We start from the raw sequence: 72,089 nt of genomic DNA on the forward strand, positions 1-72,089 counted from the left end.
TCTTTACAGACTGTATTTATGCAAAATTTTCTTCTATGTATCTGAATATATCTTTTTTATTATGTTATTAAAAGTTATCTTTGTTTTTATTATATTGTTTAAAATAAAATGATGTATGAATATCTATTTAGCAATCCTTTTTTTTGTTGTGGCGAAAATGCCAAATTGTGTCATAGCGTTACTAGTCTATCAGGCACACAGTGTTCACTGTTCACAATATGCATTATGCGGTCTGTACTGTACGTCTCCTATATTTTGAAATAGCAGCAGGCGGTATACTGCGTCTTGAAATCTGCTTTCCAAGGACACCTTTTAGAAGTCCTTTCCGTTCCCTTAAGCTGTGTACACATGGTGCAATATATTGCTGTGTCCCATTTTCATCAGTGACCAGAGATGGTCGCTGATGAAAAGGAGACTCTGCTGGGGGGGAGCCGCAGGGGGAAATGGCTGGTCGCAGAAGCATGCAACCATTAGGGGCTGAACACTGGAGCGTGCACCTGGCGCCAACAGTGAGTGCCTGTGACTCTCTGAACACAGCCACCACCGCAAGTCACTGGCGAGTAGTTTAACGGGAAAGTATGGCAAGCTTAGGAATGGGACATTTTCTTATTTAGGAACAAATCCTGTGAAACTTACTTGGTATTTAGTAAAAGTGCACTTGCATACAATCACTTAATGGGTTTCATCTTTATGTTCTGTCTCTTGTTTTGCCACTGTGTGGCCTCCTGACAGGATTGTTGGGGATTAGGGCCATATTACCAAAGGGGCAAATGGAGCTTCAGCTCCAGGCCTCTACATAAAAATAGGCCCATAGTATATGGGTTCTACATGCCTACATCGTATTGGCCTCACCTCCTCCTCTTCTCATATTAGGCCCTTGAACATTTTCAGCTCCAGGCCCATTAGACCCTTAATCCGCCCAGGGTAGCAGTCTAGGTCCAAAGCAATTGGATCTCCTGCACCTATTGTAATTAGGGCCTTGCTTATAGGTTTTATGTAAGATCAAAAAAATTTTTTTTACTATTCTACTGTAAGAAAATTTTCAGTTCATGCTTTAAAAAAAATCCATGTAGTTATTTCTATGAAGGCAGACTATTAAAATGTGTCACTGATCGATTTCTGGGAAAGACTAATACAGACCTGCATTCAAGTCATACCTCACAACTGTCCCGATTTTAACTGGAATGTCCCTTTTGGGGGGGACGACGACGACGACTGTCTAGGGTCCTACGATGGTAGGAGAAGCAGTTAGGCATTCTCCCTACTACCCTCTGCTCTGCTTAGCAGGGAATAGAAGCTATGTGCATGCGCACGGCATCTATTCACAGCAATGCTTCTCTGACCCGCGACCTCCACTGCCTCTTCTCCCGGCAGCGTGTCATTTTCATCAGCGACCATCTCTGGTCGCAGATGAAAATGGGACACTGAACAATATGATTGCTGAGCAATATATTGCCAGCGATCATATTGCCCTGTGTGTACACAGCTTATGGCAATCGGTGTAATTTTTGCAAGTCATTTGCAGCCTTGCGCAGGGTATGATTTAATTCTGGCAGGGTTGCGGATATCTGATTGTAGGGATCTGCAATTATGCAGAGCAGCGTTCAATTGTGAATAACCCCCATAATCCGGAAAGGGAAGTGTATACGTACAGTGGCCCTTATTCTGGTTCACTCGCAAAGGCAAATTCCTTCTTAGATGGACAAAACCATGTGCACTGCAGGGGGGCAGATGTAAAATATGCAGAGAGAATTAGATTTGGGTGAGTTATTTTGTTTCTGTGCAGGGAAAATACTGACTGCTTTATTTTTACACTGCAATATAGATCTCACTTAGAATTAGATTTGGGTGGGGTTTTACTTCAATCTGCACATGTTATATCTGCCCCCCTGCAGTGCACATGGTTTTGTTCATCTAAGAAGGAATTTGTCAGAAAGAGTGAACCAAAATAACCCCCCCATGTGCACTGCAGGTGGGGCAGATGTTACATGTGCAGAGAAGATAATTAGATTTGAGTGGGGTTTTACTTTAACGTGCGATCTATATTGCAATGTAACAATTAATCAGTCAGTGTTTTCCCTGCACAATCGTAGAGAATAGAACTGCGCAATAGTGGGAATTTGGGTTAGTTATAACACATTTATTAATATCAAGACACAATGGTCTAAAATACATAATCAATGGAAAAAATACACACAATACAAATAAAAAGCAATAACACAACCGGTTGTGAAAAATTAACACCTAAAACAGCATAGTACCTATATTGCACATATAATAATTAGTCAAGCTTTGTGCACATGGTATTTAGTGGATAAGCACAATATTTTTGGGATTAGTCCATTAGTATTTGTTAGTAAGCGATTCTATATCAGGTAGCTAGCATCACTGATGGTTAGATGGTGATGGAAGTCACCGGTTAGGCTTAAGCACTTTTAATTGACAAAATTGTTAAGATGAAATTTGTAAAAAAAAAAAAAATGTGTCCAGTTTTATGTCTGGCCAGACTAATTCAGAAGGGTACCTTACAAAGTACATATTTCTCAATCCCAAGCCTCCCAGTCCTTAGTAGTAATTGGGCTGTATACCAACTTTTTGCTCTGGGATGGGTGACAAGGCTGTTGTAGATGTCAAATATGGTAACCCTCTTGTGCACATTCTCAGATATTGAGAAAGTGCACAAGAGGGTTACAGCCCAATTCCTGCTAACTGGGAGACTGGGAGGTATGTACATGAGACTGCAGGCCAGAGGGGAGAGATTGGAAATGCCCCAGTGTCACCTGTCCCAAGATCCTTGTTCACCAGGAAGGGCAGGGTGCTACTGGGAGAGGCGATGGGCATGTCCTATGGAATGGCCTGACGCCCAGATCTTGCTCCCTCTTCAGTAATGTTACATGTGCACATACACCTTAAATCAGCACAGGGAGAGCCTCACTTCACTTGACTACAAACCGTGCTTATCAACTAACATGAGTACAAGTCACAAGGCATTTACAACTGGGCAAGTATAGTATATTGGTGCATATGGTAACCAGTGTTCCCTCTAAGCTGTGCGCTCGTGCGCGCGCACACAACTCGACGAGCGTGCGCACAGACATTACAACAGAGCGCACAAAGCAGCAGTGGTCCCTTTTTGCAGTTGTGGACTCAATTAATGTGTGTTTCACCCATTAACTACATTGTGTGCTGTGTATTGAATGTTTAATATCATTTTGAAGTAAAGTTAACACAAATGCTGAACGTCATTTTCCAGATATATATGTGACGCACAAAAATTTAAATTTCCTTCCAAAGTTGCACAGCCAAAATCTTTTGCCGCACACAGCCTTCGTAAAATTAGAGGGAACATTGATGGTAACCATGCATTATCTTTCATCAGACCATTGTATATATTATATAAAGAACATTATACACATAGCACAAAGCATCTCAGACTGGGCCAGATTTTCTGTGTGAGGACTGCAAGGGTCATACATTCATCGCATTGTAGGGAAGACGAAGCATCGCAAAGTACTCAAATATATTAATGTACCAATATACATGTTGCCTCCAGTATATATTATTTGTGTTCACAAACATTGCTGGGGCCACTAATTGGTGCCAAACCATCTGACAAACAAACTGCCACCTATCAAAATAATTGTGATTTGCACTGCAATATGACTAGGAAGTAATATTGGAAGTACAGCGGTGTTTACCTTTACCTTATACACTGCATCATTATCAGCATAATCATTTTCCATGTGACATGGGTTTTCTGCTGGAGTCTTGTCTGCATACTACATACATTGTAAACTGACTTTTATTTCCATCGGAGTCAGCCGAAGAGGGGGCAGGTGCTGGTGTAATTTGATGTCAGCTGCCGCCCTTAACAGGCATTGGCCACCTGCGTTCCCATAAAACACTTGGCATTCCCTTGCTCTGGGCCGGTGTCTGTCCCCCTCCCTCTCCTACCTGTGTGAACACCTTGGCGAGTCTGATAATCACGAAAGGCGTTCACACAGGGGGTTTACAGCTGCACAAATACACAGATGTGCAGACCCCCCACCAAATTTGGCCCCGTCCGATGACTACAGAATCACCCCATAGTGTGTTATAAAACAAAAAGATTGTGGTGGTCCCTCCCCTTGGGGCCCCACCAAAGTTGGGGAACGTTGACACTGGGGTAAATTTACTAAGATGGGAGTTTTATTGAGGATGGGATGTTGCCCATAGCAGTTAGATTCTACTATTTATTTAGCACCTTCTATAAGATAATAGATAGAATCTGATTGGTTGCTATGGACAACATCCCTTATTTAATAGAACTCCCATTTTAGTAATTTACCTCTGTATCTTTATAGCTTTCTATCAGAGAGAATGTATAGGATTTTATGACAGACTGGCCGCCATGGAGATGGTGAAATCCATAGACATACACAATGGGGGGGGGTTCTGGTTGCCTGGAAACCCCCCTTCTCTTGGCAAGTGCCTTAACCTATGACAACAATAGCCCTGGTATATAATATGATCAATAGAGCTGCCACCACATCATACAGTGTAAGGGACAGAGCGGAGCTGCTGCATATGCCCGGTGTACCAGCTTCTTCTATCACATTGAGGGCGAGATGTATCAAATGGAAAATGCGGTAAAACCCTGGTTTTACCGCATTTTCCAATGTATCAAAAATGATACCGCAGTGTAGGGTATCGCCACCTTAGGGTGGCGATACCCTATAGAAGCCTATGGGCTTCTTTTCGCCGCCCGCCGACGCAAACCCGCCGCCTCGCCGACCCCCCCTCTCGCTTACCTTCCTGAAGGGTCCTCCTGGACCCTGGAAGGTAAACCCCTCCTCCCCCTAGTGACGCAGCCGGACGTCCTTCCGGCTGCAGGGGGGAGGAGGAGGCGCCGGGGACAGCTTGCTTAGCTGTCCCCGGCGTGAGGGATGCAGGAGCCGGCTGGGAGGTGATGGAGACCCCCCACACACCACATTCCAGGTATCGCGGGGGGCCTCCGTCAACGCATCGCGATGCCAGCCGCATATGTTAGTATCTGAGCCCTCAATCATCACAATGAACCAGAGAGCAGCTGCCAGAAGGAAGCGACAGTAGCATACCCTCCAACTGTACCGAATTTGCCGGTACAGTACCGTTTTTTTACGGTCTGTACCGGCAAATAAGAACTGTACCGAATGTACCGGTTTTTGTCTTTGTCCGGGCTGTCACTGCTCCGGGCTGTCACTGTCATAACTTCCGGGTCCCGCCGTACCTTCCAATGCGCAGCAGTTTCCTCCTAAACTCCCGTGTTCCACCCACCCCACCCGGAAGTGTAGTTGTATCCTGGATTTCCTGCTGTGTGGTGCGGGCTGGGCCGGGGGACAGGGTGACACATCCCCCCCAGCAAAGATGCGCCCTCAGGGCTAGCGCTATCCAACTCGAGGTTGCAGTGCAGAGAGCACTGCTGCTGATTGCTGGCTGTCACCAGCTCCGTCTCCAGCAGCCCTGTCAGCATGGGCTCTGGCAGAGGTAGACACTCCTGACAGCTGCAGAGGGACTCCCAGCCGGGCCGGCCACGAGAAACACAGCCATACCCCCTTGTTGTGTCTGCCTATTGTTGCTGTCTCTGGCAAGTATGGTAGAGCTTGCGAGCACTAGGACGCAGCGAAGCTGTAGCAGCTGTTTGTCCAGAAGACAGCTCTAGGCTCCCCCTGTTCATGACCCTCCGTCTACCCTGCAAGCTGGCCAGCTGCCAGAGGCTGACCGTGGCACGCAGTTCAAATTGTGGCGCAGAAGAAGGCTTTTCAAGCCCTCCCTGTTCTACCCGCTTTTCTTCCACTCCCACCCCCTTAACAGTTAAGGAGTATCCCCTTTTAAAAGAAAAAAAATGGCCAGTACACATTTGGAAAGGAGGCATGGTCACGCCCCATTTACCCATGGCCACGCCCTGTTTATATGTGGCCACGCCCCCTTTATGAATGTGTACCGATTACTGCCCTTCAGATGTTGGAGGGTATGCAGTAGCCTTGCTATGGGGTGTGGTATGGACGTCGGGATCCCGACTGCCTGGAGTCAGACAGCATGGCGAGCGCAAAAAAGCCCCACAAGGGAAAATAGCGGATGGCCGTCAGGCACCCAGCTGTCGCCATTTTGACAGTCAGGATCCCGACGTCGGGTAAATGACTGTCGGGATCCCGTCCAGCACCCTTGCTATGAAGATGGAGAAGAGATTGTGAGCTTAGAAAGTGCAGTACTGGTTGTATTATGTTTGTGTATTTATTTATTATGGGCGGGATGTTGTAACATCCGCGCCCATTATCGCCGGACATCGCATTTTTAATAACGGCATATGCTATAACATATGCCGTTATTCATGCAAGGGACAGCTCTTGCGGTAAGAGCTGTCCCTTGCGATGCGGTGCCGGCGCTGGACTTCCGGGTCTGTGACCCGGGAGTCCATCTGCGCATGCGCAGACCCCGGCGCCGGCCGCAGGGCACGCTGGGAGGGATCCGTGACGGATCCCTCAAACAGCGCTGCGGTAAGAAGCCCATAGGCTTCTGCAGGGATTCGCCAGCTTTAGCTGGCGATTCCCTCCGCAGCGCTGACACTGCGGAGGCGCTATATAGCATATAGAAATGCGGTAGAAACCCCGAAAACGGGGTTTTTACCGCATTTCTGCTATATAGCATCCCGCCCTATGTGTTTAATCTTTTCCTGACCACTTATCTTATTTATATGTTTGAAACAGCCTATACTATAGACAATCTGTACTTTTAAATATTAATACTCTATTCCATACCGTATAAAGAGTATAAAAAGATCAATTCCCGATGCTGTTACCGCTCCCCCAGACTCCCATACTTACTCCAATGCACTGCAGAGTGGGAGATTTTGGATTACATTTGGAAACCCCCCTCTAAAAATCCTGTGTTTGCCACTGAAATTATGTACCCTGAACGGCATCTGGATGGCTCAGGGGTAGATTTATTAAGCTGGGTGAAATGATAAAGTGTATGTTTTTTATAATTGGCCAATCACCTAATACCTTTCATTTTTCAAAACAAGCCTGTAACTTCACAGTTAGGAGCTGATTGGCCGGTGATAAAAAAAAAACAGACACTTTATTCACTTCACCCAACTTAATAAACCTGCCCCTCAGAGACAATAGAGTAGACAATCAAGAGGTCAACACCCAAAGGTCGACAAGCACTAGGTTGACAATGATAAAAGGTTGACACAAGCAACAGTTTGACCTGCAACAGTCAATACATGTAAAGATTGACAGGTTTTTCACGATTTTTCCAATTTTCTTTTGACTTTTTCATGCTTTACCATCCATGTGGACTCAGATTGGGAGCGAGCGCAGTGGTAGCAGAGTGAAACACCTGGCCCGAGGAATTGCTAAATGGGCATAACTCCCAACTTTGATGAGGCAGGGGAAGGTACACTCACGTGCGCTGCATGCGTGTCAAAAATTTGGGGGGGCATAGCCTATCAAAAAGGGGTCGTGACCTATACTTGCAACGCTCCAGCAAGGCCACGTCCCCCATTTTCACCACTGTGGGGCATGCTCACAGCGTCTAATCACAGGCAATAGTGGGGACTCACAACTGCCCCCCCCCCCCCCCCCCCCCCCCTGCCACGGGACACTGCTGGCCCCGGGCAGGAATGTCCCAAAAACCGGGGCGTTCCCACAGAAAGCGGGACAGTTGGGAGGTATGAATTGAGGGTCCACGTGCTGAAGCGTCTAAATGTAAATGCATGTTAACTTTTTCATGTGTCGACCATTGCCATGTTAACCCTTTGTCACACCTCCCAATATGATCCTCTCCAGGAGAGACACAATGCTCTGTTTCTGGACTTCCCTCATAATGCTTGATTACTCTTATCTGTTTTAAACAGGTTTATTGATAAGAAAGGTGTTTCAACACAAGTAATCATAAATTAGGAGGGAAGACCAGCAGCAGAGCTAGAGAGACATTTTTCTGTGAGCTAATCCACGCCCAGAATAAACTGCCTTGGATTGACTATACAGTGCAACAAACAAAGGAAGACATCTGCTGAGCACTAGGACCCAGCAGTTTAACAAACGCACAACCTCATACGGAAGTGCCTGTGCACTGCAGGGATAGGGATTAGTGACAGGAAGCTCTCCCAGACAGCTGCATGGACATCATTGTCTAGGAGTCAGGAAGTGTTGGTAACGGAACAGAGGTAAGATACAGGGAGAGCACAAACTGGAGCCAGGGCAGAGAGACCTGGGATAGAGAGCTGGGGGAGTGATGGGACAGAGAGACAGTCGGAGAGTGTTTGGGGAGTCTGGATGCACAGCCTGCTGCTGACAGAGGGACAGTCAGAGAGAGATGGGGGAATAATGGGACATGGAGGGGTTTGGGAGTCTGGAGACATAGATTGCTGCTGACAGGGAGATAAGATAGTCAGAGAGAGCTGGGGGGACGATAGGTCAGGGAAACAGATAAGGGTTGAGGACTTAAAAAATCTGGGGTCCAGAAGTTTCTACTTATGCCACTGGGTGTTAAATAGCTGTATATATATAGGGCCGGCGCCACCACTAGGCATCTGCCTAGGGCGCCAGTGTGCAGCAGGGACTGGAGCAGAGAGGCGAGTGGCACCGGTGGCCTCCGATATCACCCTATACCCCCTGGCAAGCCCCCCCCCCCCCCCGGAACGTGGGGGTCACTGGTCGACCAGCGGCTTTCCCTGGTAGAGTGTCGCTGATGAAGACTGGACACTCAGCAATTTGGTTGCTCAGCGAACAATCACTCCATGTGTACGGAGCTTTACAAATGGTGTGCAAATCACCCCTTGTGTATTCTCCATAACAGTGATTGTGATGTCCTTTACTGTCCCATTGGAGCACAGCGAGTAATAGAAACTGCTGGGAATAGTGGCCTCTGGCTGGTGGCTGATTTCTTCTCCCTCTTCAGGCATTGCACACATCTATAGTATATCATACACGGGCTCCACTCACTTTCCTGTTATCTCATTATGGTGCACAGGGACACTGTTATTGTATGTCATGGTGTAGCCGGGACCTGGGAGATGTCAGCAGCCACAGGCATCTGCTCCCCTGAAGGCAGCTATGTCTCATCATTTCTATAATCTGGGGTGATGGGGATCCTGGAGCCTTCATTCGCACATGTTGCTTATGTGACGTCTGGCTGGTGCATTTGCTCAGTAATCTGCTTACATGTGGCTCTGCTGCTGTGGTGGAACAACAGACCACAGCATGCCATGCTTCTACTGTTGCTTCCTATTAAACAAGAACTTTGTTACTTTTTGTACCCCACCCTCCATCTATCTACTGCATACTCCAATGTTCCTTATTTTCCCTGAAAACTCAATCTGCTCTATTACAATATGTTCCTTGAAGCCATCCCCTAGCTCCCACGAGTCACCTGATTTCCCCCCCTCTTCCCCCTGATACAGATGCGGGTGTTTGTCCCAGTTCTAGATTTACTGGGGCTTAGTGACTGCCTTTCTGCTATGTACTATCATATGTGTGAAATACATGACCTACTGTAACATCACAGCAGTGTGTTTTACATACTATCTGTCCAGCTTTATGTCCTTGGTGGCAGCCACCACTGGGGTTTTTGGGGGTGAAGCAATAAACAGGGTATCTGCAGCTTCACTGGGAATAGCATGGATTGACACGGTCACCACAGCCAATTATATAACCAAACCATGATCTTCTAAAACTGAAAAGGCACAAAAGATGGCAATGTACAATGTTAGCTACTGTACAGTTCTGAAAACATACTTGGAATACTGCTGCACTAATTGTACTTTATATGGTTGAAGAACTTTAACCATATTTTCATTATTGCATGGCCAATTATACAAAAAAGTAACATGTTTTTTGTTTGTTTGTTTGTTTTTACCAAAGTACATGTGAGTTTAATACTTAATGTTCTCTGGTTCTACTTGTAGGTCTCAACAAGATGTCTGGTTTTTTTGAGACATTACGCTGCTCAGAGTGCATAGACTGGGGTGAGAAGAGGAACACCGTAGCATCCATTGCATCTGGTGTACTTGTAAGTTGCCTGGGTTTTTTTTCATCTTCCATGCTAGGTATCTGTTGTTTTGATACTGTAATATCTTCATGTATCAAGACCGATGCTGTTATTAGGCGAGCTTAGGTGTCACCTAGGATGCCAGGTTGTGGGGGGTAAGTAAAACACTGGATGAGTATCAGAATGCCACTCATTCAGTGTCTTAATTGTCATATCTGCACCCTGTACTGTGCTTCAGTTACAAAAATAAAGGGAACAGAGCTATGCAGGTGTTTTATTTACACAGTTCATACAGAATTTGGTATTACATTACTTATAGTGCCCATACACTTATGCTATCGGATGTGATGTGACATTGCCCTCTGATCGCAATGCGTTGTTGCTTCGCATCCGATTGCATCTTGTAGTGCCTAAAGTATCCTCTTCCAGTACCCGATGTGTCATGCCATCTGCTATGACACATTGGGTGCTGGAAGGGGGTGGACAGCGGAGTAGTCTGGCTCTTTGAAGGAGTGCTAGCAGGCGGCGGGGGTCAGCGGTGGCTATAGAACTTGGGAAAAATCAGTTTAAAACACTGGGTGGCCCTCTGATTGGCAAAGAGAGATCAGCCAATCAGAGGCTTCACATTCAGGTGGCTGCTGATTGGCTGAGGGAGCGCTTTCTCAGCCAAACAGAGGGCCGGCCAGTGTTTTAAACTGTTTTTTTTTTAAATTCTGCTGCAGACCCCCGCCACCTTCTAGCGCTCCTACTCAGACTGACGCCGCCAGCAGTCCCTCTGCCCCCAACCGCGGATTATATTCGCTCCTGTAATTCCGTAGATATTATGTGCAGCATATACTATCTATCGATCACGTTGCATGGTCCGCTAAAATATGCATATAATCATTTCATATTCCATTTATCGAACAGATGTGGTCGAAATCAAATGATTGTATGCAATATCTCATAAGTGTATGGGCTACCTTAGTAGTAATGTCTGTTATGATCTTGCCTAGTAAGCTATAATATATGCAAGCTGTGGATCTTGATACTGATATATCTACAGTACACAAAATCTGTTTGTTAGCTTGGTTTAGTAAAAAAAAATGTTTCTGTAAATTTCTAAGCGAAACATAAAACAGCTTATTAGTACTTTGTAATATATTCTAGTAGCATTAATGTAGACTTTGTTTATATGGCAATTAATATGTAAAGGTGCACATACACAGGTCCGATTTGGCCTGGTTTCACCCGATCCCGACGGATCGGGTGAAAAAGTAGCCCTATCAGTCCGGTGTTGACAACCAATCTGATGCGCGGTCCCGTTCGCATTGTATTGGAGTTGGATATCATACGTGCTGCACATATGATCTCGGACTTGGCCCCCCTCCCTGCAGCGGGGAACGGGGATCGCAACACAATGGGGGAAATTTACTAAAGGAAATTTGTAAAAAAATAGGTGTATTTGTATCCAGAAATACACTTATTTTTGACATTTACTATCCCGAAAATACGGCAATTCGTATTCGTATTGATGTGCTATCAATACGAATACGAATTGCCGTATTTTTGGAATAGTAAATGTCAAAAATAAGTGTATTTCTGGATACAAATACACCTATTTTTTACAAATTTCCTTTAGTAAATTTCCCCCAATATGTCAAATGCAGAAGGACCACATGCGATTCTGCCATCCTTGGTGGGGGATGGGTCATTAGGTTGACCAATATTAGGTAAACATGCATTGGGTTGACCACATGAAATAGGTCAACAGGGTTGGAAGGTTGACACAAGCATTAGGTCGACAATGGCATGGTCAACAGTCAAAATGTGAACATGAGGTTTTCACAGGTTTTTGTCCCGAATGTCGACATGGACACTAGCAAAATGTACCACTACGTTCGCCATGCTTTGGGCACGGTGCCTCGCTAAGCTCGGCACACTATTTTATTCTCCTTCCACGCCCCTTGCGGATGTTAGGGCATGAAATACCGACTGTCGGCTCCAAAAATTTGAAAAACGCATATCAACCTTTTGACTGTCGACCTTGCCATTGTCGATCTAATGCTTGTGTTGATCTTCCAACCCTGTCGAGCTTAGCCATATCGACCTATTTCATGTGTCAGCACAGATGGTGTAATGGTTAGCATTACTGCCTCACAGCACTGAGGTCATGGGTCTAGTTCCCACCATAGCCCTAACTGTGTGGAGTTTGTATCTTCTTCCCCCTGCTTGCATGGGTTTCCTCCGGGTACTCTGGTTTCCTCCCATGATCCAAAACAAAATGAACCCTAGAATGTCTGTGTGTGCATGTACATGTGGTAGGGAAAATAGTTTGTAAGCTCCACTGGGCAAGGGACTGATGTGAATGTTCAAATATTGTCTGTAAAGCGCTGCTGAATATATAAGAAACTGTTAATAAATAAATGTGCCAACCCAAGCCACCTTTAGTGGTCGACCCAATGCATGTCCACCTAATGACCATATACCTCAGGCGGCTCATCGAGATTGAATGCCAATACAGGGGCACCTTGAACAGCAGGAAACAGGAAAAACAAAATACCCATCAATAGGAGGGAACAGTGTTTTGTAATTATACAAAAAAAAAAAAAGAAAATGTATCTCAAGAGCAGAACTTCTCAAGCTATTTGGTCCATCACACTATTAAAAATGATCACAGGACCCCAGCAAGTTACTATGGAATGGCCGCCACATATGTGTGTCAGCAGGCCGCACATGCACAGCAGCATCGCGGAGGCACAAAACAGAAGATAAACCGTTAATGTGCTCACTTAATTTCTTAAGCACTCACAGAATGGCATAGACAAGCTCCTTGTGGAGTCCCTGCCCCGCATGTGCTTTGTAATACAGGTTTAGTATCCGTTATCCAAATAATTCTGAAAACTATACATTCCAGAAATTTACTTTTTTTTTTTTTTTTATAAATAAGCTTACTGGGGACATCTGTACCAGCACTACGGAGGACATGCTATGCAACTGGCACTAAATATGTGGAAGACCATGATTGCTTGGCATTTACAATCAGTATCTGAGATATTACACAAACTTTGTTTCATGTCTTGTAACCTTGTTACATGCACAAATAGAATATATTTGTGTGTATTTTATGAGTTTGATGTGTTTGTACAACCTAAATGCAAGATACCTCATTGAAATATAAAAATATTCTGAAATACAGAATATTCTGTTATCCAAAATTCTTCTGGTCATTTTGGATAAGGGACACTCCACCTGTATATTCTTCCAAATATTAAAGCTGTGAAGAATTTGGGGAGGCAGTGAATGACAGATGCTGGATGGCAGGAAACCTGCCTTATGACTCCTTGGATCTCTAAGCCGTTGATGCAAGGAGTCTGAAGTAGAGGTGCCCGTACACTATTGTGATGTATTGCAGCAGTGTATGGACCATCCCAACTGGACTGCATTATGAGATGCTCAATATATGGTTGATTGTCCTTTTTGATTATGACAAATACCTACTGATCAATAATATTGGGGTTTGAATCGTTTAGTCGACAAGCATTAGGTCGACATGGGCTAGGTCGACAGTCAAAAGGTCAACATGGGGGTTTTCACTGTTTTTTAACACGAATGTCGACAGTTTGAAGTGCAACGCATACCCTCGCTTCGCTCGCGGTACTTCGGGCACAGTGCCTCACTAAGCTCGGCACACAATTTTATTCTCCCGCCACGCCCTAGTGGATGGTAGGGCATGAAATACCATCTGTCGGCTCAAAAAAACAGTGAAATACCCCATGTCGACCTTTTGGCTGTCGCTCTAGCCCAGGGCTGGGCAAAACCGGCCCTCCAGATTTTGATGAACTACACATCCCAGCATGCCTTGCATCAGTTTCAGCATGGCCACATAGCAAAACCAATGCAAAGCATCCTAGGATGTGTAGTTCACTAACATCTGGAGGGCTGGTGTTGCCCAGCCCTGCTCTAGCCCATGTCAACCTAACGCTAGTGTCACTTGCTGTATGTCGACCTTGCTGAGTGTCGACCTAGTGGTGTCAACCCAATGCTTGTCGACCTAGTTACTGTAGAGCTAATGACCGTATCCCTAATATTGATACAGTCTGCCAGTTTAAGGGATGGGCAATTTTATTAAAGTCCTATAGAGTGTAAAAGTTTTTAAAGTCCTATTCCATCATAAAACATTCTGGCCATTTTTTTTTTTTTTTTTTATATTGGCCAGTAAAGATTTAACACTGTGTGAAAACCCTTAATTTTCATTCTCCCTTGATATATCTTTTTTTTTTTGGGTGCTACTAGTATATAGCTAATCCAAAGACAGCAAATCATATCAACTCCAATACTCCGATCCTACCAGCAACTGTAATATTTGTCAGGTACCATGGCACTATATAGGAGTGTATTCACCTTAAAGCACTGCAGAAAATGAGTGTACTATATACAGTAGGTAATGTAACCAATAAACCTAGCCTGACCTCTTCTCCATCCTGTGCATGATCCTCTGAGATCAAGTCAATGTGATAAAATATTCACTTTTTGTTATGCCCTATTAAATACAGAGATGAGCTATTATTCTGATTTACAACATTTGTTTCATTATGTTAACGCAGGCATTCCCAACCACGGTCCTCAAGGCACACCCACAGTGCAGGTTTTAGTGATATCCAGGCTTCAGCACAGATGGTTTAATCAGAATCCCTCAGATACTAATTAAGTCACCTGTGCTCAAGCCTGTATATCACTAAAACCTGCACTGTTGGTGTGCCTTGAGGACCGTGGTTGGAAAAGCCTGTGTTAATGAGTGGTAATAGAAAAAATGCTCATCTATTGTTACTGAAGGTCAGATGGACTAGCTCTAGCAGAAATTGTATTGATGGTAACATTTTGTTTAGTTCTTCACAGGTTGGTGGATCATCATTGATGCTGCAATTAATTATCCCTCTCAATCCGAGCTGAATCACTCCTATCATGCCTGTGGGGTTATAGCCACTGTAGCATTCCTAATGTAAGTAGTATGTTACACAAATAATTTTTCCCAAAAACATTTGATAAGTTCATCTGATGGCTTCCTTTTTAAATATCATGGGTATAATATGTTGGATGATCATTTAAATACAAAGTCCTAGGATGAATGCTGTCATACATAACGTTAGAACATTGTTTGCTTATAAAGTACAAATCACACCTCTAGGTTGTAAAGAGTAATGTAAAGTAGGCAAGAACATTATCACTCACATTGTAGATAACTGTAATCTTTGCAGGATAAATGCAGTTTCCAATGGACAGGTTCGCGGTGACGGCTATAGTGAAGGATGTATGGGTCAAACAGGTAATAAACAAATTGTCTTTCTTTTTACAGCAAATAGAATGTGATGTATGTGTATGTAAGCTATATTCTATATCCTCAGTCTGCACATTACCTAGAAATAAAAGTCAAATTACCTGCACTTAAGGGTCTGAAAGATTATGGGGGATATCCTGTTGCATGCAGTATTAATGGGATTTTTAGTCCAATAGTACAATCAGGCTACCCAATTCTTGGGCGAGAACATTTCAAAATCAGGACAAGTTCCTAGACCCACATGTTTCCAGTTGAAAAGCAGGGGCTGCTTATGGGGGATTCTACTAAAATCCCACATAAGTGCCAGCTTACAGGGCTAATTGTATAACCACAGGGGGATCCAATAGCAGTGGTACAGTACCACTGTTATAAGGATATTTTCTCTGTTTTCTATCTTTACAATAGTTCACTTTTTGGTCAGCAGCAATGCTTAATTCATACTTGCCTACTTTTGAAAACTAGTTTCAGGGAGATTATAGTTGGTAGTAGAATTTTGCACAGCACCCCATTAAGGGTGTGTGTCAAGCTCCACCCACAGGGCGTGTCTATTTCCATATATGGAGAGATTGTGAAAAGATATTATAAACTTGGCACCTAGAAGCGTGGGTGTGCACTGCTACATCGGAGAGGAATCTTTTAAAATGACTTATATCCAAATGTAGATGATCCCCAAAGCAATTAGTAAGAGCTACTATACTTAACAACTGCATAAGGGATGCAGGTAAGTAGTGCAGGGGAGCTGGCAGGGAGGAGAGACATGGCACATGAGCACTAGGCTGATGTGCTGTGGGGTGCCTGGCAGGGATCACCGGAGAGGGGAAGGTTTAACGCCTCCATTCCGGCAGCCAAGATGTTCTTACATCTGGACACTAGTGCTTCCTGCTTCAACTTGGTAAAGAGATGAAGCAATAAGAGATATGGAGCACGAAATCGACCTCTATAATAGTACATTTGGCCCAAATCAGGGAAAGGATGTCCTATCATCCACATGTTGTCACAGTTCTCAAACCTCATTAACAATTAGAGGACAGTAAATATGAATGTTTTCCTCTTTTGTAATATACATAATGAGCCTTTGTGTGTTTCTTTTCTAGGTGCTCGTATTTGGCTGTTCATTGGTTTCATGTTGTCTTTTGGTTCTCTGATTGCATCTATGTGGATATTGTTTGGCGGTTATGTGGCAAAAGGTAAGTATTGCTAACCTGCTGACTGCACCTAGGAGCCATATACTGACATAACGACAGTGGATTCCTATTTCTTTCCTCGTCTATTGCACAATGTTTCCTTCATCACCTCTTCCCAAGGGCCACAACACTACTCATACTGGGACTCTGTTCAATATGGCTCAGGCCTAGGGATAGGTTAGCATATGGCAATGTGTCATGTAAGCTTAGCAAACTAATACTAAATGTTTAGTTTTTGTTTGTGTTACATTCATACTGTACAGTACAGGGCACTTTATAATTTGCAAGCTATGTTTTGTGTCCTGCAGGCACCCAGTTGGTGTATCCCGGGCTAGCTGTATTTTTTCAAAATGCTTTTATCTTTTTTGGGTGAGTAAATAATTCTCTGCACAAATATGACTTTTTCTTGTGTTACTTTAAAGTAGTTGTCTTTCTGGCATTACTGCTGCAGAACGGTCATTTGCCGCACATAATTGTAGATCAGTATACTGTTTTAGTGTTTATCCGATTGTCCTATTCTGGGCACCCATTATTTCCAATCCCATCCCTTTTTTGGACTTATTACATTGATTGTGTAACATGCAGCCTTGGAATAGCAGATGAATTCTCATTTACACGTATACAGTAATTTTACGTAATTACATTGTCTTAGTCAGATGGTTTTCATTGTAAAATTCACAATGTCTTAAGTTACCCTTTGTTTCTTTATTAAATGGAGCTAATTTGATACAATACGTCTTGTAAATAACATTAATTAATAATGCATAGCACAAAGTCTATGGATAAGCTCCACAATATGGTATCCTGTATTTACCTTATATGCCCAAGAGGAAAAATATTAATTTTCTAACACTATCAGACCGGGAAACGGTCATCTATTAGAATGAACTTAGGTCTACAGTCATTAGGTTGACCCCACTAGGTCGACTTGCAGGAAGGTCGACATGACTTAAGGTCGAATTCGCATAAAGGTCGACATGAGGAAGGTCGACTGGTCATAGGGTCGACATGGGTTTTTCACTGTTTTTTGAGCCGACAGGCGGTATTTCATGCCCTACCATCCACTAGGGCGTGGAGGAGGTTATTAAAGCTGTGGAGAGCGAAGCGAGCCACCGTGCCCGAAGCATTGCGAGCAATGCGAGGGTCCGATTCTCATTGCCAACTGTGTCCATGTCGACTGTGTCGACATTCGGATAAAAAAAGTGAAAAACCCATGTCGACCTTATGACCAGTCGACCTTCCTCATGTCGACCTTTATGCAAATTCGACCTTAACTCATGTCGACCTTGGCCCATGTCGACCTTCCTGCCAGTCGACCTAATGACTGTAGACCTAAGTTCATTCTGACAGATGTACCGATTCCATCAGACCCAGGCTGACATAACTGGATAGTGAATATTGGCCACTTAATAAGCTGTTCTGCTACTACTCAGGACCAGCTTTTATATATTGTCTGCAGCACTGTGGTCGGAAGATTCAATAACTGGTATACCCCGTTCTCACTGCAAGTCAAATTCCCGGGTCTAGCATGTTGACCCCGTAATTTGCCTTTTAACATGGGTTTTTATGCATTGTGAACGGGTCAACCTGTGTCTGCATACCTGGATCTCAAACACAGGTAAAATCCTTCTTTTTACCTGTGTTTGAGATCCGGCTATGCAGACACGGGTTGACCCGTTCACACTGCCAAAAAACCCGCGAAAGGCAAATTACCGTGTAGAACTTCTTCACTCTGGAATATGCCTAGCAGTGAGAACGGGGATCTGTCGCCACAGCTTCTGGCATTTAAATGCCTGGTAAGTCGTGTAGTTCACACTCGCAGTGTGAACATGGCATAATTGACCTCTATGTGCAGTCATAGTCCATCTGCAGTTTCATAACTTCAGCTGCTGCATATAATGACTGATTTTGTTATTGGGACCATACAGTATGTATCCCATAGTAGGGTTGATGGTGTAAAACTCTGCAACAGCGTAACACAGTAGTTGTCTGACTACAAGGTTGAATTGTGAATGAAGAAGGGGTGTAAAAATGGATCAAAATTAGCAGGAGCTGGCTTATTTCAAATCATGTAGTTGTAGGTTTGGGATGTGAATGTAAAGATACGATTTAAACTACCTCATTTGCTTGGCCCTTCTGTCCTTGTGTAGAAATCCTAGTTTTCCAAAAAAGTGATTGGTTTTGGTAACCAAGTTTAAACCATGAAATACTTATTCTGTAGGTGAAATTCCTTTGGTATCTTAATTTAAAAAAAAATGTGTAAATAGATATTTTATTATCCCTATTACTGTGTCACCCAAATAATGCCATGAGGGTCAGTATTTCAGAAAACTTAACATCACAGTAGTGTTCCATTTTCAAGTTCAACTTCTATCCGTGTGGTTTCTGTATAATTAGTGGCGTTTACTGTTTGTATTGCCAATATTTTCTGTACTGCCACTGTTTGGTGTGATCCTGTGTATATACACTAATTGATGTTCTATTGTGTCAGAGAAAACTAGTTGCATTTCTATTATAGAATATTTTGATTCAGTTCGGACCTTTTTATATGTAACTGATAATGCTGATTGGTTCTGTTCTGTTTCATAGGGGACTGGTTTTCAAGTTTGGCAGGACTGAAGACTTATGGCAGTAGCATATACCAGCAGCCGACGTCTCATTACATCTTTTCTAATGCACATTCCTCCTAGTAACAGTATATAACACAATTCTTAGACCAAAACCTTTGTTATTCATGAACGTTGTATAAATACAGCAGTAAACCCTTTAAAAAAATAAAATACAGGCCTTGCAATTCTAGCTTTTAATCAAATGTTTTGTATGTGTGGATTTGATAAGTGGAATAAATGTTTAATAAAAATCAATACAAGAGTTTAAATGTGTCAGACCTTTCTTTTCTGATAAACCAATTTTAACTTTGCAGTTCCAATTTATACAAACAATGCTCCAAATCTGTTACTATTAGTAATGTCTAATAGGATACATAAGGATGACCAGCGATAGGGGCTCCGGTATTAAGAATACCAACTGGGTCAGGTTAGTATACTTGCCCTAACCCTTCCCACTAGTTCATAACCCCGGTACTTCGCCGCCTAACCCAAAGTGTCCCCTCCCCCACTTCGTGTTGCCTAACCTGTACCGCATAGAAACTTTCACCTTCCCGGCAGTTGAGATTCTGGCACCGGCATCCTCATTGCAGTTTTGGGAGTGTACAATAACTTCATCTGCCCCTACAAATTTGGCAGGAGAGTCCCAGAATATTGCTTGTCTTCAGATCTTGGCTGCATTTATAAACTAATTAAATTGTAATTCTTGGTTAATTCAATTGTTTAGATCATTGAATTTATGGAATGAAGATTTGTCCATAACTCACCCACACTGCAGTTTAGTGTACAGTATATACAGCCTCTCATGCTTTTATGTTGTATATAGAACTTGTTGCTACAAAATCAGGGCTGTATTTATAGTAAGTAATGCCCTAAACCTTGCAAGTGAACATACTGTAAACGACTTGAGCTCCCGGTATCCTCATGCACCTCTAACAGTAAGTGGTTGGTAAAGACTAATTGGCAAGCGGGGAAAAAAAATGCTGATGAACTGTATGTTATGACAGGGTTTCCTCTATATTCACTTTTTAACATGCATGCATGACATCAAGCATCATGCTCACTGTGTTCCTGAGACACCATGAGTGACCAACTATGAGTACAGCTCTGACTGGTGACATGACATCAGTATCACATGTGCTACTATGTCACTGGGATACATTGTTTTATTTTAAAGGTCAATGTCTAATGATTCTTCATTCATATATATTTGCTTATAGTATAAAAACTCCCTTTGTACTGAAGCAGCACATACCACTGATGAAGCCTTAAGGCACAGAGAGGAGTGCTGCTATCTTTCTTCTACAAATGCAGTTACAGTAATATGGCGTTATCCTGCACCTACATTCTCATGTGTTCTTGTAGTGATCTTTATGAGCAGAAACTTAACAAGGGTTTTGAGTAGGACATGATGAAATACACTTACAATATTGATTCTTATTACTCTCTGTACAAGAAGTGGTGGACGGCTACATCCTCTTCTTGGACCTACAGCAGGAATAGAGTAATTACAATATATAGCAGTGGTTTGTAAACTAGATGTCATGGGGTGGGTAGATCAGGATCAAACTATGTATTCTACTATGTATTCTATTAAAAAAAAAAAAAATCAGTGCACAACCTTGTTGGCCACTAAATAACTGAACTTTGTATTACTTGTACAGTAAGCAAAATGTACTTAATTTAATAATTTTTTGCTAAATCTCTGATAAACCTCTGGCCTAGGGTCTTGGTGAAAAAAAGGCTGATATTGTAGGACAGTGATGGCTAACTCCAGATGTTGTTAAACTACACATCCCAGTATGCCCTGCTTCAGTTGTACTATTTGGCCATGCTAAAACTGATGCAGGGCATGCTGGGATGTGTATTTCAGCAACAGCCGGAGTGTCAAGGTTAGCCATCACTTTTCTAGGATGCAGTCATAGTTTAGAGAACCCCTGGTATACATTAATCATTTGGACAATTAACCACCACGGGGAGCCTCCTGTTTGTCATACATATTCGTATAAAACACATTTTGAATTAATGGGATGATCTAGAATTATTCCCCTTATATTGAGTGTGTAACTTGATTATATTTTGGTGCAATGTTTGAGAAGTGGCAGTACTGAGTGAAATGTGTCATCATTAACAATTAGCTCAAAGTACAAATTCAAAAGCTTTGATATATTATGCACAATTGCCTATCCTTCTGCATTGTGTTGGAGACTCCTGAAACCGTAGGAATTTCTCTGTCTAGAATTCTCTGATTTCACATAGCCCACATTATGTAGCCCCTACAATTTTTTTTTTGGGGAAAAAAAAAAGATATATTCAAATGCAATCACCCATGCCATTTCCCTGCATTGGTTATAGGGCACATTGGCCAAATGCACTAAGCTTGAAAAGTGGTAAAATAGAAAGTGATAAACCACCAGCCAATCAGCTGCTAACTGCCATGTCACAGCCTGTGTTTGAAAAATGATACACAGGACCTTATTTACGAAGGTGGAAGATCTATTGAAGATGTAATGTTGCTATGGGTATACATGCAAATGCTGTAGACCAGTGGTAGCTAACCCTAGCCCTCGAGAGCTACCAATAGTTCACATTTTCCAGACAACCTAGCTGCTGCACAGCTGCACTCATTAATCACTGACACATTTTAAAAGATCCACAGGTGGAGCTAATTAGCTCACTTGTGATTCTGTGAGGAGACCTGCAAAACATGCACTGTTGGTAGCTCTCGAGGACTAGGGTTGGCTACCCCAGCTGTAGGGAATGACTGCTATGCTGTGTTATGAAAATCATTAACAAGGACTCCATCTGAATATGTTCAGATGAGGGAGGGGGTCCTTAACGACATATGGGAGCACACATAGTTAACTATATACGGAGTGTAGACACTAGGTGATATTGTAAACAGTATCACTCTGAAAGTCCCTTTGCCTAGTGTGTATGGGGCTTAACAATATCCTCCATGTACCGATGACTGAGATCACTAGAGACACGTGGTAGCATGCATAATCCACAACACTGTACACACACACCCTGGGCAGTATATGATTGTCATTCTGACCTGTTGGAATCTGCAAAATAGTTCTGAATATTGTCCAGTGTACCCAGCTATAGTTTCCTCTCTGATTGGTAGGGACATGGGTGTGTGAGGCTTTATGCACCTGAAAGCAGGACTGTAGCTAGTTCACATCGGTGCAGCATAAGAAAGTCCAGTGATTATCCCCATATACCTTGAAATAAAAGTACAGCTCTGAAAGGCATCAAAGGGGAACTGGTTTCATTAAGTTATCTGGACTCATTAGCATGACAAGCTGCAGCTTTTAGCCTGCATCTTGCAAAAACCCTGTTGCTAATAGCGGCTTTCGGTAGGGAGACAGAATCTTTCAGTATAACTTTTATTGCAAGTTCTATATTGTAATTTCTATGGCTGCAATGAATATCTGGAAGATAATGGACTAGATTTATGTTAATTACATTTTTGGGGGAGCACACATTGGACACTACAGACAAGTACAAGGACATCATCACTAAATCCCAAGAAACTTTGGAATGCTTAAAATCTACTTAGAATTTGGGATTGCATAATTTGTGCAGCACATACTTTTTGTACCGTACGATGAGATGCGCGGGAGCGCACATCTCATCGTACGGTACAAAAAGTACAGAACGGAACCGATTTTTATTATGTGTCACTCCCAAGAGTGTTTATTGTTGCTCTGGTAACAGGCTGCATTTGCTGTAGGAACAACGGGATGGGATGAATGGAAGAGGAAGAAAGGCTACCAGCCTGTCTATTCACCAATTGTTAACCATTCTGCTCGGAAAGTTCTGGCTTATGATTCAGATTTTATTCAGAAGAAAATAAATACACAAACCCAATTCATATGTATGCGCCCATAACAAATCCAGTAGATTACACAGGAAATCATAAAACATGAATTTGTTATTTTAAAATTACATTTGTGAACTTAAGTGTTGCATTCAGTTTTTAATTGCTTGAATAATAAGACCACCCAACATTTCCATGTAGCAAAGGTGACGCAAGTCATGTTATAGTCTAATGAATTGTTTCCAGCATTATTAAAGTATACCAAACGCCTTCCTGTATGATGGTCTAAAGAAAGTACTTCCAGCATCAATACTTTTGATTGAATCCTATAATCCGGAACAGAGAGGCTTGGCGTATCCTTAGCTTTTCTCCTGTCTGTTACTATAAAGAACAGCTTTAGGTTTAAATTCCAATCTTTCCTTCAAACTGATAACCTTGGTAGGATCACACCCTGCTGCCTCCTGTAAAATCCTTTCTTCTCTCTTCTCTAGAATGCTCTGTTCTTCCACAGTCTGTTGTGGGGTTCCACGGATAAACCTCTCCAGGTGGTATCCCACAGCGCCCACCACAACTGCCACAGGAAGGGTGATATATGGAGCGTAGGTCCGTGCAGCAGCCCATAGTATAGGCAACATTTCACTTCAGATATTGGCAATTCTAGCCTGATGCAGGGGTACAAATCAGGTCACAGCCTACAATGCAGACAGAGATAACATTACTTGCATATTACGTTGTATACTATTATACTAAACATACAAGGTTTTATACTTTATTTTAGAAATACTTAGTAAAATGTTCAAAGCACCGTACTCTCTCAGAATGCATCCTCAGATGTGCATAATATCAATATGAATGGGAGATGCTGTATTGCTTGCCATGACAAGGCAATGTTATACATAGGAAACACTGCCATCAGTTGTCATGTACCATAATTCTACTACATTAATAGCATTTGTGCAGAACATCTGGAACCCTTAGCAAACAATAGGGAAAACTTGCCTTTATGCACACAGACTATGGGAGTGCAAGGCCAAGAAACAGTTACAGGGGTGTCCATTAGCGCCATTCAATGTTCAACATGAATAGATACATGCAGGTACATGAAAAAGTGCCAAAAAAAGTAGATTGACACATCTGTATGACTTGTGATCTATAAGTATTTATTATCAGTTATTTATATAGCACACATTCAGCAGTACATTACAGAGTATAGTTAAACTTTCACAGTCCCTGCCCAGTGGAGCTTACAATCTATATTCCCTACCACTGGGGTAGACAACCCTAGTCCTCGAGAGCTACCAACAGTGCATGTTTTGCAGGTCTCCTCACAGAATCACAAGTGACCTAATTAGCTCCATCTGCGTATCTTTTAAAATGTGTCAGTGATTAATGAGTGCAGCTGGTGATAGGTTGTCTGGAAAATGTGCACTGTTGGTAGCTCTCGAGGGCTAGGGTTGACTACCACTGCCCTACCACATGTACACACACAGATATTCTAGGGTTAATTTTGTTGGGAGCCAATTAACCTACCAGTATATTTTGGGTTGTGGGAGGAAACTTGAATACCTGGAGTAAACCCACGCAAGCATGGGGAGAATATACAAACCTTGCACATTTGGAAGTCAAACCCATGACCTCAGCGCTGTGAAGCACCAATACACTGTCTGTGCTGCCTAGTACATTAAGCCCTTGAGCGGTGGGTTTTGCTGCTGCAGGACAAACCTACCAGGGCAGGTTTGTCCTGCAACAACAAAACCCACCACAGGAAGTTGGAAGCCCCCCTCTCTCACCTCTGCTCCGGTGTTAGTACGCCGCAGCTTCCCTGCTGCCTTAGCCGCCTGTCACATTCAGCAGTGACGTTGGCGGCAGTCTGGGGGATGTTCGTGACGGCTCGGGAGGACTCTGGTGCCTGAACGCTCCCGAGTCCCCCCGAGCCGCGCCGACCATACCCGAGCCTGCCGACGACGTCACTGTAAACCCACACAAGTGGCTGAGGTAGTGCAGCTCATTCCGGATGGCATATCAATGCGAGATGTGGCAAGAAGGTTTGCTGTCTCTGTCAGCGTAGTGTCCAGAGCATGGAGGCACTACCAGGAGACAGGCCAGTACATCAGGAGACCGTAGGAGGGTAACAACCAAGCAGCAGGACCGCTGCCTCTGCCTTTGTGCATAGAGGAACAGGAGGAGCACTGCCAGAGCCCTACAAAATGACCTCCAGCAGGCCACAAATGTGCATGTGTCTACTCAAAGGGTCAGAAACAGACTCCATGAGGGTGGTATGAGCGCCCGACGTCTACAGGTGGGGGTTGTGCTTACATGGGCTTCATTACTATGGGCCTAATTGAGAATGGATTGTTAAAAAGAGAAAGTTCAAATAGAGCGATTATTGAACGACTGCGTATGTGTACCATAGGGCTATTTCACACACTCCGGCTCCTGCCGGACGGCGAAATCCCGCACGGCCAAAAGCCGTGCGGCACACAGTAGTTGTCAATGGACACTATTGTGTCCATTCACACGGGATGGCTACGGCCTGGCCGCCCAGCCGCAGTTGGATCCCGCCACTGGAAGGAACGGCTGCCGCGCTGTGGCCATCCCCTCCATTCTAAACTTCTTAGTGCGGCACAGCTTCCTGGCCATGAGGAGCCGGAGTGTGTGAAATAGCCGTTACACATTGCGCACAGGAAATTAGCAACAGAAAATGCGTATGGATTGTAAACACAACGGAGCCACAGTTTGACCGAGAGGAAGCCAGCATTTGGGGATGGACACCTGCCGTTTCATGGGTGTGTCAGAAAAAAAAAAAAGACATGCCCATGTGTTTTTGACTGTGACACCAGTTATGACCACTTTCAGCGTGTGTCACAGATTATTGGAGGCTTCAGACCTACTCAAATAGTCCACTGCAAATTCTCCAATTACTAATCCATGCTAAATTAGAAACCTAATTGCTAGCAATTGTGAAATATACAGGGAACCCCACAATTTATGTACATTAGATCCATTCTAGTTAGCTCATCAGACCACCAGGTACTCTGAAGGGTATGAAAATCCATATGTTCATCTGATTGCCCAACCTTCATTTAATACATAAATTAATATACAGATGGAGTGGGTCTCGCTCTTGCAGGGGATGGCGGAAGATTCGCCAGCCGCCATCCCCCGGCAGCCGCCGTAAGGGGACGCGCGCGCACGAGATGCGTGCGCGTCGCCTTACAACGAGGCTCCCCCCGGGTCCCCGCCGCCCCCCCCCCCCCCCCTAACCCTGTCCGTCTCCCTGAAGCAAAAATGAGAGGCGCACCATCTGTATTATACTGCTGCACCACCTCCTGGTAACTGTTGTATTGCAGACGGGTTACATAGGTAATAGATGCCTCATTACAAAAGTTATCTGAATGTGGGGGTTATGCTGATTAGATCTTTCCTCCGCATTTTGCGCATACACATTTCAGTGCAGGGCGCAAGTAGGCACTGTGAACTACATCCACTGTCCCGCTTGCACCTAGCAGTGCGGGGGGAGTGGGGCGGCGGTGGGGGCCATAGCCCATGAGAATGCCCAGCGTTTCACGGGCGTTTCCATGAAAATACAGGGTGTTCCTATAGAGGTGTCTTTGACCTGTGTGCGCTGCAGACATTTTTCGATGGTCGCCGACCATCAAATGATTTCTCCCGTGCACCCAAGGCTGCGAATGGATAATTATGCAAATCATCCATTCGCAGCCATGCGAGGGGATTGCAGGTGTAAGGGGGCCAGTGATGTCACCATCCCTTCCCCCCGCATGTCCGTCACAGCTCCATTAGCATGAAAACACCCAGCGGTCTCAAGGGAACGTCAATGAAAAGCTGGGCATTCCCATTTGCTAATGGGCCAGCCCGCAGCCCCCTGCGTAAGCATGGGTGCATGCACTCAGTGACCAGTTTGGTCACCACCAAGCGCATGCACAATGCAAAAACATCAGCCCTGTGCAAACGCATGCAGGCCTGCGAACGGACCAGAATAAGGTCCGCAGTGTGTAGGTCTTATGTTAACCTCCCCCAGTTACCAGTGTGTATGTGTACATGCCCCCAGCGCCTGGTTAACAAATAGGTTTATTAGGGCGCCAGGACTCAGTGGTGGTGGTGGGGGTTTGCAGGTGAAAGAGGAGGAAGAAAAAGGCCAAATTTATTCCATGCTTGTTAGCTATCACCAATCCCGATGTATTGTTGAGGGTAAAGTTCTTCAGGTGACTGCCAGATGGCTGTGCCAATGTAACTTACTGATGCAACCATTACTTTATGTGCATTGTACTACAGCACCAGCTAAGCAGACTAAAGCCTAGGGCACCTGAAACCGTTAATCAGGCCCTGATGCCCCCCACCCGCTAATCACCAATGTGATGTCTGTATGTCATCGCCCCAGTTACCAGTGTGTGTGTATTTCTCCATGCCTCTCTCCACCCAGTCATCAGTGTGTCTCTGACCTTTGTTTTTCCCCACCTATTATGTCTGTCTTACCAGTTAAACCAAGACAGTGAAATCAAAGTTCAAAATATGTAACACAGTAGTGGATAACAGCAAGAGACAGGGGGAGGCAGAGGGTGATGGGGAAAAACAGGGGGTGACATGAAGAGTAACAGGGGCAGCAGTGGGCCCCTTAGGCACTCCATGCCAATCTCTCCTTCAGTAAATTTAGCAGAGGGAATCAGACCATATGAACCATGGGAAATATCACATTAACTGTGATAACTCGATAACTACGATCCGCTGAAGAAGGACTACTAACAGTACCCAGAATCTCCCTGAATTCCTCTGGGGGTCGAGCTTTCAACTTTTTTGCTCCAACTTTATGGAACTCTCTTCCTTGCACAGTGCGAGAAGCCCCCACTGTAGAATCATTTAAAAATAAATAGACTAAAGACGTACTTATTTACTCAAGCATTTCACTGACATCTACTGTTAAGCTTGTTTTGTATTTGAGCTGTAAAGACAATGGTGAAGCACTTTGAGTCCTATTGCGAGAAAAGTGCTACATAAATATCATTATTATTATTATTATTATAACAGTAGATGGATAAAAGTTCCAAACATGGCCCCCAAACTGTACCCTCATGGGCTTGCCACGTTTTGGGCTCACTCTACGCTACTTGCTACTAGGGATGGCCATAGACCATCAATGATTCAAAATCATCGATGGTTCATGGCCCATGTTAAATACTTTTGCCATCGATGGGGGAGAACCAGATGGTTTCCTTCCATCGATGGAACAGCAAAACAATGTTTTTGCTTTTTTTTTTTTTAAGTGCCGGGACACGAAGCATAGCCCCGCCCGACACCCGCGAAGCCCCGTCCCTGTGTTTTGATTGGCCCACAGGCCAATCAATCAAACACAATGGATGACCATCGATAGGTAAAAATATTGATGGTCAGCCCTTGCATAGTTTAGCACTATCGATGGCCAGTTGCAGAATTGCCATCGATGGCCGTCCCTACTTGCTACCAGGTTACTAAAGGAAATAGATGTTGATAGTAAAATTGCATAGCATGGTATGTCTTATGGTTCACGTGACCTGAGGACATCAGGGGCCACATTACCTGAAGGGGTTCTGGCCACTACCCTAGTACCGCTTTCACATCGCATTGCTGGGTCCGCCCCTTCACATTAAACCCGGGTCCCCATTATACACAGACATGGCGGCCTAGAATTAATCCTTGTTATATTTTGGGTCAAATTGCCAGGTTGGTCAGCCCATTTTATAAGGTTATAACCGAATTTCCCCATAATGTGCCGGGTAAGAGGTTTCCATCCAAGATGTGTTAAAGTGGCCATACATCAGAAATATATTGTACCCAATCATACAATCTCAATTGATTGTAAGATGGATTGTATGCAGATTGTGTGCACATTGTGTCTAAACACCACCAAAGACTGCCAGGGAATTGAAGGGAAATTGGACACAATCAATCTTAAGATCGATCGTTCTGATGTATGGCCAGTATTATGCTGGGTACACACCAAAACGATTTGGATTGGATGCAAATCGGATCGTACGATTTGCATACGATTTACATGCAATTTGCATACGATCCGATCCCCTCTGTATTCAGATGAATGGATCTTTTACAGATCCTACCTGCAGCAGGTAGGATCGGATTCGGATCCAATTCAGATCCAACCAAACGATTTTGACCAAATCTGCATCCAATCAGTCTGAATTGGATCCAGATTGATGGGATGGTGCCAAAATCGTTTTGGTGTGTACCCAGCATTAGATTTGAGGCCCCCATGCACTATGCCGATTTCATGGACCGGATCCATCGGAATCGGGTGAAATTGGCCCAAATCACGTGTATGTAGGACATCTGATCGATCCCACACGCATCAGAGTCGGCGGTCAGAAGGGTTGAACATCAGATAAATCTGATTATGGCACATCGTGGGTGTTTTTTGTTGTAGCATCCACAACGTTTCGTATCCGATGGGGGGGGGGGGGGGCGCTACAGAGCCAGTTGGTGGGGAGCCTGGGAGGCGGCGGGGGAAGCTGGACTGCAGGCAATTTTTTTTAAACCCATACAAATGGGCAGCCAAAGATTGGCTGAGAGCTCCTTTTTTTGCAGCCTGGTTCTCCGCAGACCCCTCCCCCTCCCCCAGCACATCAGGAGTTGCATGATAAATCGCATGCGGTTTATCACATGCAAAACTTAGCACCCCAAGTTCCTAATCGTATTTGAGCCCTATAGGAGAGTTGCTGGGGGAAGGGGGCCTTTAAAGTAAAGTAAAAAACAGGTAATAAGCAACAGAGCAGCTCTGAAATACAATAAACTGGACATTATTAATATGTAGGCTTACAGTTAAGTTTACATATTAAAAATGTCCAGTCTATTGTATTTCATGTGGAGCTACTCTGGAGAGGGTCATGTTATCAGTTACAGTACCATGCTTTTAAATAAATAGAGACACTCCTGGATTGCAGTTTCTGTGTCTTATTAAACAATGCAGGTTTCTGAGTGTCCTGGTTTAGAAGTATATTATGGTAAGCCAATAATATGACAATTCTGAAACCGATACAGTCTGCAATGTAAAGTAAGCTTTTTATGTTGTACAACGTGAGGCCGGACGGCAGTAACATATAACAAACTTTTACAAATTATGTGAATAACCATATAATGTTCCTTTCACCTGATCAGTCATCCATATAATAATAATACAAGTCATAATCATAGCAGCCCGCTTACCTAATATACTGTAGGACACACAGAGATCGTACACTGCTACTGCGTGCCACTGCTGCCTGCTACTTCCTGAACGCAAACGCTGCTGTTATTGGCTAAACACTGAACTATGGCTGACTGGCTGAGCTCTGTTCCTCAATGGCTAGTGCAGCTGTCACTCACAGCACAGTCATCCACAACATGAACTCTTTAACCTCTTCACCGCTGAGGGTTTTTCGTAACATTGTGTTGAGGTCATTTTTGTACTTTTGCACTAGTCACAATATAGAAGCATTATCACTAATTCTTTTTTTTTTATTTACGGAAACCACAAACATTATACCTTGTTGTTTTTTAGAAGAGTTTGCATTTTCAGAAAATACCAGCAGTGTCTTTCTACTCATTGTAACACCACAAAGATAGCTCAAATGCCCAAAAACAGAGGGTTTTTTTATATTTCAAGAAAGAGAACAAAAACACATAATTTTTTCAACTGGTACAAACTTCCCAACACTGGCTGAATCCGGACATTTTGGGGGCATGATCTAACAGCGAGGAGCATGGCCTATACTCCTGACCCTCCCCTGAGGCCACGCCCTCGTTTTCGCCGCTGTGGGGGCATGGCCTTGGTTGGGGATGTGGAAATGTCCCCAAAAACCGTGATGGTCCTACGAAAAGTGCATACCTACCAACTTTATGAATGTTAGAAGAGGGACACTCGTGCGGCGAAAAGCGCCCGGAAAGGGGGCGTGGCGTATGTAAATGAGGGCGCGGCTTACGCAAATTATGCTGCTCCCCGTTTTCGGCCGCGAATAGACGTCTATTCTGTCAGATTGGGGGGGACTCCCAACTGCCCCCCCCCCCACAGCGGGACACTGCCGGCCGCGGGAGGGACGCGGGAACGTCCCCAAAAACTCGGGGCGTTCCCGCGTTTTGAAAGTGGGACAGTTGGGAGGTATGAAACTGCTCTGCTTCTGGTCTTCCCTCTTAATTTCTGAATGCAATCACCTGTGTTGACACTCTTTTCTTTCTATTTCAACACAGATGATGGCAATCATAAATTAAGAGGGAAGCACAGGAGCAGAGCATTTTGTACCTAATGGACTGGGTCGTGTTGGAGGGTATGAATCTTGTGAACACCACAAATAAATACTTTGTGGTTCTTATTTTGACATGTATCCCTTAACAAACAGGATTCTATTTGTAGCTTTTGCCCCAAAAAATCATCACTTTAAATGAAAATTAATTGTAGTTCTCATCTTCACTGTGTGTAGTCATAAGTGTTAATATGTGAGCACTACTTTATTATGCTCAGCAAAGATTCCCAAATGGGTTTCTCAAGGCACCCCAACAGTCCAGGTTCAAGAATATCATACCTCCCAACATGACCCTCTCCAGGAGGGACACATTGCTCTGTTTCTGGACTTCCCTCATAATGTATGATTGCCATCACACAGGTAATTGATAATAAAGATGCTTCAACACAGGTACTGGCAATCATTAGTTAAGGCAGAAGTCCAGAAACAGGGTAATATTGGGAGGTATGTACATACCTCCCAACATGATCCTCTCCAGGAGGGACACTCAGCTCTGCTCCTGGACTTTCCTCTTAATTTATGATTGCCATCACCTGTGGTGAAACGCCTTTCTTATCAATTACCTAGCTCCCCACAGGTGATGTTAATCGTACATTACCAGGGAAGTCCAGGAACAGAGCAGTGTGTCCCTCCTGGCATGGGTCATGTTAGGAGGTATGGAATATCCATGCTTTGACACAGGAGACCTAATTAGTACTAGTAAGCCTGCTCAAAGCTAATGCTCCAAAAGCTTGTAGATGTAGTTTCACATGCTGCCAACTGATGGCAGTGTTTCAGATACACACGGACACTAGACAAACAGATATCCATAAAACCTGAACTGTTTGGGTGCCTTAAGGACTACATTTGGGAACCTTTGCTGTACAGACCATACTTGCCTACCTGACCCTCTCCATGAGGGAGAAAATGCTCTGTTCCTGGACTTCCCTGGTCATATATGATTGCTATCACCTGTGGTGAAACACCTTTCTTATCCATTGCCCAGCTCCCCACAGGTGATGGTAATCATACATTACTGGGGAAGTCCAGGAACAGAGCATTTTCTCCCTCATGGAGAGGGTCAGGTAGGCAAGTATGGTACATATGCCTTTGAAAACCACTGATGAGGACAATTAGAAAGTAGTAGACACCAGGGAAAATAATTCTTCACTCCAGCAAGATAGATTCAACCAGGAGCTTTGATTTATTGTAGTGCAGTTTAGTACAATCCCTCCTTAGATAGGAGATATGTGGATAGGTCAGTATGTATCAACCGCACATCAACAAAACAAATATTTACATAGCGCTGGTAGTGTTGTCAGGTGAGGGGGAGATGTCGCTATATGTATGTAACGATGTCGCGTCTTCTGCAGTTCTCATTACTTCTGTCTGCTGGCCTCACCCGATGCTACCTACTGTACTCCATACTTGCCTACCTGACCCTCCCCATGCGGGAGAAAATGCTCTACTCCTGGACATCCCTGGTAATGTATGATTGCCAGCACATGTGGTGAAATACCATTCTAATCAATTACCTAGCTCCCCACAGGTGCTGGCAATCATATATTACCAGGGAAGTCCAGGAACAGATGATTTTCTCCCTGAAGGAGAGGGTGAGGTAGGCAACAATACTACAGCAGGGTTCCCTACATCATCCTCTCCTTCAGGAAGAAATTGCTCTGCTCAGGATTGCCATCACCTGTGGTGAGCTAGGTAATTGATAAGAAAGGTGTTTCACCACAGGTGATGGCAATCCTACATTACCAGGGAAGTCCAGGAGCAGAGCATTTTCACCCGCATGGAGAGGGTCAGGTAGGCACGTAAGCTGTACCCACATATTTATCATCCTGCCATGGTAATGGTGCGTGGTTGCTGTAGTAGTAGTAGTATGTTTATTTATAAGGCGCCACAAAGTGTCCGCAGCGCCGTACATAGCAAACATAAAAACAAATTACAAGGTAACGTACAGGGTGTGATGATAAAATACAGCATAAATAGGGGTATAGCTGGGATAACTAAAATCAGCATCAATTTGGAGTAGGTGTCAAAATTGTCGAGGAGACTGAGGATGAAGTAGAGGAAGGGAAGAACAGGGCAGGAGCACAGGTGAGGTAAAGAGGTAGGGTGAGTACGTGAGGAAGGAGGGCACTACTCATAAGAGTTAACAGACTAAAAGGAGGTGGGTGGACGAACAAAGAACAATAGGAATAGTAGGAATGGATGGCGGGGTAGGGTACCAATGTGCTGTACCAATATGCCAGGAGCTCTCCCACCATATGGACCTGATTCAAGCTACAATGGTGCTGCCCAGTCACTGTGGACAGTAGTGAGCCCTCAGTACAGGTGTTCCATCATATGTATTGGTAGGGGGAACTCGTTCCACCTCAGCCCTGCACAGTAATTCTAACAGAAAAGCCCATTCCGGCAGTTTCCTTTTCTGTTATGGCAGGTGTGATGTCATGCTGTCACTGCCGCTGAAGGGAAGAAGGGTCACTAGGATGAGCAGGCTCTTTGCATGCTGAATACATAGGAGAGGGAGCTGGAGAGACACAGGGCGGGATGTATTAAAATACATCGCCGCCCTTCGCGCCCCCCCCCCCCGCCGCGATGCCGCCGCATATGTACTAACATATGCGGCTGGCATCGCGATGCGGTGACGGAGGCCCCCCGCGATACCTGTACTGTGGTCTGCGGGGGGTCTCCGTCACCTCCCAGCCGGCTTCTGCAGTTTTCACGCCGGGGACAGCTAAGCAAGCTGTCCCCGGCGCTTCCTCCTCCCCCTGCAGCCGGAAGGACGTCCGGCTGCGTTGCTAGGGGGAGGAAGGGCTTACCTTCCGGGGTCCAGGAGGACCTGCAAGAAGGTAAGCCCAAGGGAGGGGGGAAAGGGGGGGTCGGCGAGGCGGCGGGTTGCGGCGACGCGGCGGGCGGCGAAAAGAAGCCCATAGGCTTCTATAGGGTATCGCCACCCAAAGGTGGCGATACCCTGCCCTGCGAAACGGCTGCGAACGGGTTTTAGTACATAGGAAAATGCGGTAAAACGGGGGTTTTACCGCATTTTCCCTTTAGTACATCTCGCCCACAAAGAGGTGGGGAAGCTGTTGGAGGGACAGAGGCAGAGATGTGTACAAGAAGTGACAGCAAGGGTAACGACGGGCTGAGCAGGGGCCATGCTGCAGCTCGTTAATGATTTCAGATGAGGGAGGGGGTCGTTAATGATGCATAGGAACACGCATTTATAACGATGTTGAGTGCACACACACCCTGTGGGTGACAGGGGTACAAGCTGCTGGACTGGGCAGCAGTGGGGCCATTAGTCCTCAGGGGCCCTGATGCAATACACCTGCTGCACCAATGGTAATTCCGCCTATGGTGGAGGAAGGGAGCCGGAGGCTGCTCAGCTGCTATGGAAGCACTGGGCAGGCCCCATGAAAATGGCAAAAATGGAGGTCCCGGTGCTAGGCCAAGCCCCCTCTACCTACGATCCCACCCATGACCCAGTAGGTTTGCCCTTTTTGCATGCGGTAGGTTCTGATTTGACCATGACAAAAGTTGGGACGTATGCATGCTCCATGATCTGTAGGATGAAAAGATATATTAGGCGGGATGTACTAAGGGGAAAATGCGGTAAAACCCCTGTTTTACCGCATTTTCCTAGGTATTAAACCCCCCCCGCCACGTTACCGCAGTGTAGGGTATCGCCACATTTGGGTGGCGATACCCTATAGAAGCCTATGGGCTTCGTTTCGACGCCCGGCGCCTCCACCGCAAACCCGCCGACCCCCTCTCCCCTCCCTCTGGGTTACCTGGTCCAGGTCCTCCTGGACCCGGAAGGTAAGCCCTTCCTTCCCCTAGTAACGCAGCCGGACGTCCATCCGGCTGCAGGGGGGAGGAGGAGGCACCGGGGACAGCCTGCTTAGCTGTCCCCGGCGTGAAGGGAGAGGCAGGTGGCAGGGAGATGATGGAGACCCCCCCCCCACACCACAGTACAGGTATCGCGGGGGGTCTCCGTCACCGCACCGCAATGCCAGCCACATATGTTAGTGCATATGTGCTGGCAGCACGGCAGGCAGGCGGCGATCTATTTTAATACATCCCGCCCATTGTAACTATGGTCTTATACTGCTAACCCACAGATGCTGCAAAATGCAGTAATATCTCCATTTATAATGCAGCATTAAAGTAATCAATATAGATTTTGCATGCATGTGCTAAAGATCTGAGCGGGCTATGGCAAAGTGCGGGACCACCCATCGCTATGTGGTTTACACACAGATCGATTTGTCCTTATTTCTGGTGATTTAGACAGATTGCTTAGAAAAGAGGAAAAAGTTGACACGTGTGTATGCATTTTAACTCTTATTCAAGCTCAAATCGTATACATTATGATGCTGAAGGCGAGTGTGGATTTCATATCGTGACAACACACCCAACACTAGTATATCTTATGAAATAGTTCTACCTGAGATGATGGTTTGTGATACCCATACAGAATAGGAGGAAAAAATAGTCCTGGTGTGCTGAGGGGAATTTTTTTGTGTTTCTCTAGTCTAGAATAACCCCCTTCCTTTCAGTACCTAAGAGGCATTACTAATTTGATTGAGCAGCATCATAGTTGCCTACCCTCCTGCATTCTGCAGGAACTCCCTGAAAAAGTAGCACTCTCCCTGAAGAGTCTAGGGTACTTGTGTAGTTTCACGGCGGAAGGCTACCCTACGTTTTCAGCATAGGCTAACCTACGTTGTCAGTGTAGCCCAACGGCTGCCTAGAGTAGTCAGTGTAGTGTCCCCGCGGCAGCCCTGCGTAGTCATCGTAGTGACCGTACTGTCCCCGCGATCTGCAGGTGTCCCCGGCAAGCCTAGTGAGCACCTCACACAGCGCCTGTAACAGTCAGTTCCCCTGGCGGACGCCGGCGGAGAAGCGATCATGCAGGTGCCGGCGGAAAGGCGCATCATCTGCCTGAGACGCACAAGCATCCCCTCCCTGAGACACTTGAGATAAAGCATCAGCCAATCAACTCTGAACTGTAATTTTCAAACACAGTTCATTGGCTGGTGCTTTATCTCCTTTTACCTTATCTCCACTTTATCTCTTCTCCAGGCTTAATACAACTGCCCCAATGATCCCTATGGTTACATGCATATAAAATAAGGTTTCTTGTGGCCACTTATATTGAACCACGTGTATCCGTGTCTTCTTCAACATGTACAGTAGATCTTACTGACTGCTTTGGGGCTCCACCTGACCTATTCCTCCAATAGGGAGAACGCTATTATCAGACGCCTGGGATACCACCTGACCTATCCCTCTAATAGGGAGAGCGCTATTATCAAACTGCCGGTTTCCAGGCAACGGAGGACACCCATGGCAATATCAGTGTTAGGAATCTGGGGAGTCCCCGTGTGCAAATACTGAAGGAGACTCACCACGTAACACACCCGAATCTGTTCTCTCCCAGTGGTCGATCGATGCATGCAGTGCTAGACTTCACCTTTAGCAGCCGCATCCAAAAGGAGTGAGTTAGGCCCACTCCAACCCCGATGCCCCCAGGTCTTATGTGGGACAATGCATCAACCAAGACTGAGAGACTGACAAAAGGTTAACTTACTAAAACCCGTGTAAACAAACAGTGGTAATTATAATAAGTGGTCACAAACACCAGGGATTTGAGTGGAAGAATATGGGAGCAATCCTACATTGAAGTCCCAGGAATGCAACTATGCAAGATGTTATGCAAATAAATAATTCCTCACACCCACACTTGTAACTACAGAGACACAGCAGAAGGTAAACACAGCATGTCCTGGATAATGGCATAAATGCAACAATGCAGGAAGGTGTTAATAATAAGCAATATATAATCTGTGTGGATGGCAAAACCCCTAATAAGAGGGGACATATACTCCCCACAGGTAAACTCTAATCAGTTGGAATACTGAAGGTGGAAAAACCAGCACTATCTCTGCCAGACAGGGTCTGTGTTCATTCAGGGTTTCACAGACTGCAGCAATGCTTCCAGGCAGGACTTCACAGGACGGATTCAGTATTGAATCCCGGCGGTCGGGATCCCGACGCCGGAATCCCAACCGCCGAAATGCCGACAAGGGGGGGGACGTGGATCGCCCCCCCTTGCGGGCTCGCTGCGCTCGCCACGCAGCGGGCCCGGTGCCTCGCTACGCTCGGCACACTAATTTATTCTCCCTCCAGGGGTGTCGTGGACACCCACGGAGGGAGAATGTGTCGGCATTTCGGCGGTCGGGATTCTGAACGCCGGGATCCCGAACCACCGGGATTGTAACTGCATCCCCACAGGACACCCGGCAGGAGTGCTTGCTGGAATGCTCAGGACTAAACAAAACTCTAACAAGACTTAAACAGATCTGCATGATGGAACCACAGCTAAATAACCTAGCATGCAGCCACACCCAACACCAAGGTGTGCATGAAACTTAGGCAAGATAGATCAGCAAAACTCAGAGTACTGATCCATGGGAAACAGATAAACTACAAACAGAATATATTAAACTGCAGATTTACACCAGCACACCAGAGGCGGATCGTAACAATCAGCTAATGAGCAATACCGGAAGTGCAAAAGAGAAGCCTAATAATTAGGCCAAAATACTATTGCATATAAGTGTTTATGACGCTAAATATGCTTTTAGGTATGCTGCATAGTTTTTTTTTTTTAATTCAATACATTTTATTGTTTCTTTTCATACACACGAAAAAAAAAGACATTACTACATACATTTAAAACAGCATTGTACCGGTTAATATACAGGTTATAGATCAGCCGAAATTTTTTTCGGTACATACCGTATATACTCGAGTATAAGCCGACCCGAATATAAGCCGAGGCCCCTAATTTTGCCCCAAAAATCTGGGAAAACTTATTGACTCGAGTATAAGCCGGGACACACACACATACGGTATTACTGGTAGTATACATACAAACAGCGAAGAACTCACAACGTATACAAACAATGCTGACAAAAACACACAAATGGTATACACACAGTTGACACAGTCTGTGTCAACTGTGTGTATACCATTTGTGTGTTTTTGTCAGCATTATTTGTATACGTTGTGAGTTCTTCGCTGACAGGCATACACACACTTGCACAGTATACATACACACACAAACATGCTGTACTACACATACACACACACACAGACATGCATAGTACACGTGTGTAAAAAAAACAACATAAAGGTACAGTAATTTATTACAGCACATACTGTACCCAGAGCCCCCTCAGTGTCCCCCCCCCCCCCCCCCCACACCAGAATTTATTTTACTTTATTTAATACCTTTATTCAGGGTACCAGTTAATACTGGTACTTAATATGCAGGACGGAGCAGAGCAGAGGGAGCGGAGCACCAGGCAGGAAGTGTCAACCTCTGACACTCCTGCGTGTGTCCGGCCCCTGCTCTGTCCTGCTGCAGCACAGCGCCGACGGGAGAATGGCAAGGTAGGGAAGCCGGGGGAACGGGCGGCAGAGCGGGCGGGGGAGCCAGCGGGGGAGCCGGCAGCAGCAGTGCACAGCTCCGGCGCTTTGTGGTATGTCTGCGCCGGAGCTAGTGTTCCGCCGGCTCAGCGGAATGGGGCTAAATGCTATGGGCAGGCACTTGACTCGAGTATAAGCCGAGTAGGGTGTTTTCTGCCCATTAAATTGGGCAGAAAAACTCGGCTTATACTCGAGTATATACGGTACATACAATCCGTCAATACAAACATACAAACATTTATACAGTTTTACATAAAATTGTAGGTCATCTTATTTATACTATCCGTTTGCAGTGCAGTTTTGCTGATTACTTAAATTAAGTTTTACTATATTTAATCCTTATACAGTCCTTTCATTTGGTCGTGATGTACCTTTGTATTTGGCTATTTATTTATTTCCCGAATCAATATAGACTTTTGAACTCTAGTGCACTGTGTTTACTTGTTTTTACATGTCTTATTTTTATTATATAATATATATTTAAGCACTCTCAAAGAAATATATATATAAATGTAATTTTTTTTTATTCATTATTTTATTTTATTTTTATTCATTAAAGTGTCAGTGCGTTAATATAAAATTTGCATGTATACCCTTTTTTTTTAATTGTTATTATTCTAGATTTATATTCAATTTCTAATGAAAATTTCACACATGTGTTTAATAAACTTATTGATTTTAATCTCACTCTATCGTAACTATTTGTGTTGTGTTTATACCTCTATATCACGGGTGTCAAACACAAGGCCCGCGGGCCAAATCCGGCCCGCCAGACCTCGTCATGTGGCCCACGCGAGAAGATAGCAGCTCCTGCCTAGGCCAGCTCCTCTCACCCACCCCACCGCGGCCGCCTAACCTGTTCCTCCACTGTCGGTGGCCATGTTCCTGTAGGCACATATGTATGCGGCTACAGAAACATGGCCGCCGGCCTCCACGGCTACGTGGAGGAGGGCCCGGCCGCCTGTTCCCTCTGATGCCCGGCAGTGACAGACACTGGGTGGGGACGTCATGACGATGACGCCGTACGCCCATGCGTCTGTAGAGAAGTAGGAGCAGGCAGGGAAGCTGGACCGGGAGTCGGGGACAGTGTGGCCGCAGCAAGCAGTGAAGAAAAGCTGGAAGCCGCAGCAGCTGCAGGACAGACGGAGAGGATGAGGATCACATCTGCTGTTTCCTGAGGTGTCCCCGTGTATAATAATAATAATGCCATGACACCACAGGCTGCTCCTCCTGTATAATCATTTATGTGTCATGGCATTACTTTTATTATATTATACAGGGAGAGCAGTCTGTGGTGTCATGGCATTATTATTATACAGGGGGAGCAGCCTGTGGTGTCATGGCATTCATTTTATATTATACAGGGGGAGCAGCCTGTGGTGTCATGGCATTATAATTATACAGGGGGACCTACAGATACAACCGGCCCTTTGAGGGTGACCAAACTGCTGATGCGGCCCCCGATGAATTTGAGTTTGACACCCCTGCTCTATATCAATTTCGGTTAAACGGCCTAGCTGCTTAATCTGGTACCAGAAGAATTACACCATCTATCCCATTTCTTGTGATATTTATCTAATCTATTTCTTGAACTGTACATGAATTTCTCATGCTTAATAAGGTCTTCCACCAGTACTCTCCATTTAATAATTTCAGGTGAACTAAGGGAGAACCATACCCGTGCTATTGTTACTTTTGCCATAGTCACCAAATTTAGGACATATTGGTTTAGTAATGGCGAGCGATCTCCTTCTATATCTATGCCAAACATGCACGCCCTAGGTCCAAATTGAGCTAATGATGGGACTGTATGCCAAAATCTGTGTATTCCAGGGCACTCCCATATGAGATGCCAGAATCCTGCTTCCTCCTCTCCACACTTTGGGCATCTTGCATCATCCCTCAGCCCTGCTTTTTGCATCCCCATTGGGGTGTGGTAGATTCTATGCAGTATAAAATAGTGAATTTGTTGATACCTAATAGATGTCGCATATTTTATGGATCTTAATATTTCATTCCATGTTTCTCTCGTCAGTGGGCCTATATCGATTTCCCATTTCACTCTTAGTTGTTCCAGTGGAGTGGGACACTGTATTGCGCCGATTGCCGCATACATCCTGGATACTCTTCCTTTTTTTCCCAGTTTTTGTAACATTACTTTAAATTGGTGATGAGGCAGTTATCAAAGTAAACCCTTTAAATTGGCTTTGAATGGCATGTCTCAGTTGCAGGTATCTGAAAAACTCTGCCTTTCCAATATTGAATTCTGATTGTAGTTGACTAAATGATTTGAATATTCCATTATGATATAACTGCCCCATACTAATAATGTTTTTCCGTTGCCGTATGTTATCTTCTGAGAGTTTCTCTAGTTCTGGATATTTTTTATTATACCATATAGGTGACTCCGTTTCGATCCATTTCCAGAATGTATGCGCCAATCTCCACACCATCAGTGCCTGTCTAAGAATATGTGGTAGACCCTCTGGGGAGGTACCAGACACTAGAAACAACAGTGGAGAGCGCCCGTTAGCTATTTGTTCTTCAAAAAAGGCTTGTGATGTTTTCTCCATCGTGTTTTTTACCCATGGTTCTAACTACGTCATCTGGGAGGCGATATAATAGTTTCTCAGATTCGGGAGTGCTAGTCCCCCTGATGCTTTATTATTTTGGAGTGTTTTCATTGCTATTCGGGGTGACTTATCTTTCCATATATAACATGATATTTTTTCTATGGCTATGAACACATGTTTTGGAATGTACACTGGTGCATTCTGCCAGATATATAAATATTTCGGTTGGACTATCATTTTAAACATATTGATCCTCCCTGTCACTGTTATTGGTAGCTTCTTCCATACATGGAGGCGTTCTTTAAAGTTTGCTGTAACAGGGTCTATGTTTAGTTCTACATAATCTTGTGCTATTGGCGTTACCCATATTCCTAAGAATTTAAACTTAAGGGTTCATTTCAAAGGGGTTTCAATTTGTTTTATTTGGGGGATCTTTCCCGAGATTGGGAATATATGCTGCATAGTGAATTTTCTCTGTGCTGGGAGCACTGCTAACACCTTCAACAGGTGACAAGACACGTGAAGTCCATCCTAATATCACAGCTGGAAAAGGGAGAATACAAACACAAATAAGGGATGTACAACATTGTCTATACTCTTTTCATTATATATATATTTTTTATGTAATATGCTCCTTGATGAGTGTTGATTGTTCAATGTGGTGACAATTTAAGAGCAATTGACTATTCTAAGGCAGTAGAGCACCATCTAGGTCCCCCCCCCCCTCAAAAAAAAACAAAAAAAAAACCCCCCACTACACTGTTTTCTACAGACTGTTCATACAAGATCTGCAGTGGCGAAACTATAGAGGGTGCAGGGGATGCAGCTGCTGTGGGGCCCGGCGGCTTGGCAGGCCCCAAAGAGCAGCAAGCAATCCCCTGCACTGCCTTGTATTTTTTTTCTATTACTTTACTTGCCCCTGAAGATCTGCATAGTGAAATCTTTACATACCAAAAAAAGGTAGCATCCCTTAAATACCTAATACTTTAATTGTTCTCTGAATAAAAAGAAAGAGGGGGTTGGTAGGGAAAAAAAACTTATCCTCAATCCAATGGCTCACAGAGCATCTACAATGAAGATATGAGTATAGTACCAATGTTGTTTTCCATGTTATAGAGCAGGGCTGGGCAACACCGGCCCTCCAGATGTTAATGAACTACACATCCCAGGATGCTTTGCATTAGTTTTGCTATGTGGCCATGCTGAAACTGATGCAAGGCATCCTGGGATGTGTAGTTCATCAACATCTGGAGGGCCGGTGTTGCCCAGCCCTGTTATAGAGTGTCACAGGGACCTTGCTCATCCAGTATATGACCTATGGATCCTTATGGATTTTGGACTTGGTGCACCAAGGAAAATACGCTTCCTGGTCGAGAACACCTTTCACATACCCTATTATCAGTATGCAGATATATATTGTAGGGTGAAAAGGCATCTTCATAGTCAGCCATATCTATACCTGGCGTCTGGTGGGTCTTTGGCAAATTCATCCAAGATAAGTGTCTGCTTCCCTTCCTTCCTTCCTTCCTGTTGTCTTGGACTTAGGTAGGCCCTTTGTGTATGCTTCCTGTATGCACCTCCCCATGTATGACTGCAGCTGCTAACTACAAAGACAGAACGCTAATATACCGGGCAATGTATGAATCAGGCAGCTCTGTCTGAGCTGTGGCAACTACCAATTCCAGGCTTTGATACACGACGATAGTGAGATCTCTTGCATATCACTGCAAGAACTCGTCCATCCCCAGTTTAGCCAGCTGGAGGAGACACACAGTGCATCAGCACTAAGGTAATGCGCTGTGGGCTCTGTCGTGGATCACTAGTTTGGAGGCGGGTTTCGCTCCTCCACTCTGGCAGACGAGATGGTAATATGTCTCGTGTAGCTTGATACTGTAATGCTAAAATACTATACATCTGCCCCTTATTTTATGTTATCAAAAAATCAGTACTATAGAATTGCTTTAGATACCATTACCATAAAAAAATATATATATATCCCATAAATCAAAGTGTGGTAAAAATGAAAACAAATAGGAAGAACATTATATGAAAAACAGAAGTAGGTTTTATTCAGATGAAAGCAAAATATTTAAGTCTCAAAACATTTAGTAGACATGGAAATTTAATATTAACCTTAGATCATTAAAGCTGCAGAAAGACAAATAAAAACCTACCTAGTCCAGACTTTAACTTTATACAAAATAATAAGAAAAAAAAAAAATATATAATACCTTACATAGTCTCGTGGAATACTCCTGTTCGCCTCCACAGGAAACAGAATATCCACTGACCCACTTTTAAAAGTCTGAAACCTATCCTTTGAAATAACAGTTTAAATTAAAAAAAAAAAAAAAAAACACAAAAAATGCAAAATAAGGCTCCATGGAAGAAATTATCAATTTAGTTTAAAATCAGAACATTCTTTTATGAAAACATAATATACATATTATATATTCCTTTGCAGGTCTTTAAAAAAGGTTGCCATGTTATGTATCATTGATACATGTAGAATTTTAAGTCTGCAATTTATTATGTTAAACCATAAGTGAAGAGAGGACAAAACATAGCCTATTTACTCTTTCCGGTGTAGTTCATCTCCATTTTGTAGGAGGCATTTTGTCAATCCTGTTTGTCAGCTTTTAAGGCCTGAAGCCTTTCCAGTAATGGAGGATGGGAGTAGTGCCACATAGAAAATATCCAATCGGAAACAGGAAATCCTAAATTGTCCTTGTTTAGCTTAATCAGGGCAGAGTACAAATCTTTTGCTTTTCCAAGATTCCTGGCAAATGCATCAGCCTGAAACTCGAACCTCCGGCTTAATACGGTGAGACAGAATGAGAGTACCTAGAAGAGGAGATTGTAGAATTACATTTAAGGCATACAAAACTATTTAGACAAAGCCAATTTATATGACCACATTTATCTATAAAGCTACAGCAACTAAGCTAATTTACAGTATGATTAATGTGGCTATGATAATGTAAACTGAAAATATAAGTGCCTTTTTACATAGAATGGACCGATGTATCAGCGTTGCTATAGCAGTAACATTAGCACTACTGGGATGTTTATACATAATGTAACATGTGTATAAAAAAAACAGAACACAACACAAATAAAAATATAGCCAAAAGGTAAACACTGATAAAAGTTGACAGGAGGTGTGATTTAAATGAATACAAAATACTTTCTGATGACCAGTAGTGGATTTTAGCTAAAGGCAGCCACCCTGATCTGTATCAGTGATCTATATGCAATCAGGGAGGAGCAGAATTTGTATTAAATGGTGAGCCCATGGAAAAATCATATAAGACCACAAGTGTTAAGTTGGAGACACACCTAAAGCTATATCTGGAAATAGATCTCCAGGCTGATTGATAGTTCTGCTTAGATGCTGCACGATCAGTCGTAACTGATGTAACAACTGGATGGGCATTTACATGGCCATGTCTGGTCAACATAGTTTACAGACATTTAGCTAGCACATCCGCTAGGCCGACGGATCAGCTATATATCGGCCGTTCAATTGCACAGCAGATATTGCAGCCGGTGTGTACACAGTATTTAACAGCAGAAAGCAGTTAACAATACAATCAGGTTGTGTTATTGTTTTCGGTTTCTTTGCACACAAAGGTGGTCACCCATCAGGTGCACAGACATGTCAGGGAACTAGAGAGGTGTTCCATTATAAAGTGACATCAGAATAGACAAAGCTGGAGAGACAGAAGACTCAATACAGTCAATTAATTTAGTGGCACACTGAGCAAGCTTTTAAGTGGGACAAGCAGCAGCATGGAGTCTAGAGGCAATACAGAATCATTTACAAGGCTAAACCGACCTGGAAGGAAAGCAGGCTATTACATATTGCCCTAGATGTCCCTTATAAATGCAATTCGTAGCACTGGCATAGATTAACAACAGAAATACAGAGAAACCTAGCAAGTGTACAGAAAACATGAAGTATCAGTGCCTTTTCATATTATTAAAAAACATCAAAATCACTCTTATGCATTCATACCTCATTATATGGAGAGAAGATAAACTGAAATATAATCATCAGACCAATTAGTGTGGGTTGTGTTGCATGAAATCCAAATGCGGCAAATAGTTCTTTACGTCCAATGAGCACAGCAAATAAGAAAAAACAAAGGAACGAATTCATCTGAGGGGAGAAAATAGAAACACAATTTATAAATAACATTGATATACGATATATCGGCTATAATTCTCAAATGATGAGATTTTTCTGTGTATGTTTAATAAAAGGAAAGTCTTTAGTGTAAAAAACAAAAAATTATTTAGCGCTGCTCTTCTATTCCTGTAGCCCTGTCCTCACACAAAAAAAAAAAAAAAAAGGGAGACATCGGAACTACCATAAATGGACAATATATGCAACGTTGGGCACCACTGCAAGGTCTTGAGACCCATCCCTTTAAACTGAATTCTACCAAATATGCACAATTGAATTTAAACAATGCAATGTATGCCACTGATCAGATTCGGAATTCTGGTCTCAGGAATGTTTTTATGCTAATGAGTATTTCATGGATCAGTTACTTAATCAATGAACCACCCGCCGCATTCTTCTGCATGATGGCATGTTTAACCCTTTGAGTGCAAACATCTCTGGGAGAGCAGCGCAAAAATAGCCACTAAAAATGCCAGCATCTCTGTGAGAGATACGCAAAATATGAGTGAAAGATGCAAAAAAAACAAAAAACTGATTGGTTGCTATTGGCAACATTCCATCATCAATACAACTCCCATCTTCGTAAATACCCCTGTGCGCACACAGCATCTATTCATTGTTGCTCAGCTGAGCAGCGAGTGAGAGGGCCTCCCAATCTACACCCCCCACCCAGCTTCCAGATGTGACAGCACCAAAAGACAGGGCTGTCGCACCAGAACCCAATAACCTGGCAGGTATGCAATAGATACTGCAAGTTTAATATTGCCCTGCTTTTTTCTGCTGTAACTTCATGACTAAAATAAATGGAAGCGCATTTAGTAAGGATCTCTCCAAAGAAATAGTCAGTTGCTGCTGGGTATGCTTGGGTCTTAAAGCTTTAGTATGTACCACTGCATTGTGGACAAAGATCAGCTTTCTATTTGAATCACATATACTGCCTTTAGGCGCTCAATCATTCAATATTTGTGGCTAAATCCACCAAAACACCTGTTTTCAAGGGTTAGCCTCAAATATCACTAGAATGCACCATGGAGGGGCCCCAGCAGGACTCTCCAGTCCCTCCTTTACCGCTGCCAGCATCCCCCATAGGTTACTATGGGGGATGCAAAGCTGCCCGATGTATCAACATCAGGCATCAGCACATCGTGCCCCTTGGCTACCGCCATTCTGAGAAGGTTGTAGCCCATTGTAGCCTATGGGTTACATACCGCAGTGCTGCCTACCCGCACACGCGCAGACCCCCAGCTCAGCACATCGCAGCCCTGTCGTCCCTGCAGGTCAGAGATGATACATCCTGCCAATAGGATCGCATTTTACAGTGTGATCCTGAGCAATAACATTCCGCCCAGATCGCATGGTGAATACGCGATAAATGGGCCCCTTTGTCCTCTACCATATAACTTCAGAAAGCAAACTGGGGATTGGAAATCCCTCTGCTGTAGTGTGGAACTACACATCCCAGCAGTTTTGCTGTTGGGGTATGCTGGACAGGTCAAGCTGTGACATGTAGTTCCACAGCAGCTAGAGTGCAACATATGTTGCCTCCTGAATTAAACAATACTCTGCAGTGCACTATGAATGGGCAACTAGGTCTAAATGTGACCATCGAGGTGATCTAATAAAATAAAACATTGATATGATCTTACCACACTAATGCTTTACTTGCCTTGTGCACAAAGCCAAGCAGAAAATATCAAAGCTATGCCCTTGCAAAAAATTGATTTTATTTTTCTATAATTATCTGTCCCCAATTCATAACTATTTTATACGGTGCAACAAAACCTGCACTGTACCAAGTTACTATTTGGGCAGGAGAAATTAGACCAAATAGATCACTTGGGTTTCTGTACAGGCTGGCAGTATTATTATATTATAAACATTTCGTTTTATAGTGCCAGCTGATTCCTTTACAATTAGTAGAATTGAATAGTTTCAGTCAGCAGATTGCAATACAAATAAACATAGGCAACATACTGTAGAAAGAGTAGAATACAAAGTGATTAGAAACAGAATGTTCTCATACACACCTGGCTGATAACTATGTTCTTTACAGTGTGCCCCAGCTTCCAGTGGCCCAGCTCGTGCCCTAGAACAGCGAGGACCTCCTGGTTGTTGCAGCCCTGCTTCTTATGCGCATTCTAGTTTTGGAAACATACACAGTTCAGCTTTACTAGAGCTTGTGGAGTACAAGTACGCTATGGGCCGTATTCAATGCGGCCGGTGAGGGCTTAAAACAGCAAAGATCGCAGAAAATAAGCAACCCTCGCCGGCCGCTCACCGTATTCAATGTTCCGGGGGAATCCTTGCTGTCGGAGGACAGCGAAGATTCCCCCAAACGGCAAGGCTCACGGCTAATGCAGGGAGCCCGCTGCATTTATCTGTGAGCCTTGCTATTTTGGTGGCCGAAACACGCAGTTTCCATGTCGCTGTAAAAATGCAGCGAGGTGGAAACTGCGTGTACAGTTTAGCTCAGGGGAATTTCAAACATGAAAATGAAATACAAATAAACACTTAAGCACGTAAATCATATGAAAATCACAAACCCTGACGTGGCCTTAAAAACACCAGAAACCTGTTCATTCCTTCTACAGTAATAGTGCTTTTGGGGAGGGGGCCAATCAGCCAGTTACTTTATTTTTTCATTTGGCAGTACTTCATTATACAAGTCATTTGTATGGAAATTAATTTCACCCATCTGTATAAAACTGCCACTGGCATGCTCATTAACATTTGAAATTAATTAGGACCAGATTCTCTAAGCTTCAAAAGTGATAAAATAGAGAGTGATAAACAGCCAGCCAATCAGCTGCTACCTGCCATGTCACAGACAGGAGCTGATTATCACTCCATTTTATCACTTTTGAAGCTTAGAGAATCTGGCCCTTATAGTGTGTACACATGGTAAGATTTGGCTTCCGATGTTTCCAATATAGGGAACATCGGAAGCCATATCGCATGCGTTTTTAGGGCTTGCGAGCCTGATGTGCTGCCAATGCGTGCTCCCGTGTAAGCGCAAATCGGCAGCCAGATTGAGAGGGCAGGCAAGACTATATAGTGCAGATCTGATCGCATCTCACGGCAGGATCTGCCGTGTGTACACACCATTAAGGTGTGTACACACGGCAGCTCCTGCCGTGAGATGCGAGTCCCGACGCATCTCACGGCATGCTAGAGGGGCACAATTTACATTAAATAGTGCAGATCTGAACTATATAGTGTTGCCTGCCCTCTATCTGGCTGCCGATTTGCGCTCACACGGGAGCGCGCATCGGGCTCGCAAGCCCTAAAAAAGCATGCGATTTGGCTTCCGATGTTCCCGATATAGGGAACATCGGAAGCCAAATCTTACTGTGTGTACACACTATTAGTCTTTTAGCACTTTTTCTTCTTTATTTAAAATAATAATAAAAAAAAAAAAAAACACAACAAGACCAGATCACTTAGATGCAATATACAGATGGAAAATGCAATATGAAGCAACAGAAGTTTTACTTCAAGTGCACTACTAAGGCAATGAAGGTTCTGTTGTTAACTCACTTTAGCTTTCAATTTAACTTCAGCCGTTTCATTTTCCAAGGTCTCCTCAGCTTCGTCTTTGTTTAGAGGAGAATAGTCCTCCAAAAGTGTGTCAAACAAAACTATACGCTTGTTTTTAAAGAACCCATAAAAATATGCATTGCTGTGCGAGGAACGTTTGGAACCTAGAGACGAGACATTAAATGCAAATAAGAAAATTATTTTACACACATCCAACAGTCAACACATGAAATTCAAATAAATCTAGATTTTACATTAGGCACAGACAGATTAACATTCAATATGAGACAACATTGAATAGCGATGTTCAGATACTACGGTAAACATTTAGGAGGTAGTGGATAGAAAATATCTTTGTTGTAGCAATACCTATTACCTACCTTGTGTGAGTAGCAGGAGGATAGCTCTAACGTGCCTTGTGTGGCATGCATACAGTCAGTCCAGCATAGAACTAGATAGAATAGTGGGCATGCTAGCTAGGGAACGGACTAAGTGCTGATGCTTTGTGTCTCTCCTCACGGCCGCCTCCACTGGGCATTTGCAAGATCTCGCTACTATTGCGCAGTACAGAGCAGTCAGCCGCCGCAGCCAGGGACAGTGCATTCCCTGCTGCTGTGTATGCGCAATAAAATAGATGGTTGCAGGTGTTGTATACAGTCAGGTCATACACTGCCCCAAACATCGGCGTGTTAAAATGCAGAAATGGGAATACTGCTCGAGTGAAAACGGATATTATGAATTAAGTTCTGGAAACTGCCATTCTGCTTCCATGCTAAGCAATAACTTTATCCAAAGGATCTGAGAGAAAACAGACTGTCCCCTCTGTATACCTAGCAAGCATGCACAGAAGTGCATACAGCTGGAGCGAGAAAAGAAATGCACCATATAATTTCCATTAAGCTTCCTCATTTTATCGGTGTTATGATTTTAGGAAGGCCAGCCTCCCATACAGATCGATTATTTAAATTAAATATGCAGTTTTACCTTCAACGACATAAACTTTGGTCAACGGGAAGTCAATACTTTTTGCCATTTGTTCAATAGCTTCTTTTAACTCTCCTTCTGGAAGTGGGATAAACTTGTCAAATAGAGGTGCAATATAATCAGCATATATTGTCACAAGAACCTAAAATTCAGGAATTGAGAATTAATTAAGTAGATATGGATATATTAATAATATATCCATAAAAAGAACATGGAAGCAGGTCTGGTCTTACCAGAGACACCACCAATGTGAAGAGCCATGCATAGATGAAGAAGTAGTCTCCACCAATCTTGATAATGTACAACAGCAGAGATGTAACTGGGAGGAGAATGCATTGCGTTACCAAGAATTTCTTTATGGCATCTTTAAAAAAAAAGCCAAGAGTCTGTGAACATAGAAAACGTTTAGTTACTATAAAAAAAAAAAATAATAATAATAAAACACCCTAACACAAAACACTAAAACCAAGATGCACACATCCTACTTGGGTATGGCAGTGCCTGAGGCGTCAGACTTTCAAATATCGCATTGAACAAACATGCTGGTTGATCTGGCATGCCAGACTGTCAATGGCTTGGGATCGGCTGCCACAAACTGTTCAATTATCTGGGCAATCTGCCAATATTGGACGGATAGACCAGATAAAAGCCAGTACACAAGCTTTGATTTTGACAGGTTTTTGATTCGATTTTGCTTATAGAACCAAACTCGAATATAAATATAAAGGGTTTTGAAGACGCTTTCGATCCGATGCGTGTTCCCATTTTCTCTATATCGAAAAGAAAAATGAACTGTACAGGCAAGGAAATATCAAATTCAATCCACTAAATTGAATGTGTACACTGTGCCTTGAATGCAATTAAAAATTGATATCAAATGCAAAATGGCATATCGAATGAAAAGCAAAGGCCAAATCGAAAGGGGGTGGAATTGGCGAAAACAAAAGGCTTGTCAGTAGACATCTGCAAGTTACATCTGGTTTCTAATATTTAGAAGCTCAATAGCAATACCTTTGCCTGTGGGCAATAAACTGGCCAACACAACCTATATTCGTAGAAAAGATTTGTTGGAAATAGAACCACAGCCAGCCATGTGGAGAGGTCTGGGTTCTATAATCTGTACCCTGCTGATAAATTCATTATACAAGAATGATAACTATATACAACTTTTATATGAACGTCTAGAAAAAAATATATAATAATAAATAAATAAAAAAAAAAAACACCCCCCCATTCCGTTCTAGTATATAATAAAAACATTACCTGTTGGTTGAAGCCATGCTTTTCTTCAATAACAAATGTATTATATAAGCTCCATGGGAGACCAGTCAGGGCACTGAACATAGTAGCAAGTAGTAGAAACATCAGCGAGTGAAAGATCTAAAAGAAGATCAAAATCTTTATTTTTAATTTAAAAATAGAAGATAAAAACCCTATAACATTTACTGAACAAATTCATTGACACCTCCCACTGAACAACCTGGCAAATTGTCATGATTTACTTTTATCTTGAGGTGTTGTATTAATTGTTATACTGGGCATACTGTACATTCTAGAATTAGCTGTCCAATCACCCAGATAACTGTAGCGTATAGCCATCAACCAGTCCAAAAATATAGATTGGTTAAACATTTGGATCGTCCAGCATGATCAGAAAATGCTAAATAATTAATTCCAGAACAAAAAGCTCACCTCATATTCTGGACCAAAGCCTGCATGATCCATTACTTGTTCAGACACATTCCACAGAAAAGGTATACCGCCAAGAACAAGTATGAGCTGTATATAAATGAAACAAATAGAAAATTATACTTCTATTGTCTATTATCACCAAGTATCATCATTCAAATAAGAATTAAATTTCAATCACACAGTTTTAAGATGAAATGTAGAGGAAGCCCTATATAAAAATAATTTATCGTCAACAAAGTATTTGGGGGCAGATGTATGAAGTGTCGTTATGGAGGAGAAGGGGTATCAGCGCACTAGTGTTCATTCTAGCACCTGTTATCTTTGAAAATCCATGCACTTCCTCTTCCCTGCCTGAGGTGTCGCTGTCTGCTGTAGTGCTTCTAGCAAAGTATGGTCTGTATATCAGCACTGATATGCAAACCAGACCTGTGCTAGAAACACCACAGCAGACAGCGACACCCCAGGCATGGAAGAGGAACTGTATGGATTTTCAAAGATATCGGATGCTAGAATGAACACTACGCACGTTATGTGCACTGATACCTCTTCTCCCCCATGTATGAAGGAGCCGGGATGTGGTTAAGAACAGGGGTGCCCTGCAGCTCTCCATCACACTGTAGGGTTTGGTTCATTGGGTCAACATGCACAAGGGGCGCAAAAAATAAAATAAAAAAAATGTAATGCTGAAAAAAAAAAAAAACACGAGGAAAAAGGGCGACATGAAAAAGTTGTAATTTTTTTTTCAGGTTTTTGGGGTGTCTATCTTGTGACACATGGATCAACAATTAGCGTACAGCGCCCCCCCTTCCCCCATGCTTCAGAAACGTTCCCAATCAGTCTACATGGATAGTAAAGTATGAAAAAAAACAAACAAACCTAATATTCTATAATTAGGAACCAATTCTATGTACCTAAAAGAATGCCAAAATATATAAATAAACCAATTAAATTAAACACCAAGTGGCCCTCTGTAACAGAAATAGAAAAGGTAAATCACACAAATTGAAACGTGCACAATAGACTTCATATACAGTAAGCATATTTAAATCCTGGGAGAAAATAAATACATACAAATATATGGATGGTTGTGACTACCAGCATTTTTCAGTAAATATATACCGGTAAATGTCAACCTACTGTGCCTTCTGCTTCAGAGTATAAACCAGACCAAAAACTAAAGGTACTTTTGTCAAGCTGATAAAGTCGAGACTTCTCGAATGTTTCTGGATCCATAATATTACCAAGTTCAGTAGGTACATGTGTTGTAGTTCGATAAATCTTACGCTGCAATAAAATGAAAAATATTTAACAGGGGAAGAATTATAGTCAAAACCTCATCATTGCTTAGAACTCACTTTACCAACCTCAAAATGTAATGCCATTTGCAAGCAGCTGGTATTCTCCAGTGATAAGGGGCCTACCCATGTACAGATTTGTTGAGCGTTCTGGGCGATGTGTCAGCGCCAGTGTTTTCAGGCGAGAACACGGACCCTGACCGATTAATAGTCATGCTGGCTATTAATTGCCGGACGATAGCTGGAGCTTTGCAGGGGCATTTTCCCCAATATAATTGAATCTTTGAATAACTGCTACATGGATCAACATTGCTGAATTGGAAACTCAGCCCTCACTTATAAAACCAAGATTGTGACTATTAAATTGCATATGCTGACCATCCAGTGATTGCAGTAAGAAGCTAAACACTGGAACCAGCTATATTTTACTGCAGTTTACGGAGGATACAACAGTACCTCTAGGTTTTTTTTTTTTTTTTTGTACAGAATACCAACCAAGCTTTATTACAGATCGATGTATAAATAATCCTCTGGACTTAAATACATCATCTTTGTACCACAATATTGTAAATATATATTTATTATGATAGGCTTTCTATAATGTTTTAAACAAAAAACCAAGGTCAAGTGCTTTGTCTCTAAAGTTAGGTACACACTACCCAATTGTAATGAACAATTTGCACACTCACAATATTGTTAACAATATTGTGCAGATTGTTCAGTGTATACGCACTATATCGTTTACAATGCGAGTGCCCTCAGATCGTTAAAGATAATACTGATCGTAGTGTTCATTCTAGCACCCGCTATCTTTGAAAATCCTTGCAATTCCTCTTCCCTGCCTGGGGTGTCGCTGTCTGCTGTAGTGCTTTTAGCACAGTGTGGTCTGTATATCAGCACTTATGTGTTTCCAGCACAGGTCTGGTTTGCATCACAACTGTCTACTATTGTAAAGCGCAACGGAATCTGCTGAACTATATAAGAAACTGTAAATAAATAAATAATCACAGCAGATAGCGACACCCCAGGCAGGGAAGAGCAACTGCATGGATTTTCAAAGATAGCGGGTGCTAGAATGAACACTAACTCATCGTCTGAACATGCAGTCCAATCTGTCAATATGGTCAGTGACTGCATGTTCAGCGGGGGTCCCATTGACAGAAGTGAACAATATCATTAAAGATATTTTCAAATGTTTAACCGCAAACCGTTGGTTTTAGCGCCACTGCTGATATCGCTAAAAAAAATATGCTGTATATCGTACAGTGTGTATGGACCTTGAGTCACAAGTACCCTTGACTTTTCCTTCTCTTCAATTACCAATGCCTGTAGTGAGAAGTTTTGGTAGCATGCACAGAATATTTCTTTGAGTTTTAATACTTTCTACTTTAGTCTGTCTCTCTCAACTTTAGGGTTTCACTTAGTCAGAATTCTTTTGATCTCAACTTTAATTTGTCAAACAACTGCATACTGTAGCTCTTGGTCCAGCGAAGGATGCAAGACATTACGTACACTACATCGTATATCTGCTTGTCCTATCTGACCTACAGCAAATCAGATGGGAGGATGTGTGTAAATTATATGTTGGGAGTACACATCATACAGTAGTTGAGCACACTGGTCAAGAGTACCAGAAGTGCACAATACATTATATAGTGAGTACCCAGCTTCTGAGAAGGCCCCTCTCTAGTTAGCAAATGAGTGTGTGAGTATATGCATTTTGAAGTGGTGCAGGAATAATAGAGTATCAGAGAGCATTGGAAGCAAGAGAATGAGGAGTAAACAATTGGTTTGTAAGTTACTGTGATGGGGATCGTTGGTCAGGCCTTTTAACTTATTTTGTAGTTATGGATGGCACACAAATGTTGGAACAGCCATGAACTCAAAGAAAATTAGTTTCCAAATGTGTAGGTAAAATATTTGCTCAGAGAACCACAGAGAAAAGGTATTGAGTTTTACTTGAATATTTTTGAAACACAATGAGAGAACGAGAAACAACCAGTCTTTCAGTTTAATAAAGGACTCACCACTTGCAGTTTGCATGCTTGAGGTTGGCAGTAGAGGAATGCTACATGACCTCAATATAGTTATTTTTAGTTGTAATGCTGCAACTAAACTAAGACCATCACAATTTATTTCTTTATAAATGCAGTTCTAAAAAGCAGCCACATGAATCCCCCATCGGGTGTGGATCAGTTGGTCACCAGCAAGTTGTTAGACAGTCTCTGGGTCGACATGTGTCATTAGGTCGACAGGGGTTTTTTCACTGTTTTTTTACTCGAATGGCGACATAATAATATTAATATCTTTATAATAATAATAACAACATCTTTATTTATCATAAAATGCACCACATGTGATGAACATTAAACGAAAATAAAATGTAACCAATACAGACAGAACAAAAACAATGAGAGAAAGGTAACACTAAAATACCAGATTGTGCGTGGTTCACAGTTGACATTATATAGTTAAAGTGCGGATAGCCGCCGGGAAAAAAAAACAACTCTCTGTGTTGTTTGGTTTTACATAAAACTGAACGATATCGCCTACTTGAGGAGAGTAGGAAAAACATATCACCACTCGGGTGAGAAAGATCCCTCAAGATACAATTTGTCTTAGAGAGAAGCCGCTTCCCAAATATATGTTGTATGCTTTGTAAGGCAACCTCGATTATTTTGCTTGCGACTGACACTACCCTCTGAAGGGATTTGCGGTCAGCACCAGAGCAGGGGCCAAACCATGCCACAACACCGTAGGTAAGAACACTCTCAATGACACTTGTATAAAAGTTCACTAGGGTTTTCCTACACATACTGTACCAGCCAAGCATAGACATAGACACAGGTTAAAGTGCACCGCGTCCCCTCGCATGGCTCACCACGCTTTGGGCTCAGTGCTTTGATACACTCGGCACACTACTTTATTCTCCCACCACGCCCTAGTGCAGTGGTAGCGTACCTCCAGTCCTCGAGAGCTACCAACAGTTCACATTTTCCAGACAACCTAGCTGCTGCACAGGGGCACTCATCACTCACTGACACATTTTAACAGTTCCACAGGTGGAGCCAATTACTTCACTTGTGATTCTGTGAAGAGACATGGAAAACATGCACATTTGGTAGCTCTCGAGGACCGGAATTGGCTAGCCAATCCCTAGTGGATGGTAGGGCATGAAATACCTCCTGTCAGCACGTCAGCTCAAAAAACAGTGAAAAACCCTATGTCAATGTTTTGACTGTCGACCTAATCACTGTCTAACAACTTGCTGGTGAACCAATGACAGTATCGCCCTCCATCCAGGTAAACTCTTATTGACCTACACTGTACAATACATTGTTCCAATGAGGTTCTGAATGATAACGCAAACATCACATTGTACCCGACCATTGTTCAATGAATCACCTTCCTAAAAGATGTACTGCACATCCAGTGGGAGGAATCTATGGCAGATGGTGTAGTTGCTTGCAGCATGCAAGAATACATTGCACCATAGTGGATCCTGCAGTAAAGCAGGCTGTGATACATCACCGGGTCGCATCCTCATATGCTATGTACCCAACTTTAGTCATTAGGGGATTTTAGATAACATTTTACTGGGAGAAAGTGCTGTGAGTAGGCATGGCCATCATTGCCTTTGCCATCGATGGTTGCCATCGTTGGCAAAAGTGCAGGTGACCATCAATGGTGTATAAGTATGCAATGGATGACCATCAATGTTTTTACATATTGATGGTCATCCATTTGCTTAGAAAGATTGGCATCTGGGCCAATCAAAATATGGGGCTCGGCTTCACGGGTGTCAGGGGCGGAGCTATGCTCCATGTCCTGACCACTAGATGAAAAAAGAAAAACTAAAGGATTCAGTTAAACCTGACATCGATGGCGGGAAACCATCTGCTTCTCCCCATCGATGGCACAACTATTTGACATCGGCCATAAACCATCGATGGTCGATGGCCACCCCTAGCTGTGAGTGCATAAAGTTAAATATCTACTGTAAGCAACATTAAAGTGAGTTAGGTAGAAATTAGAGATCCGTGCAACAGACGTGGATGATTGCTCTAGTACAGGGAACAGGGGGAAATATGAAATTCCTGGGGGTAATGGACAGTCACGCTGCCGAGACAGTCAGGCATGTGTCAGGCCCTTGTGTAGAACACGCTTCCTTGCCTGATGACCCAGATCCTGCCTCCAAGGCCGATCGCTTCTTCAGTAGAGTCGACTAGTTGCTGCGCCATCTCGGCAGCACGCAGTCTGTACTGCCGCTGCGGCACAGAGTTTCTTTGCTTGGTTACAGGCTCCTGTCAAAGTATACCCATCTCTAGTCTAGGGGGAAAAAATTTGCATAGACTGTCACTAGATCATCTTGAAATACTGACACTAATAGTTGCCTGGACGTCACATTATCAATGGCTATACCACACACAGCCTGGCAGCCATTGATGATGATTACCATGTATGGCTGTGTGTGGTACAAATTGTGTACCACACAGCCATACGTGGTAATCATCAATCACTGCCGGGCTGTATACCATACTAGCAGGATATATCATCAATTTCTGGGGTACAGTGTGTATTATATTTATATGATCTCCTTCCTTTCAAATCAAGGGGGTAATGTCAGCGAATCTTAATATATTGTGGGGTAAAAAGTGAAAAAAGTTCCCTGACCACTGCTCTAGAAACTCATGAAATAGGTTAGACAAATAAAAAAAGAAAATACATGTACAATACATAAGGGGCAATTCAATGAGCAGCTAAAAGGTGGCCCTTTTCCACACGGTTTTCAGGCCAAAAACTGTGTGAAAAGTGCCATATTGTATGTCAGACATGTCCAAACTATGGCCCTCCAGCTGTAGTGAAACTACAAGTCCCATCATGCCTTGACAGTTTTGGAGGGCCACATTTTAGACATGCCTGTTGTACGTGTTTTACCTCAGGATCCAATGCACATTCCCCTGCGCATCGAACCGGATACAGAGATCACAATGGCTGCCACAAGGGTTTGTAGAATCCTGTGGCAGTCAATGGTATCGCATACAACACATTGTATGCATAAGAAGCACATACACTGTATCGTATGCGCCCAGATGTCAGGAAACACAGAATTTCCCCTCCCCAGCAGGCACCGGCCCGTTCAGAGTTATCATGAATCAGGGCTTTTATTTGTTCACATTAGAGGCCAAACTAAGGGAGTTATTCAGACCTAATCACTGGACTGTAGATTTCACAGACCGACAGATTATTGATCAACTGTGCATGCTTATAGTTCGTAGCATGCATGCGCAAGGCCATCCTGCGATAAAATCCAGCATCTTTGTTAATCGCTAGCCATTTGCAAGTTAAGTGAAAGGAAGCAGACATTTGGCGGTGGTAACCGGCTGTTCATTGGTAATATCAGGAAAAATGTGGGCGGGCCCAGGCTTTTTCAGGGAAGGTATAGGACATCAGCACCAGCCTCTATCAGCCCGATTCTATTGTACTAGCCGACAGTATATTGAATGCTAGCATTCTGACCAGTGACCACAGCCTGTAGTGAAGTACAAAGGTAATTCACTACCAGTGCCCTTGTTACATTTTTTCTCACACCAAATAAAAGTATCCTGGAAATATTTTGTGCAGGCAGACACTGCAGTGTCACCCCAAACTGATCCCCCCTCCCTTTTAGTGCTCTGAGAACCCAGCTGCATGATGGGAAAAAATAAATAAATCAAAACAAAAAAGACAGAAGTGGTTCTAGGCTAGCCGCAACCATTGTCGTTCTCCATAGTAGAAGTGTCACGCATCATTTTGCATGAAAAACAAAAAACATTTTTAAGATAGATAGTTGAATGTAAAATTCGTAAACATCTTGGTTACAAACCAATCGCATGCACAATAAACATAGATTCCTGCAAAACTAGCCCCCGCGTGTTCTTATCTGGTTCCATTCAACACACAATGGCCAGTAACCCGACAGCCGATGATCCCGCTGTATTTGCGCCTTATCTCCCATCTGTAGTCTCCCACAACGAACACTGCTGCCAATCTCACCCCCGGACACCAGGGGCCAATCTCACCCCCGGACACCAGGGGCCAATCTCGCCTCTCCCACTGAATTGGGGCCTTGCGTGGTGACAGCCAGACGCTGGCCGCGGCGCTCACCTGTCTGCTGGCCAGGTAGGCCTCCCACACGTACACGAGCCATGAGAAGAGCAACACCGAGTAGAAGATCTGCCGTTCCGCGGACAGCTCGGACAGCAGCATGGTGACAGCGGCTGAGGACGGAGGCAGGGACTAGCACACTGCCGCAATACTGTGCACACACCGGTACGGAAGCGAAACCAAACCCGCTCTGCCCTGATTGGTTAGCGAGGGTTAAGCCGACTGTAAGGACAAGTTTCCTTGGCTACAGGGAATTGGCTGCTGTAGGTTCTCATTGGCTGCCGTGCCAGAGCAGACTCTGATTGGTGTTTGACTTCTGTGTTCTGTAATTGTGTTAAGGTAAAAGGTTATCTTCTCTTAGGCGGCTTGTGATTGGCTGGAGGTCATCTATTTTATACGATACGATTACGATCATTAAACAGCGGAGGCGGTCACTGGTGGGCTGTACTGTGTCAATGGGCCTTATTCTAGTTCACTCTTTCTGACAAAATCCTTCTCAAATGGACAAAACCATGTGCACTGCAGGGGGGGGGGGGATATGTAAAATGTGCAGAGAGAATTAGATTTGGGTGAGTTATTTTGTTTCTGTGCAGGGTAAATACTGGCTGCTTTATTTTTACACTGCAATATAGATCTCACTTTGAAGTAAAACCCCACCAAAATCTAATAGTGTGTACACACGGTCCGATTTCCTTTCCGATGTTGACGATATAGTCAACATCTGATCGGCATTGGATCGGAATCGGATGCAGATCGCAAGGGTTTTAACCCTTGCGATCCCGATGCGCATTCACGTATCGGAAGCCAGAAAGTCTTGGCTGCCTTGTCTATATAGTGCAAATCTGCACTATATAGTCAAGATTGGATGCAAATCGGATGTGCCTTAAGATCCTATCCACGATCCTATCTGATCGGATCGTGGATAGGATCTTAAGGCACATCTGACCATGTGTACACACCATAACTCTCTCTGCACAAGTAACATCTTCCCCCCTGCAGTGCACATGGTTTTGTTCATCTAAGAGGGATTTTGTCAGAAAAAGTGAACTAGAATAAGGCCCAATGTTCTTGAGCCATCCGATACGGTATCGTCTTATTTTAAGTTATGAATACAAAAAAAAAAAAAAAAACACGCTTGGGAATAATGTCGACATTCAGGCAACTATTATTGCGTGATGACAGCCTGTCATGTAGGTTTTTTTGCGTAAAGCACCTGCTTCTGAGTCTTTGAGACCCTGAGGCAGCTTATAACAAAGCACCAAGAAGTCTCAAGCCCCATACACACTACCATACCTCCCAACATGACCCTCTCCAGGAGGGACACAATGCTCTGTTTCAGGACTTCTCCCTTAATTATGTTTGCCATCACCTGTGTTGAAGGACCTTTCTTATCAATTAAAATTTTATATATATTTTTTATATATATTTTTTCTTATCAATTATCCTGTTTGAAACAGGTGATGGCAATCATACATTAAGAGGGAAGTCCAGAAACAGAGCATTCTGTCCCTCCTGGCATGGGTCATGTTGGGAGGTATGCACTACTAAAGATATAGTAAAACATATATTTTACTAGGATTCGGCATGAAAAGCCGGTGGTCAGGATCCCGGCGTTCAAAATCCCGACGCCGGAATCGCGAACGCCGGAATCCCGAACGCTGAAATCCCGACAAGGGGGGGACGTGGATCGCCCCCCCCCCCTTGCGGGCTCACTGCGCTCGCCACACAGCGGGCTAATTTATTCTCCCTTCGAGGGTGTCGTGGACACCCACGGGGGGAGAAAGTGTCTGGATTTCGGTGTTCGGGATTCCGGCGTCGGGATTTTGAATGCCGGGATCCCGACCGCCGGGATTTAAACTGCATCCCATTTTACACTTTTTGTACACTCAAAATTGTTAACGATGCGTGCTACCACGCATCGTTAATGAGCCCTGCCGTCGGCAGAACATGCAGGTCAATTTGGCTATCTAGTTTGTGTACCGCTGCCAGAAGCCTAAGGAGCTCAGGGGCAGATTTATTAAGCTCGATGAAGTGATAAAGGACCTTATTCTGGTTCGGCCGGCCAAACGTACGTACGTACGTTCTGTATCACCATACGTTTCCCGTACGCGGACGTTGAGCGAAAGTCCACCCACAAAACATCCACATACGGACGGTCACCGACAAAGGGGAGTGGCGTACACTTGAGCGTACGCCACCGTAGACGGACGGATCTCCTCTTAGACACTGACAACTGGCGTACAACAGAGCGTACGCCACCGTATACGGACGGGTCTCGTCCATTTTCACACCGACATCTTACGGCTATCTGAGCGTTCGCCACCTTGCACGGACGGGTCTTGTCTGTTTTCAATGGAAATTCTCTCGCATTCCATGACTGAAGCTATAATTACATCAATTCCCAAAAATGGTAAAGATCCTTTAAAGGCGGAATCATATAGACCAATATCTTTATTGACGGTTGATGCTAAAATCTTTGCCACAGTCCTTGCTAATAGATTAAGCAAGGTAATAGATGAAATCATTCACCCAGACCAGACTAGTTTCACGAGGGGCAAGTCGACCGCAATAAATTTACGCAGAGTATTTACATACTTACAAATAGGAAAGATCAGCGGAAATGAAGTAGCCGTGGACTCATTTGATGCCAATAAGGCATTCGATGCTATTGAATGGCCCTATCTGAGGAATACCTTAGAAGTTTTGGGTTTTGGACCCTGTTTTATAAAAAGGATATTTTCAATATACCAAAACCCAAGGGCTAGGGTCTCTATTAATGGGTTTGTATCTGATCCATTTCCCCTATTTAGGGGAACGCGTCAGGGCTGCCCACTCTCCCCCCTCCTATTTGCAGTGGCCATTGAGCCAGCTGCGTGTAAATTGAGGAAAATCTTGTCTGAAGAACAGTTAGACGGGAAGGTGGAAAAGGGTAACCTTGTTTCCCTGTATGCCGACGATCTTTTAGTGGGCTTGGCAAACTATAAGAAAGATCTTCCCCGGGTTATGGCTACCCTACAGGAATTTGGAAGGTATTCCGGGTTAACGATAAATAGGGATAAATCCCACTTGATGATTAACAAAAAGACGACGGAAGCAGTGGAACAAACTCAGGATGAGTTAATCCCCAGAGTAGATACATTTAAATACCTGGGTGTTGTGATATCAAGTGACCCTATTGAGTATGTACCACATAATATTTTACCACTGATTGAAGAAACTCGAATCAAATGTAAGAGCTGGCTTAAACTACCATTGACTCTTCTAGGGCGGGTCAATTTGATAAAAATGATTATTTTACCTAAATTTCTTTATGTTTTTCAACAGTCTCCTATTTTCATCAAGGATAAGGTTTTTAGGCAGCTTAATGGAGAATTGACGTCATTTATTTGGAGAAACAAAACTCCTAGAGTTAAGTTAACGACACTTACTAGAGCTAGCGAGCAGGGTGGAATTGCACTCCCGAACTTCAAATTATACTATTTTGCAGCACAGTTGGTACACATACAAGAATGGCTTAAGGAACGGGACCAATTGATAGAACTAATAAATATGCCGTTCCAGGACACACTCCACTTCATGCCATCCTCACATGAACATGCCGTAAAAATCATCCCCAGATACTTAACCAGGCCATAAAAATCTGGAAATGGGTAGGCAGAGACGAAGGATATGAGAGCCTAGACCCCGACACCAGCATCTTCTCACTAACCCCATTTAAAAATCTGGGTAAACAGCAAGGGGGTGTATCATGGTGCTCTTATGGAATAAAAACAGTAGGCCAAGTTTATAATCAAAACAGTTTAAAGTCTTTCTCTCAACTTCAGGAAGAATTTGAATTGCCCAAAGATATGTTCTTTCGATATCTCCAAGTAGGGAGCGCCTTTGACCAATATACAAAAGATTCACCCATTAATATTAGTGATACCCCAATAAAAATGTTTATGAAAATATTAGGCTCAGTCAAATGCATTGCAAAATGCTATAAACAATTGATATCTATAACCCAAAAAGACCACTTAGAAGACCTTGCACTAAAATGGGTCAGTGATATCCCTAAACTTACAAATGAAGATTGGCAAAAAGCATTATCTATACCTAAGATATCAACAAATTCTTGTGAACAATAGTGCAACAGATACAATTTAATATATTACATCGTACATACTTAACTCCCGTAAAAATAAGAAGGTTTTCGGATAAGGAGACAGATGAATGCCCCAAATGCAAAGCAGGGGGTTGTAATTTTTGGCACTTAATTTGGCAGTGTGAGAATCTGCAAAGTTTTTGGCAAGAAGTAGAGGATATCTTGGTGAGTCTGGGGATACCCCGGGAGGAAATCGTGCCCAGTGCATTACTTTTGGGGATATGGCCCAATCAGGGTATTCCGCAAGAGGTAAAACAACTGGTCATTAATCTAAGCTCCCTAGCTAAGGTAATCATTGCAAGGAGTTGGATGGCAAAAAAGGCGCCCGGGAAAATATGGATAAAGCGGGTAAATACATGGCCTACCTTTCTAAGATAGATAAACCCTCGACTATAGTAACAAAGATCTGGTCAGGTACAGGGGAATTGAGGACCACTACACCAGATATAATGGAAGTGTTCTTAGCCCATTTTAGGGAAGTATATAGATCTAAACTTACCCGGGGAAGTGAGGAGATTGGAAACTATCTGGTAGATATTGAGTTACCTTCCCTTACTCTAGAGGATATGAGGCTACTGGACTCTCCAATTACAATAGAAGAAGTAAAATCTGCTATCAATTCACTATCAGCGAATAAAGCTCCTGGCTTAGATGGCCTACCCGGGGAGATATATAAACACTTAGGGGAGACTCTAGCCCCTAGGTTGCTATATTTCTTCCAAAAAATGGAAGTGGAGGGGAAACTATCAAACTCCATGACAGAAGCTGTAATTACTGTAATTCCAAAAAGCTGCAAGGATCCCTCTATGGTGGATTCTTATAGACCTATATCACTGATAACATCTTCGCTAAGATCTTGGCTACTAGATTAAATATGGTAATTAGAAAGATTGTCCATCCGGACCAAATCAGATTTATGAGTGGAAACTCAACCGCTACTAATCTGCGTAGAGTGTTTACCTATCTTCAGACAGCAGACACCTTGAATAAGAAAGTGGCTATTGCATCATTCGACGCAAATAAAGCGTTTGGGTACTTATGTAATATCTGGGCTCCCGTTTTTCTTATGAGACCGCGTCCCCTCACCACACTTCGGGCACGGTGGCTCGCTGCACTCGCCACACTATATAAAATCAACTCCATGCGTAGTTGGATAGTAGGGGTATGAAAAAATGGGGTGCATTTAACATGGGAGCCCAGATAATACATAAGTACCAGCGTTTGATTCAATAGAATGGCTTAATTTAAGAAAGGTGCTTGAAGCATTAGGGATCGGTCCCAGGTTTATCAAGTGGGTCTTTCTGCTGTACCAAGCTCCAACTGCGAGACTATCCATAAACAGATATGTGTCCGACCCATTCCCCCTCTCTCGGGGTACTCGTCAAGGGTGCCCCCTATCACCCCTTTTGTTTGCGGTTGCTATTGAGCCAATTGCATGCAGATTGAGAGGTCTATTAAGGGATGAAACAAGGGGGGGGGGAGTCAGAACCGTGGTATGGTCTCTTTATACGCCGACAATCTACTGGTTGGAATGGGGGAATATGATAAACAGCTAGGTGAGGTGGTAGAAAGCATTCAGGAATTTCGCCAATTTTCGGGTCTAACTATAAATCGCAACAAATCACACCTCCTTATAGCCAAGGTAGATGGGAATAGTATAATAGACAACACCACGGTTCTGCCTAGGGTGAACAAATGTAAGTATTTGGGCATAATAATTTCGGCGAAGCCCAATGATTTTGTGAAGGAGAACGTCGACCCCATCATAGAGGAAATAAAAACTTGATGTAAATCTTGGAAAAGCTCTCATTAACGGTTATAGGTCGAGTAAATTTGGTAAAAATGGCGATCCTGCCAAAGCTTTTATATGTACTCACGCAAGCACCTATCCTCATTAAGTAGGAGATTTTCAGGAAGTTAAAGGGCATAATTTCCTCTTTTGTATGGAGAGACAAAACACCTAGAATTAAAATGTCAATACTAACCAGAGAGCGAAACAGAGGGGGAATGGCTATGCCCAACTTTAAATTATACTACTACGCTGCCCAAATGGCCCAGTTAGGAGTATGGATGCGTGGAGACAAAGTACCAGATGAACTTGTCGACATGATTGATAGAGCAGTCCCCGGTCACTCTCCATTACAGGCTATCTTGAAGCAGGAGGCAATTCAAAAGTACCCTCCTATACTTAACAGACTCGATATATATGGAAATGGGTATGTAGGAAGTTGGAATATGACGGAACGGACCCTGATACATATATATTCTCTTTAGCATCATTAAATAAACTGAATAAACAACAGGGTGGGAAGATATGGGGACAGTATGTAATTACGGCCATTGGACAGCTATATTCTGACAACCAGTTAAAGTCGTTCTCTCAATTGCAAAGGGAATTCTCGCTTCCTAAAATAATGTTCTATAGATACTTGCAAATAAGGAGTGCCTTAGCACAGCAGAATAGGGTGAAGCCCATTATTATTAATGATTCCCCAATCAAGCAGTTTAATGATAGTCTGAGTAGTGGTAAATTGGTATCAAAATGTTATAAATTTTTGTTGAATAACACACAGATTGAAGATTTGGGGGGTCTAGTCTTAAAGTGAGCCACCAATATTCCAGAAGTAAATATGGATAATTGGAGTATTGTTCTGCGGGCGCCGGGGTTGGCTACCTGTTCAATCAGAATTCAGCAGATACAATTGAACATCTTATATAGAACTTATCTAACTCCTGAAAGGCTGAGTAAATTCTCCCAGAATAACTGTAATAATTGCCCAAAATGTAATGAACAGGGCTGCGATTTCCGGCATCTTCTATGGGAATGCAGAAAGGTGCTAACGTATTGGAAAGGGATTGGGAAAATATTGAGGAATGTGGGAATCGTAAGTCAGGGCCCACAACCATCAGAACTCATCCTTGGGATATGGCCTGGTAACACTGAGGCCAGTATTCAATGCCTCTGATTCGCCACATTTTACATTTTACAGCGAATCAGGCAATTCGCCGGGGTTATGGCTAATTTTCTCACAGAAAAATCAATTCGCCCTATTCCATGGACACAATTCGCTGCAAATGAAGAGCGAATGTCTGGCGATTCGCCGATTGCGATTTGCCGGTGGTTTTCAATGGGGTTTTTAGTGGAATTCACCCAGAGTGTATTCAATGCTAGGATGGGGAATTGCTTTCTCCCTGATTTTTGCCATGATTTGCCGTTTTGCATTCGTCATCTTTTTTAGGTGAACAGGAAAGTGATCTTTTGAAATAAAGAGTTTTGCGTGGGAAGTTTGGTGTCAAAAAATCATATATATTTAATTTTATTTTAATTTTTTTTAACATTTTTTTTTATACACTTTGGCCAGCAGGGGGCAGGGAGCTGAGAGCAGCTCATTAATATTCATTTATTCACTGCACTCTGGTCCCGATCTTTACATATGCACGATCTGGACCAGAGTGTAGTGGCTGATGATCCCAGCCCCCTGCCAGCTCTGGGGGGGGGGGGCTCTGCCAGTGTCCTGGCAGCCCTCTTCAGTGTCAGGCGCAGGCAGGGAGACTTCTATCTCCCTGCCTGCCGCTGTCTCCCAGCTCCCTGCGGATTCGCCGCCAGGGGCTCGCTGCCCCTGACGAGTTAAATAGGGTGACACGGAGGGCAGGCAGCGAATGCTCCAGCCCTCCGGAACCCTGCGAATGTGCAGCGAATCCTAAACAGGATTTGTTGCACATTTCATTAATGTGCATTGAATACTGCACTATGACTCCAGCGCTTAGACAACTGGCAATTAATCTCTGTGCCATAGCTAAAGTGGTAGTTGCCCGCTCATGGATGGTGCAAAGTGGGCCGAGGATTCATGAATGGATCAATTTAGTAAATTGCACTATGGAGCACGAAAAATATATGTTTTTGTCAAGGAAGTCAGTTGAAAAATGTTATGATGTTTGGGGGAAGTGGTATTACTCAAAATATTATAAATTGCACAGTTATTAGATATTAACATTGAATAATTAAACAAACACTTTATAGTTACCTGAGCCCCAGCTCTTGGATATGTACAATAGTATGTACAGTAGTAGAATTGACGTTATGAAAAAATACACAGTTAAATGAGATTAAGTAATAGGTAGTGGTCTTGTGAAATTATAGGGGTTAATTAGTTAAATATGGAAGATAAAAATATATATATTTTGGTATGTGATATATATATGCACGTATAATAATTTATGTTTATGTATAGGTGGCACAGCTGCACTTATGAGTAACCAACATGGCGAGGCCAACTAGTAGAGCAACAAACTAACCAGATAGTATTAGTAAACGATGGAAGATATGCGCAGGAGAAGGACAGGATAAGACACCAAGGAAATAAGCAAGTTCGCCATCTCTTGATAAGGAAGTAAGGAGGGGTTTAGAAATTCGCAGAATAAGACCGCAAGTTCAGGGAAAATACAGGGTGGATGGGGGAGGTTGGAAGGAAGAGTGTGGGAATAGAAGTAAGTAGGAGAATTAGAGCTAGCTTGGAGAGGTAACGAATGTTTAATTGCCAGATTATAGAAATTAAGAAAATGTGATATGCAATGTACTGTTATCTATGTATATGTCTATTTGTTTAATTTGTATGTGTTTTAATGGGAAAATACAATAAAAAGAATAACAAAAAAAATAGATCCCGACCATCGATGTTTGGGAACATCGATAGACGATGGCCACCCCTAATTGGAAGTCCGACCTGCCAATCTCCCAAGGCAGTCCCATTGGGAGGCATTCCCTCCCTCCAGGATGCCTCAATGTGGGCTTCTACACTGCAGGGCCAATGGGAATGTTAAAATGTTCCACCTCACCACTAGTACTAATAAAGCTATTGTGCAGAAGCAGCCCATAGAGGCTGGGGCCAGCGCGTGTGCAGTACAGATGAAGCTACTGTGCATGCGCTGGTCCTGCAGCGGGGGGGTCTGGTCCGAGACTGGCTGCTAGTTGCTGGGGAGATTGCAGGGGACAGCCCCGCCAAGCATTTCTCGACGGACTGTACCTAGTGCACGTTAGGTGCGCTGTTAATACATTTTGTCTTTCGTACAGTCAGGTGACACAGCTTCACCTTGGGATGTAGGAGGGCGGATGCCATCTTGGAGGGTTTATAGACTGAAATCCCTCTGGGGAAGTGCAGTCTAGTACAGGTGTCCAGCGCTGCTGGGCGACTCCAAGTGATCCCAGAAACAAGGGGAGGCACTAGAGGTGAGGAGAAACACTTGTGAGAGCGGCTTAAGGGGGAAAGGGTGCCAATTTGGCTATCCTACCCTGCTGAAGCAGAGACTTGGTCTCTTCCTACTCTATGTACTGGTGCCAATTTCTCTCCACTGCGGAGCCTGGCTGAATTCTTCAAGGTATAGAGATTACAGTTTCTCCTGGAAAGCGCCAACCCCACTGACGCTAAAGTCACCTACCGCAAGCACACAGATAAGTACACTATATACATTGACTGGTACTTTGCCTGACATTGTGCACCATGGCTTAAATATGACTGACACGTGTGATGATGCTCCTGCGGAGAGGGGGAGGTGTGGGCCATGTTATTAGACTGCAGATCCTACAGAGTAAATTTAACATGTGAACAGATGGATCAAGGGGATTTGTGCGGAAGCCCTTAGGTCTGAGCAACAAGAAGCTGCGTGGGCTGCTGCGTTGGGGAGGTCTATGAATGCTTTGGCTGAGGCTCTCAATAGGCAAGTCTCCTGGCCCTAGTTCATCCTCCCAGACTTCTATGGGATCCATTGCTCATTTGCAAGGGGACTCCATGTTACTGCAGATCATACAGGACACTGCTCAAGGGGTTCATAAGATGAATTCTCTTATGGAAAAGTTTGCAGAACCTTCTGATAGCCCTTCTTCCAGAAGCCCTTCAGCTACACCGCCTCTGTTATCTATGGATTCTGATGATGATGGTGTTTGTGAAGATGATTCACTTGGGAGCAAAGGGAAGAGGCTGATGCTTCTGTCCCGGGCATTGAGGATTTAATCCTTGCTGTGAAACAGGCTTTGGATCTGTCTGAAGAAGACAGGGTTCAGGCGCATTGTGTTTTTAAAAGAATGCGTAAAGAGTCTGTTACATTCCCTTCTGATGAAGGTATGGTCTCCCTGTTGGGAGAAGTCTGGAAGTTTCCAAAATAAAAAAGTGACTATGTCTAAATGGTTTGCAAATATGTAACCCATGCTTGAGGAGCATGTAAAGTTGTGGGAGAAAGTTCCGTTAGTGGATGCTCCTGTGGCTAGATTGTCAAAAACCACAGCCTTACCGGTCCAAGGTGGCGCGGCCTTAAGGGACCCGGTAGATAAGAAAGTGGAAGTCTTTGAAGGAGTGGGCTATACACTCCGTCCCATTATTGCTTCAGCCTGGGTAGCCAAAGCATTGATTAAGTGGGCTGAGGCTTTGGGAGATCAGTTGCAACCTGATTCCGAGGTTTTTCTCTTAACTGAGAACCTCAGATGGGCTGCAGAGTACATCACTAAGGCTGGTGAAGAAGGCGCTAATATGGCATCTAAGGTTTCCGCCACGTCGGTATCTGCAAGGCGAGCCCTCTGAGTCATTAGCTTTTAAAGGGGAACTGCTTTTTGGTTCTGAATTAGAGTCCATCATAAAGCAGGCCACAGGGGGAAGAGTACCTTTCTTCCTACCACTACTAAAACTTCAGGTTCAAAATTTGGAGTTTTCAAACCTGCTTTTCGCTCCTCCTTTCGAGGGGGAGCGCCTAACAAAGGACAGGCGGGAAAAGGTAGATTCTTGGTCGGTAAAGGAAAAGCTTCCAAATTCAGAATAGGAGCCTTTGGAAAGAAGCAGGTGTCTAAAGGAGAGGAAAAATCCTCTGCATGACAGAGTGGAGGCTCCCGTTCTGCCCTCAGAGTGGGGGGTTGCCTCCTGCAGTTCGTAGTGGATAGTGGGGTTATGTACAGGTAAAAAATCACATTGGATCGGCCGATATCGCATCCGATATATCGGCTGCCGTGAAACTAATCAAGTACCGAAACATTTGACCTAGGGGTGCCTTGAAAACATTTTGATGCTCTAGGGTGCCGTGATTCAAAAAAGTTTGGGAACCACTGGTCTAGGGCATCTGGAACCTCAGGGGTACAGAGCTGAGAATAATTTTTTTCTTTGCACTTAATGGAATTGTAGTTGTTCTGTTTGCTTCATATTGTCATGCAGTAGATTTGTTTCGGCTACATCTATATAAATGTACCAATTTAGATGAGAGCCCAGAAATAGTAGTACCGTCAGCAGGGGCATCACAACCTTTTTGGTTGGGAGGAGGCCAGAAGTTATAATTTCATTTTATTGCCCTTAAATCACTGAATATCACCACCTGAACATACCCACCAGACCATCTACCCAATGACAGAAATATCTATCAACAGATGCAGCCACCAGCAGCTAAACGGTGAATGGGTGGTATGTGCGGCCAGGGCCGGTGTAAGGCTTCTCAGCACCCTAGGCAAAACTTCAACCTACTCCCCCCCCCCACCCACCCAATCCAAAAAATTTTTTGTTATAAAATCATGTGGTCCTCCCAGCCCCCCTGCCCCGGGAAGGTGGGAAAGTCCCCTGTACCCTCCCCTTTGCCACCCACAACAGAGTACAAGGAGGAGTGGGCAGCAATGTAGGGAAGTATGTCTCAAGGAAAAGTATGGAGGTGATGTCTTAGAAGTTCCACAGCCGCCACCTGCATTAAGTACAAGGATCCTCATAGACATCCTTGATTTATTTGATTTGCAGACTTGGTGGCGCCCCCCAGATCCCGGCGCCCTAGGCAGCTGCCTAAAGCTGCCTAATGGTAGAGCCAGCCCTGTGTGCGGCCACATCCCAATTGTGACCTGTGCGCAACCCATTTGTTCATAAACATGCAACCCTATAGATCATTTTCAGTTGAATCCATTTGGGAAAAAGGAGAAGTCAGGGGGTGCTGTAGAGGAAGGGGTTGGAGGACAAAGTGTCTGGTTGGAGGACAAAGACCTCTAGAGTCTGACAGAGAGCACATCGCTGCAGCGTTACCCGGAAGTGGCAGGAGCCCATAGCGTTGTGCTCCCTGTCAGATTCTAGAGGTCAAATATGATCTCTAGGGTCTGTCTTCTCCGAGGCGGAGGGGTGCAAGGTAAGGGGTTGGGATCATTTGGTCTACAGCATGATGGTCGACAGTCATTAGGTCGACACCATTAAGTTAACATGTGGTGAAAGGTCGACATGGGTCTAGGTCGACATGGGAAAAGGTCGACATGGTTCTAGGTGGAAAGGTCATTAGTTCGACAGGTCATTAGTTCGACAGTGTCTAGGTTGACAGTAAAAAGGTCGACATGGGGTTTTTCACAGTTTTTTTACCCAAATGTCAACACAGTCGACATGGACACAGTTGAAAATGCACCGCATCCCCTCGCATCGCTTGCTGCGCTCGCAATGCGTCAGGCATGGTTTTATACTCCCACCTGTCGGCACATGTAGGCTCAAAAATCAGTGAAAAAACCCATGTCAACCATTGACTGTCAACCTAGACAGTGCCGAATTGATGACGTCCCATGTCGACCTTTTCCCATGTCGACCTAGACCCATGTCGACCATCATGCTGTAGACCAAATGACCACATCCCAAGGTAAGGATGAGTGCGGAGGAAAGGTGGCGGCAGATTGAGGAGTGCTGGGGAAGGCAGCGGTGGGTGGAGAGCAGTGGTCGAGCCACCCGAATTGCGATGGCATACTACCGGCAACTCGTGAGCTGGTCTAATGTATACCCAGATTAACATATTCCCACCAGTTACTCATACAATCAAAAT

The 72,089-nt window shown here is 43.7% G+C and overlaps 4 protein-coding genes across 7 annotated transcripts in view; 2 read left to right on the forward strand and 2 right to left on the reverse strand.

The window, feature by feature from the left end:
• LOC146060445 (cell cycle control protein 50B-like) overlaps nucleotides 1-124 on the forward strand; it is a 47,796-nt gene extending 47,672 nt beyond the window's left edge. For all 4 annotated transcript variants that reach the window (XM_083173654.1, XM_083173653.1, XM_083173655.1 and 1 more), the window contains exon 8: nucleotides 1-124. This exon is cut by the window's left edge and continues 853 nt beyond it. The gene's annotated coding sequence lies outside the window, so the exon portion shown is untranslated.
• A 7,860-nt stretch (nucleotides 125-7,984) lies between these two features.
• TMEM50A (transmembrane protein 50A) lies at nucleotides 7,985-19,393 on the forward strand. Its single transcript, XM_083173656.1, has 7 exons — nucleotides 7,985-8,191; nucleotides 9,932-10,035; nucleotides 14,883-14,995; nucleotides 15,252-15,319; nucleotides 16,426-16,518; nucleotides 16,824-16,884; nucleotides 19,105-19,393. The coding sequence occupies exons 2-7, from the start codon at nucleotides 9,943-9,945 to the stop codon at nucleotides 19,148-19,150; spliced, it is 474 nt and encodes a 157-aa protein (XP_083029782.1). The 5' UTR covers nucleotides 7,985-8,191; nucleotides 9,932-9,942; the 3' UTR covers nucleotides 19,151-19,393.
• Nucleotides 19,394-22,944: 3,551 nt separating this feature from the next.
• SMIM12 (small integral membrane protein 12) lies at nucleotides 22,945-30,286 on the reverse strand. The gene is made up of 2 exons (XM_083171142.1): nucleotides 30,160-30,286; nucleotides 22,945-23,639 (listed from the first exon to the last, which is right to left on the reverse strand). The coding sequence occupies exon 2, from the start codon at nucleotides 23,580-23,582 to the stop codon at nucleotides 23,307-23,309; it is 276 nt and encodes a 91-aa protein (XP_083027268.1). The 5' UTR covers nucleotides 23,583-23,639; nucleotides 30,160-30,286; the 3' UTR covers nucleotides 22,945-23,306.
• A 13,049-nt stretch (nucleotides 30,287-43,335) lies between these two features.
• Nucleotides 43,336-59,354, reverse strand: ZMPSTE24 (zinc metallopeptidase STE24). Its single transcript, XM_083173657.1, has 10 exons — nucleotides 59,138-59,354; nucleotides 52,833-52,979; nucleotides 51,696-51,782; nucleotides 51,267-51,383; nucleotides 50,237-50,389; nucleotides 50,004-50,145; nucleotides 49,020-49,183; nucleotides 47,510-47,620; nucleotides 45,312-45,455; nucleotides 43,336-44,137 (listed from the first exon to the last, which is right to left on the reverse strand). Exons 1-10 carry the CDS (start codon nucleotides 59,237-59,239, stop codon nucleotides 43,913-43,915), a joined length of 1,392 nt encoding a protein of 463 aa, XP_083029783.1. The 5' UTR covers nucleotides 59,240-59,354; the 3' UTR covers nucleotides 43,336-43,912.
• Nucleotides 59,355-72,089: the final 12,735 nt, after the last annotated feature.

Source organism: Crinia signifera, chromosome 2, assembly GCF_055691185.1.
Source record: "Crinia signifera chromosome 2, ASM5569118v1, whole genome shotgun sequence".
Taxonomy (NCBI): Eukaryota; Metazoa; Chordata; class Amphibia; order Anura; family Myobatrachidae; genus Crinia; species Crinia signifera.

Bases quoted from the DNA above. Each gene is read 5' to 3' on its own strand.
- TMEM50A (XM_083173656.1), top strand. From the start codon at position 9,943: ATGTCTGGTTTTTTTGAGACATTACGCTGCTCAGAGTGCATAGACTGG. The intron at 14,996-15,251 runs GTAAGTAGTATG...TAATCTTTGCAG, and splicing joins GCCACTGTAGCATTCCTAAT to GATAAATGCAGTTTCCAATG. The intron at 16,885-19,104 runs GTGAGTAAATAA...TCTGTTTCATAG, and splicing joins AATGCTTTTATCTTTTTTGG to GGGACTGGTTTTCAAGTTTG.
- ZMPSTE24 (XM_083173657.1), bottom strand. From the start codon at position 59,239: ATGCTGCTGTCCGAGCTGTCCGCGGAACGGCAGATCTTCTACTCGGTG. The intron at 51,783-52,832 runs GTAGGTTGACAT...ATTTATATACAG, and splicing joins ACTCTGAAGCAGAAGGCACA to CTCATACTTGTTCTTGGCGG. The intron at 51,384-51,695 runs GTGAGCTTTTTG...ATCTTCTTTTAG, and splicing joins GCTTTGGTCCAGAATATGAG to ATCTTTCACTCGCTGATGTT.
- SMIM12 (XM_083171142.1), bottom strand. From the start codon at position 23,582: ATGTTGCCTATACTATGGGCTGCTGCACGGACCTACGCTCCATATATC.